Here is a 72,089-nt window from a genome sequence, read left to right as displayed (position 1 = left end):
TGGACCTTGATGGTGTGGGTTGAGTTCAAATCTATTACGGCTCCCATAGCAGCAATTGGGTCTGCTTCATTTGTATCTTCCCTGCATGTTTCATTCAGCTTTCGTTCCTCCTCAAGTGTTGTCTGTGCCTCTTCAAAATTTGCACTGGGGGCTAAGGCCTAGTTAGGGGTAGTTATGATTTCTGTATCCTGATATTTTGCATCCTTGAAAGTGACATGCTTTGTAGACAACTGTGTGGACTGGTTGTGTTGTGTTGCAACTAGCTTCTTAGGCTTTGTTTTCAATTCCAATAATTGTGTCTCAACATCCATTGGCATTTGACTTTGTTTTGCACTCTGTGCTGTAGCTCTGAGTGTTTCCAACTTGTGCCATGATTTCATAAGTGTAAGGAGGAGATGCAAAGGCCTCATAAGGTCTTTGTGCAATAACAAACAAGCATTTTTAAAGATTGGACCATAGGTCTTGAGATGTCTTTGCTGGTTGTGTCTTCATATCCGTGAGATCGGAGGAGCTAAAAAAAACACCATCAACTTCCTTTGCCATTTCTTTGAGTTGTTGATCAACTCCTTCCAAGGCATTTATCCATTCCTTCAGTATAAGATTCTCAATGTTCAAGTCGGTGTGGGCTGCACCCATTCGATCCAACTGCAGGAAAAATTTTGTCTTCATTTCTTCCAATCAAGTTGTCAGTGGGTAGGCATTCTTTTTGGGCTCTGACTTGGGCAGTGAGTTTGGAGACTTGCTTCTCCTGCATAGCTCTGTACTGGGCATATTCCCTCTAGCTTGAACTATGTGGCATGGAGATTTTTCCGCATGTTGGCCTGCTTAAGCATGTATTCGTGGTGGCTGGCCTTCTTATCCTCTATTAATTCCTGCACTTGTTGCTTCTGCTACAGATGTATTGTTCTTTGCTGATCAACATAGTCCTGCAAAACTCGGAGTGCATGTTTTGGCTCCATGTTGGCATGTATTCCTTCTGTAGTTGGACTCTTCAGATTTTGTTTTGGAGATGCTTGTAAGTCCGTCATGTTGTGGACAGGGGAGAATGCTTCAAAGGAGCTTCTGGAAGGCGTTGTAAGTAGAATGCTGGCAATGTTATCTTATGGTTTGCTCCAGGTCTCTGGCTTTTGAAGCACAGATTTTGACCGAGGATTTAACTTGACCTTCTTGGAAGATTTGGGCTCTGCAAGTGTGGGCATATAGCACAGACATTCCACCAAGGATTGGCCGCAGGCATAGTGGCTTCCTCCTTGGAGTATTAGGCATCTTCCAACACTTGTAGCATATCTCTCTTTGCCTTTTCCTCCTAATGTTGTTTGTTCTGCTTTGTTTTTGTGTGCTCTTCACTTTAGTCATGGACTACCTTCGAGGCCTTCGTACCCATCTGACTAGCAAATTTAAACAATGCAGCAATGAACGGCCCTATCTTTGAATGAGCATTGGAGGCACTCAAGTCTTTTCTGGCGATATCGCTCATTAGGCGTGAGTGTAGCAGATGTGCCCATGATATCTTGGTTCCCTTCTCAGTCACACTTAGTGTAGCATAAGATTCTCTCCTCCTAGTATTAGTTTTGATGAGCAACTGCATCCTTTTGAGATACCAAACAAATTGCTATCATCTTGTTAAATCCTGAACATTATTGATAAAAAAGTATTTCTTTTGTGTCTCCGGTGGGCGGAACTCCTTCTGCATGTTGAAATCGACATTTTTCGTAGACAACCTCCTCATTTATGATAGGAAAGTGAAAAACCTTGCGATAATATCAAGGGAAAGCATGATATTCTCAGCTAGCATACCTTCGCTATTCTAGAAACTCTCGTATTGTGTCAGAGCAATAAGCCAATCTTCTTGAGCCATTTCTGATGCTTGGATAGGTCCAATGATACTTTGAAATTCGCAAAGCCTGCGGTGAGCATCTGCTTCTTTTGCAGTGGAAGTGGTGGTTTGTCATCCGAGTCCATCTCATTCGGATCTGGGATGTGTATAGTCTTCTCCGCGGCCGGGTGGACTTTTCCAAGCAAGGGTGAGAGAATTCTTAGGAGCCATGGCTACGTCAAGAAGCGCTGCAGTGCTTAAGAGTTGGAGGTTTGTTGGCTCTAGCTCTTCTACTGGGTTGGAAAATGTGAGGTGATGGCCTCTTTTGGGTGCCATATGGCTCGTGGTAAAAGCTTTTGTTGATTTGTTGTTGTAATGGGCGGTCTGTCAATGCCGCATGTAATGAGTTGGAAGTGTTTTTTGGCATGTGTGAGGGACTACTTATCATCTTTTGTTTGGCACCGCGGGAGGTATTCTTGATGATGGAGTTCGTCGGGGAGGGGTCGACGAGAATGGCTATTGTGGGGGTGTGAGCCTCATCCGAGGGAAAAGGCTTGTCGACAAGGATCATATTCATACCGTGTATGTCCTTTGGCTATCCTGTCGGTACAAAGGATCGATCGTGTGTGGCACAGATTGCGTTGTTGTTGGAGTAGGGTTGGGGTGTTTGTCAGAGACTCGACTGTACATTGGAGTTGTGCCAGATGGCAAAATAGTAGTCTGATCCGAGGCGTGGCGTTTCCTTTTGCACGAAGCGAATGTCAGAGTCAGATCAGAATCGGACTATACTGGCAGAGCGAACTTGGAAATATTGATTAGATTTGAGTTGGATGGGATGATTAATGTTGCACGTGTCGGGCGGATTGGAGTTAGAGTCGTTCACCCACTCGCGCACGCTTGTCGGATTGGGGTCCGAGTCATACACGGTGGTCAGAGTCGGATTGTAATCGGAATGCTCAGTCGTTGGCTTTGTATCCATCGGATTTGAGTCAAAGTTGGAGGCGGAGTCAAAATCGGACCCTGCCTCATCAGACTGGTGTCGGATGGTCGTTGGGGACAGGCTCTCCACTGTGGGCATGCCAGTTAAGTTTGGTGTATCTTCACCACTTATGGGATTGGACCAGTAGGGTTTAGAGCATACCTAAATGTTGCCAAAGATGAAACAACACGTTTCATTGGTGGATGTCGGACTGGTGTCAGAGTCTATTGGACATAAACCCGTCAATTTGAATAGTTGAAACATATATATCATTTTGATTGAGGTGAGTGCAGAACTGCAGAGAGATTGTATTTATCTTTGCTTGAGTTGGGTCAGGTCTAATGTAAGGTTTTAGCCTAAAACCATTCACTGGTTTGTCAAATGCATGCCCATGAAGGTTAGCAAATTTAAAGGTACCTTGATCAAAAACTTCAAGCACCTTAAAGGGGCCATCATATCTTAGCTTAAACTTTCCAACCATTTTCCCCAAATTTGTGTTAAACATTAACACTAAATCACCTTTCTTGAACAATTTGAACTTGATGTTTCTATTAATCCATGTTGCCCTCCTTTTTTGATGAATAATATCAGCAGTATGTGAACTTGTGAGCCTTTCCTCATCCAATTGTAGAAGTTATACTAATCTTGCATTGATGGAATCTTCTGGGGATAAATTTTATCTATTGCCACTCTCAGGCTACTTGCCAGAAATGCCATAGGTACTACTACCTCATAGCCATACACCAACCTAAAAGGTGTTAATCCACTCGCAACCTTGTGTGCTATTCTAAGTGCCCATAGTATTGAATGCAAGTGCTGATACCAATCCTCTGGGTGAGATCAGCTACTGTTCTTGTGTATACTTTTTTCATCAGTTTGTTGGAGCTCTCAGCCTACCCATTGGCTTGTGGGTAATAGGTTGTAGACTTTTTATGCAACATCATGTGCATTTTAGCCATCTTCCTAAGTGTTTTGTTGAGGAAATGGGTCCCTTTGTCGGACACTATTTTAATAGGAACACCAAACCTGGTGACAATGTTGTGATAAAGGAAATGTGCCATAGTCCTAGCCTTGCATGTCTTGAGTGCTACAGCTTCAACCCATTTTGTACAATAGTCAGTGGCACCCAAAATATATTGATTACCTGAAAACTTTGCCGGAGATTTGATGGGTCCAATAAAATCTAGTCCCCATTTCTGAAAAGGTCCCAAGGGGAGAATTGGTTGATGGGGCCTCCTATCACCGTCAAGTGGTCTATCATCTCTTTGACATGGCAAACATGCTTTGGCCCAATTATGAGCATCTTTTAAAACTGTAGGCCACCATAAACCATCTTGCAAAATATTCTTACCTCTAATGTCTCCACAAAAGTGTCCTCCTGCTGGTCCTCCATGGGCTTTAGCTAGGACAACTTTTTGTTCATGATCTTGCACACATCTTCTAATGAAATGGTCAATTCCTCTTTTATACAAAACATCGGCAATGACTAGGAAAGGTCTGCTCTGTAAAACAAGTTTCTTTCTTTGATTTCTAGTTAATGTTTTAGGGATCAAACCATCAGTAAGGAAGAATAGCATTTTATCATACCAATTTGGTGGTTCTTCAATTCTTACCATGAAAATGCATGCATCATCAGGAAGTTCATCTAGTATACCTATTGGAGCTTCTCCTGATAGCAACCTGCTCAAGTAATTAGTAATGGCATGTTTCTTTCTAGGCCTTTGCACAATGCTATAGTCAAATTCCTGCAACAAGAGCATCCATCTGGCCAATCTTCCTATTAATTGCAGGTGTTTTTTGCTGCATAAGCACTGCACCTACTGCTGCATCAGTAGCATCAACAAAAACCTCAAATGGAAGAGTCCCAGTCAAGAGGTTGTAGTATAGGTGCTATCATCAACGTTTTCTTCAGGATATTAAAAGCATAATGTTGTGCGTGTTGGGATAAGTATGATCAAGGGCTTGCTCTATGGTGCATGTGTGCATCTAGGGGAGTCACATGTGTGTTGTAAAGGCACATCAAGTGCTATGATGTGTCTAGTGTGTGACCTAAGTGATAATGTAAGACAAAGGCAATCCCACTGATGTAGGGATTGATTCCCACTAATGTAGGGGCTGATTGCCACTTATGTAGGGAAGGTATTACCTTCTTGTAAGAAAATAATACAACGTCTATGCTCAACAGATAACAGGATCTCGTACATAAGAGAGAAAACTAGATAGTATGGAGAATCAAAAATTTGATTACTGTAGAACTGATGCAATAGATGGCGCTGCCTCCCAACCATGCGCTCTTGTGAGAGAAGCTTCGATGGCAAGCTGGAAACAATAGAGGCGGAGGCTGGATGCTAAGGAATCAGGGTTGCTATAGCTAGTGATGAAATGGGCTTCACGGGCTTGCTCTTATATAGCCACCAGTCATAGTCAGTTGGGCTCAATTAGGTGACCAACCCAATCTGCCCAAAACGGTCGACTGGGGGTTGGTCTTGAAATAGGCCACCGACCACATGAAAGAACCGGTGCGCAAAATAGAGCAACTGACCTACGGACACCGTTCGGCCCACAGCCATCCGGGATCATCTGGGACTCCAAATGGGCCTCGCAACCTGAGAGTGGGCTGCCTCGGGAAAAGCTCCGTCTACCCTCAATGGAGTCAGTCATGGGATGCCTTCACATACTTGCATGTAGCCTAGTTGGCAGTGTGCCAACTTTGTCCAGCCATCAGGCCACACATGGCCCCCATCTGGTGTCCAAACCAGGACCTATCGGATAACCGAGCTACTCAAATGCCTTCTCCTCATATGGGGGGCTTACAAGTAGAGTTAGTTGGTTTCCGCAGTTACATGAGAGTGGAGCATTGATATCTAACACTTCTCCCTCTTTCTATAAGAGAGAGACCTCTCTCTCACAATCATAATAGAGAACTACCATCTTTCTTTCATTGTGCTCTCACACCTCTTGCAAGATGCATCTATTCTATCCTATGGGATTCTACAAATGGTATTAGAGCTTTAGGTTCTAGATCTAGCCTAGCCTAGCATTAGATGCTATCTCTAGCATAAACTACTAGTTTCTCATCTTCTCCATTTTCCTTCTTCTTCCCCAAATCTTTGAGAGCTCTGTTCTCTGCCTACAAATGACCATTGCCCAAACCCTTTGAGTTGCAAACTCCTCACGTATGGGCAAACTTCCAGCTGCAAGCAATCAGAGAAATTTTGACTGTACGTGTAATGCCAACACTCACACTCTCTGACAAAATTTCATGCAATGCTGCCTCTGTACTTACCTATCTACAAATTCCTCTGAGCCCATGCTGGATGACACTGAGGCAAGCTGCTGCTGAAATATGAGCTCATTTGGACAAGAGATGGAGGAGAAAATGACGAAAAACCAGTCTGTCTTCTCAAGCCTGGCTATGGTGACCTGGCGCAACATTGTGCCCCTCCTTGCTAGTAGCTCTTCTCTGGTATAAGGCCTTTCTTCTTGCATTAAAATCCCCTTGAATAGAACTATGAGCTGTGAGAATTGCACCCTCCAAGTTCTAGTCTCTGTTTTGGACAGTTTTGACAATGTTGTGAGTTTGATGCTACATTAGATGCTACTTTAGCATTTCTGATGTTTTAAAGTGTTGAATAGCATCAGTACAACTGTGGCTACAGCTTTCCTTTAAGTTGCTATACCTGGAATTGCTTGGAATACTTTCATTTAGCCACCTCTATGAAGCATGCCAGTGAAAGCATCATTAATTTGTAGTATGGAATTTGGTTACAAGTCTTTGCTACACTAAATGCTTGTACTTTGAAGGATTATTTTTTATTGCTCATATTTTCACTTGTAAGGCACTAGACACTACCCTCGGGTAAGACCTTGCCATGGAAGCTAAGACCTTTTTTGAGAAGTTGGATGGAGCTAGTTTCCATACTTGACAAACAAAAGCCAAGTTTATGCTTATGAAAAAGAAGATATGTAATGTTGTGAATGGAAAGAAGTCTACAAAAGAATAAGCTAAAGACAAGAAGGACTACTTCAACAACAAAGCAATTATGCCTGAAGGAAGAACTCCATCAACAAATGAAGAAAATGAAGACTATGCTTTTTAGGCACTTTGTCTTTTTTGTTTATCATCACTTGGTCAAATTTTGAGGTTCTCTGCCTGGAGTAGTACTCCAAAAAGAATATGTTATGTAAATCACCTCTGGTCACCATATGATGTAGGCCATGTGATATGTGTTTTGACTATCCCATTTTTGTGAACCTCACATCCTTGGGAACCCTTGCTAGCATGAGATCCTAGCCATAGATTAATCTTTGACCACCATGAGATGGCTTGAGAAACTATGAGACTACATGTATCCTTGACACTGCAAGAGGCAACCCCTTGAGGGGGGTTTGTTGGGGTAAGTATGATCAAGGGCTTGCTCTATGGTGCATGTGTGCATCTAGGGGAGTCACATGTGTGTTTGTGTGTGTTGTAAAGGCACATCAAGTGATTCCCACTGATGTAGGGGCTGATTGCCACTTATGTAGGGAAGGGATTGCCTTCTCCCCCTTTCTATAAGAGAGAGACCTCTCTCTCATAATCATAATAGAGAACTACCATCTTTCTTTCATTGTGCTCTCACACCTCTTGCAAGATGCATCTATTCTATCCTATGGGATCCTATAGTGCATCACCCCAAATGTATGGCTCAGTTTCCTGTGTGAGTTTTGTGAGAGGATAGCATATGTCAGCAAGGTATCTAAGAAATCTGCAGTGCCATTTAATCTGGCCCATAAATCTTTGAAGCTGCTTAATGTTTTTGGGTGGTTTGGCATGTTGAATGGTTAACACTTTGTTTGGATCTATTTCCATTCCATCTTGTGAGATAATGTGCCCTAGGAGGATTCCTCTACTCATAGCAAATGCACATTTGGCTGGGTTTAAGCTTAGACTAGCCATTCTACACTTGGCAAAACATAAACTCAAGTGTTGTAGATGTTCCACTCTTTTCCCAAATATTGAAAAATCATCAAGGAAGACTCTCATAAAAGATGGATGTACCTTTGAAAGGTTGGAGGAGCATTCTTAAGACCAAATGTCATGACATTAGAAGCAAATACTCCCCATTTAGTGACAAATGTTGTTTTGTCTTTATCCTCAGGTGCCATTCTTATTTGGTTGTAGCCATTGACACCATCAAGAAAACTATAGATTTCATGACCTGCTATAGCATCTAGTAAGGAATCACAAAATGGTAGAGGAAAAGTCACTAATGGGGGCAGCATTGAGCTTTCTGTAGTCTACACATATTCCAAGTTTTCCCTTCTTTTTGGGCACAATGACAATACGTGAAAGCCATGTAACATGGGTGAGAGGATATATAAAACCAACTCTCAACAACTTATAAATTTCCTCTTTGACTTGTTTTGCATAGTTGAGATTCATTCTGTATCTTCCTTGTATCATTGGGATAGCATCTTGCTTTAAATTGATCTTGTGTTGATAGAACTTAGGGTCTACTCCCTTCATATCAGTGTAATGGCAAGCAAAGATGTCTTTATACTCTATCAATAAGTCTTTTAATGCCATTTTGAAAGGTGGAGGAAGACCTATACTTACCAAGATTGTCTTGGGGTTGTCGGGGTCTCCAAGGTTCATCTCTTCCAAGCCATCTTGTTGGACTCTCGCACTCTTTTGCATATGCTCCTCAAATTGAGTTTCAGCTTCTAGGATGGCTTGTGTAGCTGATTTTTGCTTGTCTTCTTGTAGGGTGTCATCTGTGTGGGCAAGATTGCCACTTGTCATATTGTAGTTGATAGAATCTACCTCCGACTATTTTTCGACCATGTTCTATTTTACCGTGGTGGGATGTAGGTCGGGTGGTTGTTGTTGTTGATTTGAGCATGTACACTGATCAATGATTTTGATTACATCAATTTCAAATATGGGGAAAACAGTAGGATTTCTCCTAAGTAAGATTTCCTCCTCATCTTCCTCAAATTCAGCTAATCATGTTAATGCCCTCTACTTGTAGTGCCTGAACTTGTTTTGGGAGGCTTCTCTTTGAAGAGAGATTGATTTTAAACTTCTTTTTGCCTTTTTTGATCGTTATTCATCTTGATCATCTGTTTGTGTTCCCGCTTCTTGTCTAGCACGGTTTCTTATGAAATAGGTGTAGCCAATTTGATGAGGTGACATTTTCTCCTGAAAGTTATCCGACATGGACTAAGGTACTTGCCATGTAAGAGAGAAATAGAGCACTGTAGTCACTGGCTATTGTTGAGTTGCATGTAGTGCAGTTTGATAACAAATCTACTTGCACTTTTCTAGATCTTGTCGCCTTGAGTATTTGATTGTGCTTGTTGCACAGTCAGACGACTGTCCGCTGGTAATCCGATGATTACATGCTGGCTTGTCTTACTATTGTTGCACACTTGTATGGTCGGAAAGGAGTTGATGTACAATTTGCTTCTTGCTGATTACTGACTTTGAGCCATAGCGTCGTAGACATCTCACTCGTCTCACAGTGTGTTCACTTCTCTGGAATGTTGTGGCGGCTATCCAGCTGATTTTCATCTCGTGAAGAAGTCATTTATAGAAGTTTTGAAGGAATTCCAATAGTGGTCCAGCTTCAAGTGATTTCTCAATGACTTCGCTCGTTGAATGTGGTTGTATGCCAATTCTGCTTTTCTAGAAGTCATCTTTGCGACAATACGTCGTTGTTGATTTGATTTTCTTGGGAGTTGTTGCATCTACTAGTCTATTTTTCATGTAGTCATTGTAAATCATATGGTTTTCACCTACCATAAAGCTTTTCTATGCTTTCATGTTTCTAGCAATGGTAAATCTGGGTCTGTAGCTATGGATGATTTAGTGCTTTCTTGTGATAGGCAAACATGCAATCTCTACAATGAATCAAGTTCTAATCAAGCTCTCTGTTGAGGATGACCTCTTCACCCACGTGGACCTCAACTAAGGAGGGTTAGTAGACCCCTAATAAAGGGGAGTTACATTAGTAAGTAATGGATAATTTTGTAACTGTAGGAATAGTTATAATTGTCCCTAACAGCCAGTAGTAGTGGCCTTATCCACCACATCATGTTTTGAACAATGTCTATTTCTGACTGTTACCCGACTGAAGTCGGAACACTATCAGATGTTGTTATAATCTGATCTTCATCTCCTACATTAGGGTTGTTGTTGCCATTTACTGAAATACAAACTATTTGGAATATTTCTACTATACAAATAGTTGTCTCAATTCTTTCTATGTTTTGTACTATCTTTTCCTTTTTCCAACATTAGTCAGATTTAAGTCCCGACCCTAGCACTTCCATTGCCAAGAGTGGATATGTGTAGGTGTTTCTCAGTCTTTTGGAGACACCAATAACACTATTGGTGATCCTATACTACGTTCAAACTTTGACTGCTGGTTGTTACTACATAGCAATTGCATTACTAAGTTCGGATATGCAGTATTGTTCATGTTTTGAGGCATGTCATGATTTATTTTGTAGCATCGATCATTGCTACTATGAAACCGTGGTTTTGGGCATACCTTATGTAGATCACTCTAGTTGCAGTTTGAGTCGTGTGCACTCATTCGTGGTTTGCATTGGGTCACAGTGGATGATTTACAGGCCATTTGGATAAATTGCAGTTCTTGTTGGATGTGTTGATAGGCCCAGATTGCCTTGTGGGATGCTATTTTGATGGATGCTTTGCACATGGATGTTATTTTACGCTGAGGGACAACCTTGACACATTGTAATTGATGCACTGATAGTGCTATGCTCTCTTGGATGAGATATTTTTTTATGCATATGCCCATGGATGATGTTTATGCTTGAGGCATTTGGCACTTATTAGCATTTAGATTGCCATTGTAGTTGGCATTTTCTTTTGGGCAAGATTTGCTCATATGGATGCATGGTATATGCACATGAGTCAATTGCATTTTGATTTGTGAGCAAAACAGATAAGGGATGTGCTTATTCATAAGAAGCAGCGTAAACCCTTGGAAGGAATTGCAACTAAGCCTGTAGCTATATTTGAGGATGATTGGAATGAGTTGGATGCATTAGCAAAGTCTATTGCTAGACTTTATCTTGCAGAGTCAATTTATTACACAATAGTAAATGAGAAGACTATGAAAGATTTGTGGAAGAAATTATGTGCCACTTATGAGAAGGAAACTGCCTCTAATAAAGTTTACCTCATGAAGAGGCACTAGAATAATAGGAAAAACTAGAATGTATGTGTACATAAATAGTAGTGATATGGGCATGCCGCATGTCCCAAATGCAGAGTATTCATGTGCGTAGACCATCAAAGTTAGTATTTTCTATGTATCTTTATTATCATCATCTTGTTCAATAGGAGCTATACATATTGAAAAAGGCGAGCACATCTGGTGGATTGGAGGGAGCTTGTGCATGCTTCTTAGGTCCCCCTACTTGCAATGTAGCTCCTGATGGGATATCTCAAGGTGTATGCCCCAGGCACACCTTGGTTTCTATGTGTGTGTGCTAGAGGCACAGTTAGGTGCCATAAGCACTGTTAGGTGGTGGTAGAAGCCACATAGGATGATTGAGAGAATCTAGGAGTAGATTGAGGAGATGATTGTAGAGCTCAGAGGTCATCAGTGATGTCAGTGATCATGTAAGAGGTGCCTACTTAAGGACCTCACCTTCATTCTATAAGCAAGAATTCTCAATTTATGTTCACTCCATGCTTTCCTTTCAGTTCAGCAACATGGTATCAGAGCCCTTTGATCCTCCTTGAGCCCATTTGTGCCACATCATCTTCTTCTTCTCCATCTTCTTCTTCATCTTCACCATTTCTTCCCTTTCTTCCCAAATCTTGCTAGAGCTTGTTCTCCCTCCTTTCTCTACCATTCTCCAAGCCCTTCCTGCTGGAGATACCCCTCATATGGGTGAACTTCCACCTGCAAGCAATTGAAGAAAGGTCGTCCCTGCTGGTCGCCATTCCACGAAAATTGTTGAAATTGTCTTCTGTGTTTTCTCTGTGTCTGCTCCACCTTTCTATAGTTCCTTTTAGGGGAAGCTTCTCCATACCTTGGGTATCTTGTGTTGAAATCTGAGTAGCAATGGTTGCATATTCAAGGAGAACAAAGCCAAAAACCAGTCGATTTTGATGATGCTCCAGCCAGCAATATCGCATGCCATTTCGCCCAACCTCTGTATTGGATCTTCTCTGGTATATGAGCTTTCTTTTGCTTCAAAAATCCTTATTTTCTTTGCTTTGAAGAAGGAGATACAAGCCCTCCAAGTTCAGGCCTCTATTTTGGATAGTTTTAACAAGGTTGTGAGTTTGATGCTACATTAGATGCTACTTTAACATTTCTGAGGTTTTAAAGTATTGAAAAGCATCAGTATAACTGTGGCTACAACTTTCTTTTAAGTTGCTATACCTAGATTTGCTTGGAATACTTTCATTTAACCACCTCTATGAAGCATGCAAGTGAAAACATAATTTCCATTATGTTTTGTAGTATGGAATTTGGTTGCAAGCCTTTGCTATTCTAAATGCTTGTATTTTGAAGCTCTTTCTAGCCCTGTAAGAGAGTAGACACTGCCCATTCTGGGTTAGACCCTCTCATGGCTACCATCTTGAATATGGATAAGTTCAATGGTAAAGGCTTTCACACATGGCAGATGAAGGTTAAGTTTGCATTGATGAGGGAAAACCTCTGGGGGCTTGTCAAACCGGCTTCAACTTCTTCTTCAATAGCCTCTAATGCTGGAGAATCCTCAGCTCTGACACACCTGACAAGAGATCTTGCTAGAGAGGAGAAGGCCTATGGCATCATTGCTCTTGCCTTAGGAGATGACTATATTCATCACATCTTTGACTTAGAGTCTCCTTCAGAAGCTTGGCAGAAGCTTGACATTATTTTTGGTGCTAGTTCTCACATCTCAAAATTGTCACTTAAGATTGCTTTCTTTGAATTGAAGATGGTTAGTGGCACTCCTCTGGCTGCCCATGTCAATCTTATGTGGAGTCTCATGACTCAACTTGCTTCTGTCAACTCTCCAATCACTACACATGATGCAATGGCAATGTTGCTCAAGAGTATGCCTGAAGGTTATGATCATGTTGTTACCACTTTGAAAATCTTCCTAATCCTAATCTTGAAGGTCTTATTTCTACTCTTCAAGAAGAAGAAAGGCACATGGAACTCTGGAGAGGCAATGACACAGCCTATGCCATAAAAATCCAGAAGGGCAAGTTTTCACCTTGCAAACATTGTGGGAAGACTAATCACCTCTCAAAAGACTACTTCAAGATCAATCCATGCAAACATTGTGGCAAAAACAATCACCATGAAAAGTTTTGTAGAGCCAAAAAGGAAGCAACTACAAAACCAGCGACTGCCAATCTACTTTCAGTTGATGTGCCTCCACAAGATGAGGCATCCTATGAAGATTATGCTTTTTGAATCATCTCCATATATGCTCCAGATCTCCCTTTTTTATGTTGAGTCAAGGTACTTAGCCTGGATAGTCCTCCAAAATGAATGAAATAAACTATTGTGTGTTTTGTAAACACCTCTGGTCACCATATGATATAGGCCATGTGTATGTGTTTTGCTCCATGGTACCTCCTGCAGACATTGTGTGCATGTACATGCATGGGAGATAACCATTGGAAGGTCTTTTGTATCCCTTTTGTTTACTTCACACACTTGGGAACCCCTTGCTAGCATGAGAACCTAGCCATAGATTTATCCTTGACCACCATGAGATGGCATGAGAAACTATGAGACTAGATGTATCCTTGACATAGCCTGAGGCATTCCCTTGAGGGGGGGTATGATGGGATATCTCAAGGTGTATGCCCCAGGCACACCTTGGTTTCTATGTGTGTGTGCTAGAGGCACAGTTAGGTGCCCATAAGCATTGTTAGGTGGTGGCAGAAGCCACATAGGATGATTGAGAGAATCTAGGAGCAGATTGAGGAGATGATTGTGGAGCTCAGAGGTCATCAGTGATGTCAGTGATCATGTAAGAGGTGCCTACTTAAGGACCTCACCTTTCTTCATTTTGTAAGCAAGAATTCTCAGTTTGTGTTCACTCCATGCTTTCCTTTCAGTTCACCAACAGCTCCCACTCCAATCCTTGCAATGAGATGCAAGCACCTTTGCAATGAGGTCTCAGATGGCCTGGTTGGTAAGAAATTTGGTCCAATGTTAGAAGAAGCTCGTGAATTATAATGGGGTTCTCAATAAGTAGGTGGAATCAAGTCTCCAGTCACTCTTGATGAGCAAGCTTCCCTAGAGGATAACCCTCCATCATACGCTGAGATAGTTAGCAAAGAGACTTTTGGGAGGTTTCTTTGTGATTTCACACAAGGAAGCCAAGCTGATATTGCATGTACATGTATCCAGGAGGGTACAAGAGTTTGAGCATAAGGAGTGGCATGACTTGAGGCCCAAACATTCATTTATATGATCATTTCAGTGTCTACCATTATCCACAATGTATATTCACACCCTTGTGATGATGTCTAAACCCTTAGTGCACCCAAACTAGTGCACTAGTGTCCCTCGCATATCATCACACTGAGATAGGCCTATCTTAGCAACCTAGGGTAAAACTCTAGAAGGCCAAGTCATAGGGTACCAACAACTCTTAGCCTCCACACCCTTTATACATACTAAGAAGTATCCTTGTCACTTCACATCAATCAATGGTATCACATAGGTTCCTCAACACAGCATCACCATTGAGATACGAGCTAACTTAGCATGGCTCAAGAAGCCTTATTTGCACTATTATAGTGCACTTGCCACTAGGAGTAAGTACATTACTTCATGTCATCAAAAGATTAAGGAAAGACCAAAAGAAAGCTCAAGCACTGGGATAGCATCTCAGGGTGTTGTTAGCATCTCAAGGTGCTGAGATAGCATGAAGCCCAAAATTACATCCGATGTCATCAAACCTCATTTACACTTAAGGATGCCCAAGGATCATACCCTAGCTCACATATCCTCTAGGAGGACATTCAACCGGATAGGGCATTAAGATAGCAAGTCAGCGGGGTTAGTTGAATTGGTTGCCTCATGATGGAATGATTTGTTGTACAATATTTAGAGAGGCTTAAATATTTCTAAAAAGGAAAAGAACAACCAAGGTTGTAACAAAGTACCTATATTAGAAAGGGTGCTAAGATAGCCAAGTCAATAAGCTAAGATAGCTAAGTCAATGGGGTCATTTGATTTGGCTACCTCATGATGCAATGAATTTGTGTAGAGTGTTTGTTGAAGAGGCATAAATATAGCTAAACAAGGGGATACAACCATAAATCAACCATGTATAGTGTCTGAAGAGGCATAAATATGTCTAAAAAGAAGGAAGACAACACTATGATGCCTATAAAGTGACCTAGGGGGCCTGGGTGCGAACTTATCAATTGCACAATTATGTTGCCAAAATTTCTACACTTGCTACCAACTCTCCCAATCACCCTTCTAGGCTCCAACATAATCCTAAAATACCCCCTTTATATAGCTAGAAAGTGAGAAAGCCTCAAGTGAGACTCCTTCCCTCTCTCCCACTATCTTCACATGGTATCAGAGCCTTGTTCGTGGTAAGGAGCTCAAGAAAGCAAACCAAGTTCGCAGTGTCCTGGTAAGAGGACCAGTGTTGCTTTCCTTTTTCGAGTTTGGGAGAAAATCTCTGCAGGTAGCACAGCCGGAAGTGCAAGAGTGCACTGTCTCAGATTGAGACGCCCTTCGCAGTGTGGCGAGAGGGCATTATATTTTGATTCGAGGTCATTTCGGGGCCCGTTTTGGAGGTGGAAGTTCTCCGTAGGCACTCAGAAAAAGGCCCTGTTTTTGCTGTGCGACCACTGCACGGCTAGTCGGTGAAAAGTTACCGCAGAAATTGCATCGTATGCCTGTGTGTAGAGATTTTGGGAGTTGCAAAATCATGCTTGTTGCCTGTTGATGCAAAATCGTCACTAGGAAGTGACTATGTGGTCAAAAACCACTTTCGTCAGGTTTGCAGGTCTGCCCGTGTGAGGCAAAAGCTGTGTTTTTTGCAGTGACAGAATATTTTGCGGTGTTCTGAAATAGCATCTGATTCTCTTTCTCAGATTGTCACTGAAAAGCTTGACAAGAACAACTTCTAGGCATGGAAGTTTAGAATGACGAATTTCTTTATAGAATTATTACATTGTATAGTATAGTATTTGATGCCATGAACAACATGGTCCACAAACTGGCCTCAATGCTTTTGAAACTCTCCATGTTGCATACATTGAATCACTTTCAAGGGAGGAGGAGAAGGAGGCACTAAAAATAGCCATTTTTAAACCTCAAGATCCTGATCCCACTAGTCATTTTCATAACCCTAACTTGTCACATGTATGCACTTATCTAGGAACCACCACACAATCAATGCATGCATAGCTATCCTATCCACCCCATCACACCACTTCACAATCAACCACTACACCCACCTCAACTGCCACCAAACACACACACACCTACACCTCCCACAAAACAAGAGCCTTGGCAATCAAAACTATGGGGATTAAAGGCCACTATGCCTTAACCCCAGTTATGTATGCAATACTCAACATATATATATATATATATATATGAATGACAGAAGATAAGGGTGGTTTAGCACCTATAAATCTGTGTGTTCCTCTTTAGCTCTCACTCTCTATTATTTTTTGCTTCCATTGTGAACTCATAGATGGAATCAGAGCACCATGGCATCGAGCATGTGGTGTGTGCGGGAGAGGAGCTTCGGATTGAGGCACTTCTTGAGGTGTTCGAGGCTTGCCATAGCCACATAGTGGAGATTGATTGGCCATCGGAGGAGCTTGCCTAGTGTGTGAATACCCTCTTATTTACAAGAGGGAGAGACATTCTTGGATTTGTGAGCTATCTTTGAGGTGAAGAAGCTTCTCTGCAGAAGTCACAGAGAAATGGCAGCTTGACAGCCCTTCACCATTTTCACCGTAACTTTTGCATTTGATATCAAAATTCAGACTGAAGAGCACATGAAGAGCCTACATTATGTAACGTTTACAAGTTTCTATTTTGTGCACAATAGAGTTGATCTATTTTGGGACAACAAGTCTAAATTTTATGGAACTTAAGTTTGAAGCAACCATTTGTAGATCTGTTCATTCTGGTGGACTCAAGAGGTCCTAAGACCTCTATGTTGCTCATCATTTGTATTTTGGCAGTGTTTACAAATAGATCTATTTGCTAAAACGTTTTTGATCCATGTCTTGGACTTGATAATTGGGACCACAATTTCCAAAACCTTCTGTTCCATTGCTTTTCAAAGGCCCAAAAACCCCTACTTGTCAGTTCTTATGTAGTCCTATGGAGATTTGGAGAAATTCTATCTCTTTGAGATCTCAAATCTTTTTCTTTTTTCTCTCTATCTAAAAAGCATTCAAAGGCTCAATTTCAAGTCAACTACAAGGGTTAACTGGCTTTTACTCCCTCACCATATAAGATTTTGGAGTTGCAGCAGAAAGTAGATGTTTAATGCAGGACACCAAGGTTAGCCTTAAGCCCATATCTAGTAGTGACTAAACAATGAAATCTTATTCAAGCCTATCATAGGCCTTATTAAAATCCACCTTTAAAAATAGATATCTTGACTTGTTTGGAATATTCATACCATCCCATAAATTGAAAATAGCATCCAAAAGTTGCCCGAAGAGTAGGGAGATATCTATTTCTTAATATTTGCTCCATATATAAGTCTTCAAAGGATGACCTTCATATGTAAGTCTTGCTATATGGTCCATATGTAAGTCTTCAAAGAACAACGTTCATTGATGCCATCCTTTTAAGCATCATCCCACAATATCTCAAGATCCTATTCCCATCTCCCTTCTATGACATTTGCATAGTGGGTCAGCTTCTAGTTTTTCAAGGACCAAATAGGAAATAGGCAACATCATTATATTGAGTGAAGATATATAGGGTCAAATGTGCAATTGATAAAGTTACATATATCTTTGTTAAGCCACTCTCCCTTAACAAATGTCATTTGGGTCTTTTGCTAGAACTAGATAGCACTTAAGAGGGAGAATTGAAGGTTAAATTGTACACTATGTACATAATTTATTTATTGCACTCTTTGCCCTTTTTTGTTACTCTCTTTGCACTCTATGTATTTCTTTTGCTTTCTTTCTTTTTCAAATCGGTTGCCATAATGCAAAGTTTTTATTCCAAAAGTTTAAAGAGATTTTTTGTAAAGCCTCCTTTGCATATCCATTGCAGTTTGAGAGGGTGTGCTTGATGTAAATTGTAGCATTGTCTAGAGGATTTAAAAGGATTCATGGGACAAACCCTAACCCCAAACTTAACCAAAATGGGTAAGATGTATATAGGTCAAATTTCTTTGTAATGCAATTTGTCTCACTATGCACTAGCATTAAAGTAGTGGTATTATGATCACATGGCCTATTTGATGTGAAGTAATTAAGGGGACTGTCACTTTCCTTTTGCCACATTTTAAATGGTTATGGGGTACTTCATTTTCTAACGTTATTTGAAGCCTTTTTTTCTATCTCCCTTGAATATTGGTATTATAGAGTTTTCCTAGCCTTTGTAAAAGACACACACAACATTAGTCCATGCCAACTAATATATGGATTAATTACCATAGTAGGTGATAGGATACAAAATGGAGAATTTTCCTCACCTCCACAAAAACACATAAACTATTAGTCCATGGTAGCTCGCATTTGGATTAATTACTATAGTATGTGGTGGTCACTAACAATTGGATTAACTACTATAGTAGGCAATCGTCTACAAAACCAAACTATCTAAATAGTTTTATTAATACCAAATCCATGCTTGCCTTCTTTTCATGATGTTGCAAGCTCAATACTAGGAAAAACATCCAAGGAATTTTCTTTGCAAACGTTTAGCTACCAACCTACTAATGAGTTTCAAGCCAAATTATGCCACCTAGTTTACGAATTCCACTTTGCAAACCCATACTTGAGTTCTCAGTCGTCCAAAGAAAATCTGTAAGGTGGAAAATATTTTGAAGGAGACTACATCAATTGCTCTTGAAGATTATGCCATTGCCAATTTATGGCATACCCTTCTAGTAAGGTAGCAGTAAATTTCAGTATTTCTTACCTCGTGATGACATTGATGTAGTAGCAACAAGTAAGTAGCCTACTCGAGTTCTCAAATAGAGAAGGATAAAAGATGAGAAGAATATCTTTGAGATAAAGGAGATGAGAATATAGGTGTTTTGAGAAGCTCTTTTATAGTTCATTGTGAGCATCCCCTATGACATAGTTTTGGTTGTAGAATATCTTAATGTACATTAATTTTGGAAGTAAGAGGAAAATTTCCTTAAAGATTTTTTTTAAATAGAATTGAAGAATAAAAACTCTAGACTTGGTTGGAAGCTTGCAAGATAGAGGAAAAGCAATGATGATAATAATGCAGAGCAGCCATAGGCTAATAATGTATGATTGGAATAAGGGGAGAGTAACTTCCAAGGGGAATAATGATGGACAACTATCCATGGTGCTACTATTAGGGCCAAGGATTTGAAGGATAATGTCTATGCAATGCACAATCAGTTGGGTGAACATAAGACGGAGCCACGGCTAGGATTGAGTGGAGTAGAGAAACAATAGGCTTCAAGATAAGGAAATATGGGGGAAACCAAGGCATGATAAATAGATGAGCTAGACAAGAGGCTCGGGCATGCTGCATACAGGGGAATACATGAATGAGAGAATAAGATATAGAGGAGAAAGAACAAGGTGGGCTCTCTTTTCCCTCCCTTTCCCCCCCTCTTTCTCTTATTGTCGCCATGTGTGAATCACTAGTCTTGATTCTTCTATAAGGTAGAATATTATGCTTTGATAACACATGCCACGAGTTAACCTCTCCTTTAATGATGCAATATGCACCTGTATGCAACGTGATGCACAAATTGTAGAAAAATACCTTCACAAAAGTGGTGGATGGATGCATGTGAGTGTACCTATTTGAGTGTGTGCAAGGAGCAAGTTTTTTGAGCGAGTTTTGGAGTGAGTTTTTTTTGGCAACCCACTAATTTTTGTGCCACCTATTCCAGTTATTCCTCTCTCTCTCTCTCTCTCTCTCTCTCTCTCTCTCTCTCTTTCTCTCGTCCTCCTAGTCCTCATGTCAACCTCTCTCTCCTCGTCCACCTTTTCCTCATGTCAAACCTTTATACCCTTCTATGCCTTGCTCTATCACTTCTCTCTCTATCCCTCTCTCATGCATGCATTGCACTCTCTCTCTCTCTCTCTCTCTCTCTTTCTCTCTCTCCACAACATGATTGCCTCTTTTCTCTCTTTATCCTTCTTGTTCTCATCTCTCTCTCTTGCTCTCTCTCTCATTGCTTGCATGAAGCAGAGAGCAATCCTTGCCACTTTGTTGTGCCATTTTTTTGTGAAATTGAGTTGTGCTTTTAAGTTTCTTTTTGTTTCTTCTTTGTAACATGTTTTTTATTTTCAGAGTGCAAAATGGGTTGTGCAATGATGGCCACCATGACCGTACTTTTAAACACACTACATTGGAGGCCTCTCATTTATGTTACCACACAATTGATTAGGGGACAACAAATCATTTACCTAAGAAGAGGAGTCACTGCACTCAAGTCTATGCTGCTCGTGTATTTTAGATAGTGCACAAATATATAGAAACCAAATTCATTCCACAAAATCAATCCTTGATAAATAATTGGGTCAGGAACTATGTTCCACAAAACGAATGAAAAAATAGATTGGCTACATAATTAGGGTTGTTGGAAATGTTCTCCTACTATCAAATATGAGTTGCGAATTGTACTCTATTTAGCATGGGTTGGTGTATGAACATGTTCACATTGACATCCATCCCAAACACATGGAGGTAGACATAATATAGGTGCTTGCATGCCAAGAATGCCTTTCCTTTTGTCACTTGATCCAAAAAATTGTGACAACTACATGCTGGGTTCTTGGCAATGTCCACATTGTAGATCTCCCCCATCATTGTAGAGTTCTCAGTCTCTATCTTGAAAACCTCATGTTTGAGGGATTTCAATACTGTGTGGCCCTTCACCATAGCTTCTAGAGCAAGGGCAAAGTTGATCCTTCTGGCTATAGCTTGGGAGACACCTGGTTGATATCTTGGTGCAACTTCATTTGCATCAACCTCAAGTGGCACCTTCTGGAGAATAAATCTGCTTGGGAGAACATTCTTCTCGCATGGGTATGTGTCAGGAATGAATTTCTTCTTTGTGTCCAGGGCTACATTGAAGATGCCAAAGTGAGATGTGGATGAGGATGTGGAAAAGGAGTGGAATTTGCACTAGCTTAGAAAGCATGAAGAATTTGCAACGACGAACATCAAGAACACAGAGTGGGTGTTCTTGTTGAATTCCATGTTCTACATTTGGGATGGAAACCATCGCCACACGGGGTGGATGAGTGAGAACCTGTAAGTATAATAGTCTACTGATTTGGGTGACTCTAAATTAGTAGCCACGTTACATTTCGAGCAACTCATGCATTTTGTCTTGATTGTTACCTGGTAGCTTTTTCTCATGATGAGAGACAACATATTTGTGTCTATTAACATTTAGTAGAAGTGCCCTCAGAAGATGGAGAGTTGTTGTCTACGGCATTATCAAGGACAATTTGATGATTAACGATTAACACACTATTTCTTTAAAAGCACTCATCGACTTGGCTCACCCTTGCTGAAGAAGCATTTCATATGTTGCTTTTGGCGTTAGGCTAGCATAGAAAGGAGTGGTCACCACCACTTATGTAGACCTTATTTGCGAGGCCAAAGTGCTAGGTGACACACCTGAGCTGTCAATCTATCGAAGATTGTCACCCGAGCAAAAAGAGTGCTTGGATGCCCATAAGAAGAAGGCATCTACAGTCCCGCATTGGTACAAGTCCCCTCATCTAGTCATCACACAGGTGATGTGGAAGGTAAGGAGCAAGAAGGGGACACTTTTCCATTGCCTTTTTGTCTTTTTGTATTATGTTTGATCACACGGCTTCGAATGCATGTGCATGACATGTATAATAGGGCCGTCTGCCCGATCATGCAGAAGCACAATGAGTTCTTGTGCTCTGACTTTTGGAGAAAGTGGAGCGAAGCATACTACAGTGTTAATGACAAGCTCATGAAGCGAACACATTGACTCCTAAAGCTGTGGACCCTGCCCTAGGGCCAAGATGGTACAAGTGAGTGAAGTGTCAATCGAACTCGACAAGAATAAGTTCTACATACACATGCAAGAAACCAAGCACAAACATAGGGAGTGCCTCTTCATGCACCTGCATAAAAATTCAAGGCTGATACTACCTTAATAGGCCAGAGGAATGCCAAAGTTGCATGCTGGAGACATGTGTATCAGTATGCTTTGATGGCGCACACTTTTAGAGAGATGAATTGTTTGTGTTTCATAGTGGAGAGTCTAACCTAGTGCACTTGGACTTTTGAATGCAATAGTTTCATGTCCGCACAAGTGGCAAAGGGGGCTTTGAGTGGTCGCGTGTGTGTGAGGAGTAGTCCATGATACATGATCCAGACACTTCAATGTATGAAGACTTCCAGTTGGAGCAAAAGTGGCCGGAGGAAGTCTACAAAAAATGACCATTATTCTTGGACTATCTTGAAGGGGAGCACCCACATGAGGAGAAACAAATATTCGTGACTTACAATACGCTATAGGGGCCCACGAAAACACAAAAGCCTGCAACAATGACGGTACATATACACTCCCCCCCAACATGTTGCATCTCCCAGGGAATTTCATGTATTGACAAAGTAGGCATCTATGCTATAGGAAAGTGAAGTGAGCATGGTGGGGGCACATGTATCTACCAGAGTGGGCAAGAAAGTGGCTGGCAGCATGAGGGGCAAAAATCATGGTTCAGAGGCGAGAACGATCTAATACACTTGGACAGTCCCATACCCAAAGGTACGAGAGAAGATTACACTCTCTACATTTGGACACTATTTTTTTTTCACAGAGTAGGAGCTCAAATAATTAGTAATATATTGGATTCTGTAGAAATGGTCCCATTGGTCGAAAGGCCTATGTATGCCACCTCCCACAGTTTTGCGATCACACAACTTCTTGTGCAAGGGGAGAAGTTGAACGTGGAGAGCAAGTTGAGGAGGAGTGTGACATCATTGCCATGGAACAAGGTATGATCTTTCAATGCAGCCTTTATTCCTGTGTTTTTGTTGTGAGTGATGTCCTTGCAAACAACCAAGGTTGGGCTTCGTGTGGCAGAGAAGCTGGACTCAACAATTCAGGCACTACATGAATTGGTGACCTCTGGTAGTGCAATGGGACCGATGTCAATCACCACGGGTACAACTGAATCCACCCATCCAATCCCAACAAGCAAGTACCATAATCCTCTGTTTGTTAATGCTTGTTGACATCTACATTCTAATAAGGAATTTTCATGAGATGTGGCAACCACAACTGAAGACATAGAAGCATCAAGTGGATGCAAAGAGAATGAGGAGGAGCTACAAAGAGAGAAAGCCATCCACTTGTATGGTTTGAAGGCAACCAAATATATGCATAAGTATGGTTTGCATGTGAAAAAATCCATGCAAATCAATAATCTATTGTGCTGAAGTACTACTAATAGTGTGTTTCCTAAACACAACTATAGGCGAGGAGGATTGAGTGAGGCAGCTTGACGTTGTAGGCCCGATGCCTATGCATGTGGAGACATCCATTGATCGCATTCTACCATAATGGCGGGTCCTCGTATGCAATCCATTTGAGGTAGGATAGGCGATAAAGACCGAGCAAGAATGCGTTGAATTCAACCGGCTATTAGAGTCCTTGGAGGAGCTGAATCATGGGAAGTGCTCTCAGGTAGATGGTCAGAGCACAGATATAGTACATGGTTCGCCTCCCCAATGCATTGCTGGTATTTGGGTGGGGTGATGTCATTCCATATTGGAATACTTTCAACACGTATGATGCTTTCGACGCATTCCATCTTGCAGATCGAGTGCTTATAGACAATGGTGTTCTTATAGTTATGAGGACAATGACATCATGGGTCATCCTTCTCACACACTCTGCATAAGATGAGCATTTATGTCAAGCAATGGGACGCCAACCGTGGAGATTAAATTGTTCCCAAGTCGTGCACTCGAAGACACCAATATGTGTGGATCACAACAGAGAGGTATGTGCTCTGATCATAAAAGGGTTTTACAAGAGGGATTTCCATTGCACCTATGTTACTTGTAGATGTTTTGATTTGTTCATGTATGTGCTATATGCAGGTCCATGTAATGCATGTATTGGTGTACATGCGTGCGGATGTGGAGCATAGGGTCACCTCCTTGGATGACATCGTGGAAGATGAGATCAACACCGTGGAATAGGTGCATGATGGGGACGACAGGCCTATGCTAGGTATTGCTTGGCAATTGTGTAGCGACTTTGCCATAGTTTAAAACTCACAAGTGGGCCTGGAATTATTTTGGGTGTTTTGGTAGGTGGCATGCAATGTGGACGTTTGTTTTGGATGAGGTTGTTACAGGTGGAGAGTCCTTGACCTCGTCAGATCGCATGTTGAGGCGCCATTTCTAAGAGGCAATGTATGGATTCAAAATTAACGTGTGCATGAATCTTTGTCCAAATTTGATTATGCATTATTCTCCTTTTGTACTCTCATCGAGCTTGCTATAGACACAACAAAATAGCATGCATGCATGCACATGTGCATGGACCAAAATCCAAGCAAGTGCACACAAAATGGGCCAGCGCATGTACATAGGCAAGCATGCAACAAGGTATAGACACAATAAAATTGTGTAACAAAACACAACACCAGCACATAGAAATACAACATATAGCATACACCCAACATAGAACACAACAACCATAGCGCCCTCTAAAAATAGAACACAACAAACATATGCAAACAACAATGACACGAACCAAAAGGCTAACAAATTGATTTGACCACACAAAGAACAAACACACGTGCCAGACACAAGGTAGTGCATACTCACACAACACATATCATGCAGCATGCATAACAAACAAGCAATACACACCCGCACATGGCAATGTAAAAGCAATGTTGGCATGGATTGCCATTAAGTCTTGTAATAGAGATTTGAGTTCATGTGCATGTACCATATCTAGTGTTTATGTATCCTCCAACCAAGCCCAATAGAGGCAATATCAAGTACATGTACCATATCTAGTGCTTATGTATCCTCCAACCAAGCCCAATAGAGGCAATGTAAAAACCTTCACAAAGCAAGGAAGCCCATCACCTTCACAATACGTGTTGTACAAAAAGAGCTTACTAAGCCATGTGCCTAAAGTGTGAAGATGCCTAGGGTGGCTTAATGAATTCGTTAGTCAATATAAGAAGGATTTCTAAGCCTTGATCTTAAGCCAATGCCAACTACGGAACTCACAAACCTAGAGGCTATGTAAGCTTGCCTAACTATTTTGTTTAATTTTTTAGAGTGATCAAGGAATCTACATAATATAATGGAGTGTGAATCAAGAAGGTTGCAAAGGTTAAGGCTTGAAGAAACTAACAAGACTTGGGAATCCATACATATAGGCCTATGAGAGGTAAAGTAAAACATTAGGAAGGCGTTTGGTAATGAGACAAATTTGTTTGGTGCACAAAACCACTGCCTTGTCATGATAGACACAAAAATCCTCCTCCTCATTTGGTTCAAGATAATCAAACCAAAATCCGTGGCAAAGGGGAAATAGAAATTAAGGAAGCTTTAAGGGGGAGGTGGCCTAGTAGACAATAATGCCCTTTATATGGCTATATTGCTAAGACTATTCCTCAAAACTCAAAGGGCCTCCCACAATCTAGACCTCCAAAAGTTTTGAGGCTTTTACTTTATATCATAAGTAATGTAATATTCATGTGATTTTTTTTATCTTACCACATTAGCTCAAATTTTGGTAGCTAATATAGTTCAATAGTTTTAAAATTATGTCCAATACAAGGGCATAATGTCAATATTAGATAGTAGAACATACTTTTTTGGAGCATTTGCTAGTTCATGATTGGATGAGTTAGACATATAGAGATAATGCAAAGACTAGAGACCATAATATTCCTCACAATTTGTAAGCCATAAGAACAATTAGAACTCAAGAGACATAGGGAGATCATGTGAAAACCTATGAGAACTATATATTATATTTGCTATGCTAGAGAGATCGTAATTACTTTAGTTTTTTTCACTAGAGAGCTCATAGATTCAATAGTTAGAACTCAAGTGCAAATGAGAGTTTTAGCTCTCACTTAAAAGTCCAAGCAAAAGAAATTATGAGCCATCTATAACATGCATATTCTCCTAGAAAACTTATAATGGTCTTAGTAGGGAGCTCATGACAATACTAAGTAGTGTTCATGTGTGTGTCAGATAATGTGGCACGTGTATGCATTAGAAGTTATAGGTGCTTGCTACGTATGAGGGGACTTGTAGCACTGCTAATGAGGTGTCACAACTAGTGACATGGTTGCCATATACTTAGGGCAAGCTTAGGTGTCTCTCCTTGTGAGGGGGAAGAGGTTGGATGGAAAGGCATATGTAACAAAAATAACATTGTTGTGAGGGTCTGTGCGAGTGCCAATTGCACCACCATTCACGTCATTGATTTAAGCCTTTGTCTACCATCACCTTTGCATGTTTCTCCTCTACGAAAGGCTACTTGCTCTATCCTTTTGTTGGAGCCTATTAAATCCATTATGTTTGGCACCCCAAAAGGCATTGGAAGGTCTTTCGCCAATCTTCCACACATCATTATGTGATAAATTATTACATGACTTGTTTTGCCTATGGTTCCCATGTGGCTTTTGTCCAAGCCAATAGCTATCCCATTGCTACGCCTTTCTAGAGTACCATAGTCGTGTCTTCTATGTGCATCCTCTGTGTGCGACCACCAAATCACTCCACACCATTGTAGTGCCGTTAGCATTGCCTTGCTATTTTACAACATTTGTCATCAAGCCCTGTTTGCTTACTTTTACATGCTCCTATTCTGGTTAGTTGGTGCATCCACTTGGCATCACTAGTGGGCTTCTTGAGGGATGTTTGTATAGCTTGAGTATTGCTCTTGAAAGAATCGAGGTTGTGGTTCCCTTAAGAATGACTTAAACACTTGGCTTGGGGCATAAAGGATTGCAATGGAAAACCCAGGGATAAGCCACCACTTTTGGCCTCTAGGGAAGCATCAATTCTTCTAAAAGAAAGAGGGGGCGAAAAAATCAAAATCTTCAAGGAGGAAATAGTCCTCATTATCAACCTAGATTGAGAACAAAAATCAACTAATAGAGACAAAAACTATTCACCCACATTCACAAAAGTTGAAAGCTTCACAGTGAGGATCTCAGGAGGAGCTCAATGGTATGATCCTAGCTTAGAAATGGGAAACTCATGACAACTATCAGGTTGACCTCCCAAGAACTAGGACGACTTGTTGTGAGAGTGTAAGTCAATATGATGTATGCTATATTGATCATCATCACAAACTAAATGCTTTAGGTCACCTTCTTTGTCTTCTATTCTTATAGTGGAACCGACTCTACCTCAATGCATTGTTCCTCTACTTCCATACCTTGAAAATATAACATTCTTGCATTGGATTTATTAGAATCATCAATATTCAACCATGAAAGGTTTTGGGTAGTAGGATAGAAACTAAATACAGTGTATATGAAGGTAGTTCTGTTGTGGATGTCCACACTCAAATTATAGATTGAAAGCTAGGAGAAAATAAGTATAGAATCAATTCTAGTGCTCACAAATAAAGAGAAAATCAATTCACAAAGACTTTATGCTCCTATACTTAGAGATTTTGGACATAAATTTGCAAGTCTTTTAACAACGTAAAAGAAAGATCATGCAACATTTGAACATTTTTATAACCTTCATATTTTTCCCTAAGTTAAAATAGAAAATTTGTAGTTCACTAGCATTAAACCCTATTAGTTTTTGGTTGATGCATTGTGATTTATTAAGTGGGTGAAATTAAATACTGGGCAATAGAAAAGAAATATAGAGCAACAAATATCATAAAATTTTTAATCTTATATAACTAAAGGAATACATTCAAACAAAACATGTAGTGCATCTTCCTTGTTTTGCAATCTTATAGCACCTGATTAAACTGATTCATATCACATTTTTTTCAAATGCATGTGTTGTGTAGGAGACTACATTCCAAGTAAGAGTTGGAAGAAGCTTCACAAATGTTTGCCTCATGCATTGCTTCATTGATTAATAACCTTGATGGTTTGACTAGAATAGATCACTACATCCCCACAAGGAAGTTTGGTGTAGTAATGCTAGATTGTACTACCCATAATGGTTAGTCTAAGATTATAAGAGTCACAAGTTGAGTAGAACAAACATGGCAAACAAGGCAATGTTTATTTTGAGTCTTGTGCCACCAATAAAAGCTAATGTACAATGGACTTTCCCATCATAATTGCAATATCACAATGCTCCAAATTGGCTTAAAGATCTACTACCAAAAGCTCCATTTCTAGATGTGATGACTTAATTTTGTCTATTGCAATGATGAATACATGTAGTCGAGATGCTTACCTCTTGTCATCATGGGCTAAGGTTTTTAAGCTCAAGAAATCATTGCAAAAGTTTATGGTGTTTACAAATACTAGATCACTTGCTCATTTGATAAGTGTTCAACTAATAAGACATCAACTATTTCATATCTCATTCTTCTCAAGTGAAGGAGGCATATACGGTGCGTTTAATAGAACTTCAACATAGGTATGCTTAATGATCATCATCATCTTGATTATCTCTCTCTCTCTCTCTCTCTCTCTCTCTCTCTCTCTCTCTCTCTCTCTCTCTATCTCTCACTCTCTCTCTCTCTCTCTCTCTCTCTCTCTCTCTCCCCCTCTCCCTCCTCCGCTCCCTCTCCCTCTCTGTCTCCCTCCCTCTTCCTCTCTCTCTCTCTCTCTCTCTCTCTCTCTCTCTCTCTCTCTCTCTCTCTCTCTCTCTCACTGATCCCCTTTCCCTTACCCTCGTACCTCAGGCTCGCTCCCTCAAGGATGTTGCCTATCTGCTATGATATAAAATGGGCTTGCAAGTTGGGATGAGTGCATAAACCACATCTCGACACCAACTTCAAGTTTCATTTAATTAAAATTTTGTTTTTGTCTTTAGAAACATAGTAAGCAATCATGCTCACTGTTGTTCAAATAAATAAAATTTTGTTTTGTCTTTAGAAACATAGTGCTTCAAAAAGAAAATGACAGAAGGCCCATCTCTAGCATGGCGTCTTTGGTTATGATGCTTAGTGGATATGGAGGAAGGATGTATCCAATAGTTTTCACCTAGTTTTTCTAGAACATTGCTAGTTAATGAGAGCAAGTGTAAGCTTGGATCGTAAAGCATTACTATTTCTTCCCTAATTATGCTACCTTTCACGACTTTGTTGCATTTTATTGTTGATGTATTTTGGCATGCACCTTGTCTATTCACAATCCTACACATGTAAGAGGCATGCAAGATGTGTTATGCATTTTGATGAGGGGGATCTAATTCATTTGTTACTTCATGTGACATCAAATATTTGCTAGCAATTTTGTCTCTTTTTGAACTATTTTAATTCTGCATGCGAAATACTTTTATAAGCCTTGTGCTAGATCTCTGCTTAGCCTCACATCACTTCTCCTTTTGATAATCGAATAAGGGTGCACATGTGTCAATGCGTGCCTGAGTCACATTTATTTGACATTGGCATAAGAAGAGATCACCTCCAAAAAATTAGTATTCGGGTTGAATGCTGGCAAAGGGCATTCTAAGGAGAGAAGTGAATGCAATAGCATTGCCTTGGCAACTTTTGGAAGCATAAAGACCCATCGGGTAAGCAAATCCACTAATGAAGGCCTTATGTCAAGGGGGGAAATAATAAGAAAAATTATTTCCCTTATGCTTGCAGTTCCTTCCCCTAAAAAGGTTGAAAACTCCCTCACACGATTTGGTCTAGCACCAAGGTTAGAAGGTTGAAAAGTCCCTCACATTATTCGGTCTAGCCATAGGGTGTTGGTTTTTCGTCTCTTTGCTCTTTCTCCTCCCTCTTACCCATTCAAAGGGAGCACATAATGGTTCACTTTTATTCCTCATATTTGTTTTGGTCCATAGAGTCTAGTGAGCTTATATTCGTGCATAGGTCAATCTATTCTAAGCATAGGTTAATCTTTTACCCCTATATCTAAGATGCTTTTATTTTGGTTTTGAAATTCACATTACATGGGGAGGGGACATATTTCATTTTGAAATTCACGTTACCTGGGGGGGACATATTGACAAGGGGAAGGGAGAAGACCCTTAATCTTCAATTCCACACACTTAAGCTCTACTACTAAGCTATATAGCACTCTAATAGGTTTCCAATTCCACACAATTTATAAATGACCACTCCCCCCCTCCCTAATCACATGCCCCTTTGTTAATGCCCCCTCCATTATTCCCTCTTCCCCTTAATTGGCATGCCTCCCCTCCCCCCTTTCCACCTTCCCCTTAGTTTAATCATGCACGTGCCCTCGGATTGTTGATTTTTGATTGGAAGGGGATATATTGCCTTGTCATATGCCATGGAGAGTGAATGAGGGAGTACACACATTGCCTTAGATAGTAATGGACCATGAATTTCGATCAAAAGGGGGGATATATATCACATGTCATGGACATGCAACTCGGGAGTACAAATAGTATGAGCACTTCCTTAGATAGTAATGGAACATGGATAACCACATGGCAAAGAAGGGCCAGGCAGCTTGAATTAGAAGGATGGGCAATTAAGAGTTGTGCTAGGAAGGCAATGCTAAAAAGTGTAGGAGTAAAGAAAAAAACATGGTCCTTTGCCTAATATGAAATTCCTATGAGGTTGAGGAGGACCAAACACAACACCCTAGGCAAGCAGTTTCTTGCCCCAAGCCACAACTAGCTATGTGCATATCTGACATACTATGTGCATGTACAAAAAGTCACGATATTATTTCAACTTCAACAGGGGAACCACAGTGCACATAGGGTATAAAGTGGTCATAGCCATAGCCAGATCGATGATACGCATGTGTGTAAACCACGCTCCAAGGGACAACAAGCGTGCCAAGGAGATTCTTGCCAAGAGCCAATCACACCTGGCTATATGTGGATGGTGTCTCCATCTAGAGGCTTAACTATGTTAGTAAGGTGAAATACAAAAAGTCACTATAGTATTTCGACTTGTGAAGGGGCAGATAGGATATATAAGATAGTCATGGGTTACAGCCATAGACAATGGATGATACACCTATGCTTGTAAAGCACGCTACGAGTCTCTGTCTTTGAGCATTTCCTATGAAGAAGAGACGGACGGAGAGCTCTGGCCTTGAGGATGTGGAACGTACTCTCCACAGTTCCTTCTGTGCTGCTGCCAATTCCATCTCTCACTTGTACACTCAGGCGCAACATCAGAACAGGATCGCTTTCCACGCCGGGCAGAGATTCGGTTTGGTGAGACCCCGATCTCCTTCTCATTATTGCCATTGTTTACATTATATGCTTGCTTTCTTTATACCTGATGGTTTATGGCTTTTTTCAGGAGACGCTTTGTGAGTGGATGCAGAGACATCAGCATCAGTTTGGCGTCGCCCCGTCCACGGCAGATATTTTAAACTACTTGAAGGTTAGGCCTGGAAAACTTTATTGTAAGGTTCATCAAATGTTTTAACTTTTAAATTAGGGAATCAATGTTGACCATTAATATCTGATCCACAGAACGAATTGGACGATTTGAGCCGGACTGAAGCAACGTTATGTCAGGTACAAAACCCTCCTGTGCTTTCACAGCATCAGCTGGCTCCTCCAAATCCGTTTGGCAGAACGGGATTACCTCTAGATCAGCAGAGGTTTCCGCCTGCATCTGTACACGGGTTTCACACAGGTAATCAAGGTGCCATTTTGAGCGAGACCTGAATGTGCACAATTTAGTCGATCTATATCTGCATGTCACAAACTGTGCTAGGTCTCATCTTCTTGTTTTCTTAGTATTGCTTTATGATTGTCCCGTCTTTTAGTTGTTTTGATTAAGGCATGGTGATAGTGTGTTGGTTAGATTCCGTCCACCTTGCGGTTAGCTCCTATGTAATCTCGTTCTGTCCTCGTGAAAATCCAGTACTATTGCCTAGCCCAAAGCCCAGCATGAAGGTACTAGGAATTCAGGGGGTGAAAATCTATAGATGGGTGCGGAAACTCAGTGGATGTGCGGAGCAGTCTCGTGAGGCATGGTGACAGGTTGGAGAGTGAATAATATCGAGTCCTATGGATATAGATAACCCTAGGGGCTATGTAAGAACTCCATATATAGTGGAGTCCATCTCATGCACTACCTCCCGACATCCTGTCTCCTCTTTGTGACTTACCCTGCGAAAGGAGCCACCGCCATAGTAGGATGGTGTAAGCTCATCGTGTATAAACCACGAAAAGTGATCAATGAAATTGTGAGTAACAAATGCATTGGATTTGACGTAGATGTCCACTGGATTGTGAAGTCTTGTAACAGGGAATCTCACAGAAAATACTGATGAATAATATGTACACAATAAAATAAATAAATCAGCTGAAAAGGAAGAAACGTGGTACTGGTGTCCATGGAAAAGTGAAGAGTGCCAGTCACATGCTTGGAGAAGCAGCTCCAGTGATTACAGCAAGCATGCTTCCGCATGAAGAGGGTTACGATGAAGGGGGAGATGACATGGGTTTTGGTGAGGATAACCTTGTCACCAGAGAGCAACACGCTGTGCTATAGACGTACCGAAACGGAGCTGAAGGAGGTGAAGGACATGCTCATGACTTAAACTACATGCCTCAAGGCACAAATGCAAACAATTGTGGTTTTGCAAGCCTCATTTATGGGCTTTGTAGCGGGAGCTGGAGGGGTTTGGACCCATAGCACCATCTTTCACACCTGAGGCTTTCATAGTTGAGATAAAAGACTGTGTTGAAGGTATATGTAAGCCCCCAAATGAGGCGAGCTTACACCTACATAAGAATGTGGGTAGATGGATCAGTAGGGGGAAGGGAGAAGACTGCCATGTGGGCACAAGGTGGATGCGCCATCCATGTAGCCCAGCCATGAGCCCAGAATTGGGCAAAAGGAAGGCCCAGGTGCAAAGGCTGCCTACAGTCTGCAACAGGTCAGGACAGCAACAACAGACAGACAGCAAGTCCAGAGGTGATGAGGAGACAAGCCCAGTTGCATAATGCTGGAAAGGCAGATGATCATCCTGTCAAAACCTTTATGTGGAGGCGAGAGATCTTGAAGATAAAAGAAAATTTTAGTACCTGTAGAAGATCAGTGGGTGACAGACTCACTTCAGAGTTGTTTGGAGGGATTCTTACGATCCACAAGAAGGAAACCGATGCGGATGGTGTCGGTATGTTGGGTTGAAACAGACCCAAGATCTTTGGTATCTTTTAGGATTTGGTCAGTTCCTATCTTCTTGGGGGGACGATTGGATGGTTTTGTTGGTGCCTAGAGATTGTAAAGACTTAGGGGCATTCGTGACTTGGACTAGAACGTGTACGAGTGTTTTAGACTGGATCCGTTGGTTCGTGAGCAATGCGGAGGAGTTCTTGGACATATTGTGTTAGAAAGGTCACTGACCCACTTGTGAGCCCCCATTTGAGGAGGATGAGGGAACAATAGACCAGGGTATGAAAATCTATTTTCTTAGTGCTGCAATCATAAGAGTGACCTGCATTCACATCAAACATGGGCTGATCTACTTAATTTTTTTCTTTTTGTGATACTTGCATACCACTATTTGCATTGCTTTGAGGATATCCTCCTGATCTCAATCTGCTTGTCCATGGCGAAGTATGTGAACCACTGCTAGAGGATACTACAGGTCCACTAATATTTTGTGATTGCTGTTGCAAATTCTGTGCAGCATTATCATTTTGTGCATCTACATCATCAATCACATTTACTGGTTTATACTAGTTGCTCATCTCATAAAAAATATCTCTGCTTACTGTAAACTTACAAGTAGAAGGGTTATAGCATCTCTACCCTTTATGCTGCAGAGAGTAATCAATAAAGATGCACTTCTCAGCTTTTGGATCCAACTTGGATCTCAACTCATCTGGCACATGAACATAGGCGAAATCATATGAGAGCAACTATCCCATAAGCTACGAAGTCACTTAGTTTTGAGGTTGATTTAGGAGATCACCAAGGAAGGGAGTTGAAGCTCTAAGGACTCAATGGATGATAAGAGGCGTAACACCAACAGATCCAGTGGTAGTGCGAGATTGGACACAGAGAGCTGGGAGGCACTCTCCATTATAATCGGTACCTCTGCAGAGTCGATCATACCCCACATCCAGCTTGCAGATACGGTGGTGGAGGCTTGGAAGTTCTTGAATGATCTGTATGAGGCTAGCAACACATCTGACTTCCTTTCCCTCTATATTATAGTGGAAGATTCATCAAATACAACATCCCGACTGACAAAATATTTGCCCTTGCGGGGCTGATATAACTTATAGCCCTTGCTTTTTGAACTATACCTAATAAAAATGCACTTGACAGCTTTATCATCCAACTTAGTGCGTTTCTGTGAAGGCACATGAGCATAAGCTAAGCATCCAAAAGTCCTACGACCGTCCAAGCCTCATAAATCGTGATAGTCTGCAATGCCTTTGTAGGACATCTATTCAAGATGTAATTTGCACACATGACCGCATCTAATCACAACTTATTAGGCAAATGTTTGCCTTTCAACATGCACCTGGCCATCTCCATCACTGATCTATTTTTCTGCTCAGCCATGGGATTTTGTTGATGAGTTTAAGGCACCGTGCATCGATGATTGATGTCACGGGAAGCCAAAAAACAACAAACTCCTTTGACATATTCACCCCCCTTGTCAGTATTAAGGTGAGCAATGTGCAGCCCACTCTTATTCTTAGCCAAGGCAATAAAGTGCTTGAAGCATGAAGAAACTTCAGATTTGGATTTCAATGCGAAAATCCAAGTGTACTTGGTGAAATCATCAATAAAAGTGACAAAATATTAGAACCCCCCAAGAGCTGCAACCCTCATGGGTCCACAAACATCACTATGAACCAAATAAACCTTACGTGAAGTACTAACTCTCTCGTCCTTGGGAAACGCAGCACGGTGCATTATACCAAGCAAGCATGGTTCACAAACATATTTTTTAGGCATATGCATTTTGGGAAGATCAATAACCATATCCTCCTTATATAACTTCACCAGGGCTCTAAAATTGAGGTGTCCAAACCCCTCATGCCACAAATGAGTATCTGCCATGGTAGAATCAAGAGTAAGGGCATGTGCATCTGCAAGTGCAGCATCATCATCCAAACATTTGTCATAAGCATCAAGTCTATAAAAACCTCTAGTCAATGTGCCAGTCAAGACCATAGTAAAGGCATGCGTAGCATCATACAATGCACACTTAACACCATAAAAAAGAACTCGAAAGCCAGATGTAGCAATGGTTGAAATAGAAATGAGGCTCTTACGAATGCCTGGAACATAAAGCACATGGTCTAGAGCAACAATACCACCAGAGACAGAAGTAAGAGCAACTTGCCCAATACCTTTCATTGTATATGATGCATTATTGGCACATGTGACACTGCTCCCCTGAGATGTATGCTCTAATGAGCTGAATAACTTCCGGCAGGAAGTGATGTGCTTGCTAGCACCACTATCAAAGAACCAGGCATCATGAACATCTGAAATTGCCATACAAGCATCATGAACATTAGGATTATACTGACATGTAACCAAGAAAGCCCAATGCTGGTGTTGTGCAAAATTAGCGGACTCATGTTGATCTTCTGCACTAGAAGAACCAGATACTGCAAGACCAGACTCTTTCTTCTTCTTTTCAGATGCTATGCGCTTCTTGCATTCATAAATATCACGCCCAGGTTTCCTAGAATAATTACATCTCTTCTTCTTTTTGTTATCCCTTGAAAAAGAGACACGATGTGAATGATCAGCATGGGAATGAGAGGGTTTTCTAGCTGAAACCTTGCCTTTATCTTTGTGTTTGTGATGGTCAAAAAATGCTTGATCACTAGCCATAGAAGCATTGCGATTCACACGACTTTGCTCCTCTTGAAGAAGAAGAGCAACCAGCTGGTCAAGTGAGAAATGATTGGCATCACCCCTTGCAACCAACCTCAATGTAGTAGCAAAGCCTTGATATGAATCAGGCAACCCATCAAGGGTATTAGAAACAAGCTGAGAATCATGCATAATCTCCTAAATGGTGGCCAACTGCTCTTTCAAATCCTTCACATTAGTGAGATAGGCATCCATGTTACCACCCTCTCAAGCTTCAAGTCTTTCAATTGCTTGCGGAGATAGGCAATCCTCGTCTTATTCCGCACCTGATACAAAGATGCAAGTTGATCCCATGCTTGCTTAGCTGTCTTGCAAAACCGGATATGAGGGGTAATAACCCGTTTTACTGAAAGAGCAATCAAGGCATGTGCTTTGGCATCACAACCATCCCACTGAATCTGCTCGTATAGGAGGCAAAGCACTTGTAGCAGGAGCTGCAGGTGTCTTGGAAGTAGCATTAGAATCATCACCTGAAGAAGAACCAGAGGCAGTAGGTGCAGCACTAGAAGTCACAGTGCGTGTAGGCCTGGCCTCAGAACCTGAAACAATATGCCATAGATTCTTGGCAACCAAAACATGTCCCATTATATATGACCACATGGGATAATTGGTGCCATCAAGCTTGTCATCAGCCCCAAGCATCCCAAACAAATCATCTTTGCCACTAGACATGGTGCTGAAATACAAGACAAATGCACCAACTGGCAAACCAAATGAGAGAAAGGCAACCTTTTAGAATCAAGTAACCAAATTCTGCCCAAGCTTCAAAGCTTATGCCTGCAAGAGACTCTGCTGTCCCAAGGTGTACCTGTTGCAAGAAAAATCCCCAAAGGCAACAGGAAGCCCCAAATTCAAATGAAGTAGAAATTGGAAAGAACCAATGCAACAACGGCTTACTTAATGATGTAGCCCGAAAGGACAGCAGTGAAAGGCTCTGAATGTGAGCAAATGAGGGCTGGAAATGAGAATTACAGCAAAAGAAAGTGCTCCCATGAGGAGGAGAGCACTTAGGAATGGAAAGAAAGAGATCCAATGGAGGGGAACTCGCAGTCCGAGGCAAAGGGATGCCAAATGACTTTAAATGTGTCCGTACTGGTGTACGGATTTCGTACAGCAGGTTGTACAGTTGTACGGATTCCATACAACAACAAAAACCTCAGTGGTCGAATGTACTGCAGCAGGCTGGAAGATGCTCTGAAATGCAGCTCCCTTCGCGGTGGTTGCTCCAAAGTGCGGTCTTATCGTGTTAGAATGATGGTTTTCGCGATAGAAGTGCTTGGAGAGGCCTCAAACACTCTCAGGTGTGTAGAAACCAGCAAGACTAGCAGCTCGCCTCCACCTAAAGTTTTTGACAGGATGATTGTCTGGCTTTCCAGCATTATGCAACTGGACTTGTCTCCTCATCACCATTGGACCTGATGTTTGTCTGGTACTGATGTCCTGACCTGTTGCTACTGTCTGTAGCCTATTCCAGACTGTAAGCAGCCTTTGCACCTGGGCCTTCCCAGTTGTGGCCCTCCATCTGGGCTTATGGCTGGGCTACATGGATGACCCTTGGGTCTTTTTTCTCAACTGTGAAAGCCTCAGGTGTGAAAGATGGTGCTATGGGTACAAACCCCTCCAGCTCCCGCCACAAAGCCCGTAAATGTGGTACCACAATTGTTTGCATTTGTGCCTTCAGGCAAACTCCTTCAGCTCCGTTTCGGAATGTCTTTAGCACAGCGTGTTGCTCTTTGGTGACAAGGTTATCCTCACCAAAACCCATGTCCTCTCCCTCTTCATCATGACCCTCTTAATGCGGAGGCATGCTTGCTGTAATCACTGGAGCTGCTTCTCCAAGCATGTGATTGGCACTCCTCACTTTTCCATGGACACCAGTACCACGTTTCTTCCTTTTCAGCTGATTTATTTATTTTGTTGTGTACATATTATTCATCAGTATTTTCTGTGAGATTCCCTGTTACAAGACTTCACAATCCAGTGGACATCTATGTCAAATCCAATTGCCATGCCAAACTCTTTCTTTTTGTCCCTTGCAATCCTCTTTGGCTACTTTGAGATGTGGTGACCTAGCTTTTTGCAGTAATGGCATTGCCCTTCTTCTTGGGCTTGTTAGCATCCTTGTTGTCCGATCCAAATGGCTATCCCGCATCATGCTTTGGCTGAAAACTAGATAACTTTGACTTCCCTTTGTACATAGCATCAAGTGCCTGCCCTCCACCACGCCATAGTAGGCCCAAAACGCATTCTTGAGACAGCCCGAAACATATGAAACGTTTCAGCAACGTTTCGGTTCTGAAACACACGTTTTGGGACCCCCAAAAAAACCCCAATGTTCAAAAAACCCCAATTTGCCTTGATTTTGGGAAATCTAGTGTCGCATTGCATTTTCACCGCTTGCACGTCGCCCATATGCTGAGATCGACCTTCAGCCTGTGCATTTGTCTTTAGCCTGTCCAGATGCAGCACGGAGATGAATCATGATTCATGATTCCATGTATCTTTTTCAATTTTGAAATAAGACCATTGATGCTTGAATCTACAATGATGTGTTGTTAATTTTCTGATTTAAAAATTAGTAATATGTTTTAAGCATCCAATTTCAAGTTCTAAGTGACATATCAAATGTCTATGCACTATGTTTCATGAGTTTTTTTCAAGTATTGGAACTTTTGGTGGTAAAAATCTAAAATGTTCTAATTTTTTGGGAAAATTTTATATATAAATAATCTATCTATTGACGTTCTCAGGTTGCCCCGAAACGCATTTTGAATCTTGGTGTTTCGAAACTCCTCCCCTGTGTAGGCCATCCTATGGGCTATCCATAGATGCCACTTATTCCTTGGTATGTGCCTTGTAGGCCTAGTTATAGTCAGCTAGGACTATTGGTACAGTTAGTACAAGTATTGCCTAGGTCAATTAGGACACTTAGTCCAATTAGGGTAGTTAGCCCTAGGTTATGTTGTTTCTGATTTAAAAATTAGTAATATGTTTCAAGCATCCAATTTCAAGTTCTAAGTGACATATCAAATGTCTATGCACTATGTTTCATGAGTTTTTTTCAAGTATTGGACTTTTGGTGGTAAAAATCTAAAATGATCTAATTTTTTGGGAAATTTTTATATATTTAAATAACCTATCTATAGACGTTTCAAGTTGCCCCAAAACGCGTTTTGAATCTTGGTGTTTCGAAACCTCGCCTGAGTAGGCCATCCTATGGGCTATCCATAGATGCCACTTATTCCTTGGTATGTGTCTTGTAGGCCTAGTTATAGTCAGTTATAGGACTATTGGTACAGTTAGTACAAGTACCGCCTAAGTTAGTCAGGACGCTTAGTTCAGTTAGGGCAGTTAGCCCTAGGTTATGTTGGCTCCCCCTTGAGCCTCTACTCTCAGTTTTGCAGTAATCTATTACAGCATCTCGTTTTTCTGCTTCTTGCTTCCATTTTTGAGCTTCCATTGCTTGTCATAGCCAACAGTGGTATCAGAGCAAGTCAGGAATCCATTCCCTAGAACGTGTATGAGTGTTCTAGACTGGATCCGTTTGTTCGTGAGCAATCCAGAGAAGTTCCTGGAGATACTGTGCTAGAAAGGTCACTGACCCACTTGTGAGCCCCCATATGAGGAGGACGAGGGAACAATAGACCAGGGTATTAAAATGTATTTTCTGTTTCAGTATTGTAATCAGTTTAAGCCTTTTTAGGCGCTTGCATATAGCTTCCTACATGCCTATTCCCAACTTCGGAGAGAGTGGGAAATAATATGAGAGCAACTATCCCATATAAGAAGTCACTTGGTTCCTAGGCTGATTTAGGAGATCACCCAGGAAGGGAGTTGAAGCTCCAAGGACTCGATGGATGACAAGAGGCGAAACACCTGCAGATCCAGTGGCAGTGCGAGATTGGACACAAAGAGATGTGAGGCACTCTCCATTATAACTGGCACCTCTACAGATTCGATCATACCCCACATCCAGCTTGTGGATGCAGTGGTGCCTGCTTGGAAGCTCGTGAATGATCTCTATGAGGCCAACAACATATCTGACATCCTTTCCCTCTGTAATCAATTGTTCACCATGGGGATGGAGGAAGGGTGCCAAATCCATGACGATCTCACAAAGGTGAAGGTTGTGAGGGGCTAATTGGCTACAATTGGTCACAAGGTTGGCACAAGCCAGGATGGCCGTGCTTGTACTTGGCTCTCTTCCCAGAAGTTTCAAAGGATTTGTCACGATAGTGACAGCAGGTCAATGGACTACTCTGATGACGTTTGAGGAGCTTGGTCCCCTACTGCTCCAAGAAGAAGCCCGAGAGAACCAGTACGACAAAGATGGTGGTGACAAGGCCTTCCTTGCAAAAGGTAAAGGTGGAATGGGTAGGCTTGGAAAATGCAAGCCCGAGGATGACAATGACTCTAAAGGGAAGAAGTCAGAAGACAATGGAGACAGGAAAAAGGGACATCAGGACTGATAGCGTTCCTAGTTCCTACTATGACAAGCTAGGCCACATAGCTAAAGATTGCAGAAAGAAGAGGGCATACTAAAATTAGAGGGAAGGACTCTAATAATTAGACTCTAAGGCTATATGGACTATATCACGGGTTCAATTCCATGTAGGTGGATTTAAAGGCAAACGCCTTTCCAATCAATGACCGACTTGGTCAACGTCAGCTTTGACCAGCTGACGAGGGTTTTCTACCCTAAAAACCTATAAAAGGAGGGTGTCCCTAGTCATTTAGGGATAATCTTTCTGCGTATCTGGTTAGAACTCTCTCAACAATAGGTGCATTCAGTGCAGCAATGTCTGGGTTCTAATTCAGAAGCATCAGGGAAGAGGGCACAGTGACCAAATCATCACCATTGGAGGAGGATATTAATCAGCTAGTTGGAAATTTAGATCGCGGTTCCGTGCTTGGCATGTCATTTGATGTCAACCTTTTTTGGATGCTCTACAAGCTGCAACTTTCCTGCTTAGCTTGCCATCATTTCAGCTTGCATTTGGAGTGCCTTTTGCCCTAAGAAATCTGGGGCTTTTAGTCTCCATTGCTTGCATTTATTGGCCCTCGTGTCAAGGGGAATTTATTTTGCAGGTAAAAGTCAGATTTCAGCTAGATTGTGTAGACTTTTGCCAAGCATTGGCTTTTTGAGTAGTGAATTTTGTCGGTGTAGTTTCACTCATAGTAAGTGAATTTTTCAGATGTCGTGTCTTTATGCATTTATCTGGGATGGCTCAAAATCTTGGTGATGTGTTCGGAGTCCCCGCTCAAGAGGATAAGTTGGAGCGCACAACTATTCTCTTTGGAGTGTTATGATTGAGAATCTTTTGGTTTTAGAAGGGGTGAATGGCACGAATACCATTCTTTATTATAACCATCTTAACTTTGATAATGTGATTTAAATATATAAAATTTCTGGCTTGTGAGGAGCTGCACAAGCAACAAGCTAGGATGTAGATTCCTAGTCTAGGAGTAGATATCCTAGTTCAGTTCAGCCTAGAAGTAGGCTGAGCGGGAAATGAATATTCATTAGATTGTATTCCAAGAATGAGATATTCAAGTATGAGATGAGTACAAGGTACAACATGCGGCTTGGGAAAAATGTACCACAATGCTTATGGGATGGCCACCCTAGGATGCCACTTGCAACATTAGGCCACCCTACTAAAAGTACTACTTATTTACAAAGCCATTTAAAGTCTAAAACTAGTAAGTAAACCGGCCTTTGTTACAATCCACCTTGCCTAAACTAAATTTCTCCTCAAATTTACAATGGTGGTGTAACAAGGAATTACAACAATAAAATGAAGAAATGAAATGCTTATCTAGTTATATCATGTATGTAACAGTGGTTGTAGTGAGTATTCTCTGCAGCAGCTACTTGAACAAGTCCATCTAAATACTTTGTAGAAACGAGTGATGAGCTCTTTGAAATCTCCTAAATTTTTATATCCTATCCGCTTGATCATTTTGAATCTTGGACGTGTCAAGGCTCCGCCTCCATTTTGTTTCCGTACGAGCAGATGTGCTAGATAGAAGTCTTGAGAATAAAGGTACATTGTTAGAGTCGTGCTTCAGCAGAAGCGCACTTTCCAATTGAATAACTTAACAAACTTAGAATTTTAGAATTTCCACTATTTTCAAATAAAAATACTGTTCACACTCACATTCATAAGACAGAGATGAAGGAAGGAAAGAACACCGATACCCGACTGGGTGTGAATAAAACTTGGTTGATTACTTTCAAATAAAAATATTGTTCACACTCACATTCATAAGACAGAGATAAAGGAAGGAAAGAACACCGATGCTCGACTGGGTGTGAATAAAACTTGGTTGATTACTTCTATCTTGCCATTAGAGTGTGCATGTTCAGAGGAACTCAAACTAAGAGTAGTATCTAACTTGTCAAAGAGAAGTGTCTAGAATTCACTCGTAAACTTAGAATCCCTATCATTAACTATGTCAGTAGGCAACCCAATACAGACGAAATAATTGGTGAACAAAGTGATTGAGTACGTAAGAATCTAGCCATCTTTGTCGAACGGTCCACTATAACCCATATGGCGTCACGACCCTTGCGCATTCTTGGCAAACCCGTGATAAAATCCATTGGAAATACTTTTTCAGTTATTACTAGGAACTTGCAATGGCTGTCATAAGCCTACGGTCCGAAGGCGTTCAGCCTTGGTGGCTTGACAAATTTTGCAACCTACGACATAGTTTTGAACGTCGTCCTGCATCTTAGGCCAATAAAAAGTATGCTTCACCAGAGATAGTGTCCTGTGTACCCCTGGATGTCTTGCACTAGGTGCATCATGACACTCTTGGAGAATCTCGAATCTAAGATCCGACACATCAGGTACACAAATCTTTTCATTTTGGAACAATAACCCATTTCGAATCATCCACTGACCTCCTACCCCTGGATCGTAGGTGGCACAATCGCTGAGTCTTGGTCAATCACGGAGCTCTCATCTTGAACCTTCTGCCACTAAAGATTGAAATGACTATCAGTTGCGGAAAGCCCTCTCAAGAATTGATAGTCTGAGGATATCTCTGTAAATGACATAGCATTTACCATCTTAATTCGACTAAGGGCATCTACTACACTATTTAAGGAACCTTTCGATACCGGATTTCAAAATCAAAATCTTACATTTACTTTGCTCATCTAGCCTTCCTCCCTCACAAAACCCGTCCCATCACACACATACTTGATTGACCAATGATCAATCAATACAACAAATGAGAAAAGTATAGATAGTGTCTTTAAACCTTAAGAGCGTGCACCACTGCGTAAAGTTCCTTTTCTAGTGTCGGCTAGTGTCATCGAGCTTTTTAGTCTCAAAAGCAACTAGTCGACCCTCTTGGAATAATGCAGCCCCAATCGCATAATCACTTGCATCGGCCTCCAAAACATAAGACTGGGTAGGATCCAGCAACGCTACAATGGGTGCTTCCTTGACATAAACTTTCAATGTGTCAAAATCCTTGGTGACTCTTCATTTCAAGTGATAGGTTGATTGGATCAACGACTACGATCTTTCAATATGTTGGTCAAAGGGATTGTGATTTTAGATAGGAAAGAACGAAGTTGTCTCACAGTCTGAGATATCGGCCAATCCAAAACCTTTTGAATACGATCTAGATTACGATAAATCTTGTGTCATGATATCATCCAAGAACACCACGATAGACTTGCCCAAATAATCTCGGAACAAGTCGTTCATCATTTTTTGAAAGGTTGTGGGAGCATTGGTCAACCCAAAGGTAATACGAGAAGCTCGTAACAATCATACCTAGTCCGAAAGGCCATCCTTTCTATATGTTTTACATAAATACGGATCTGGTGATAACCGGTATGCGAATCAATATTAGTGAAATACTTCGCTCCTGCCAATCTGTCGGTCAAGTAGGGAGAGGACTTAGGCTTAGGCTTCGTTCCTGGAGTTTGTTTATGAGCAGTCTCTGTCGGTCAAGTCATCTGTCGGTTTGATAAGCCTTAAGCTTCGTTCCTAGAGTTTGTTTGGGGGGAACCTTTCTTTCTTGGACATTTGGACTTGGTATGACACCCTTCCTCATATATGAAACATTGTCCCTCTTTCTTGATACGCAAAGTGCGTAAAAATTGATCTCGACTACCCTTTGTCGATCTTCAACTACTTCTTGGAAGAGCTGTCCTAAGTGGCTGGCCACTTTGCTGAGGTCATCGTGTCATCATATATGTGTGCAGAATTAATGGCCTCTTGCCAAGTGGTCTTGTTGTTTTTGATATGAAGTTATATGAGTTAGGTAGTCCATCAACAAAAAACTCCAACAAAGTGATGGGATCCATTTTGGCTGCTTGTGTTTGCAAGTCTCAAAATAATCTTCCTCCTTTTTCACAAACTCTTTTCAAAAAGTCACTTCACTGACATGTATCTAATTGCAAGCTGAATTCGTTTGTCGTCAGCATAGGGATGGAATTGGAAATGGACTTTCCACTTGTGTAACTAAGTGTCCACAACCTCAATTTGTACGTGACTTTTGCTCTCCAGAATAGGGATCCGGAGTGATAATAGGATCCAACACCGAAGCTAAAGCATCAATGTGAATGAGAGCCCGAATGGAGTTGGTCATGAGAGTAACTGAACTTTGTAGTGCCTTAATCTGTGCGACCAACTGTGAATGATTCAAAAAGACAGAATCAAACGTGGTATTGAAGTTGGTCGAAAATTGTTTGAACCTTCGTGACCAAATCATTGTACAATCACTGTCATCTCCGCCATGAAGGTCCGTGTCATGGTCCATACCCTGGACTTCAGCTTGCAAAGAGCGATCTACATCAGCCATGATGATCTCGTAGGAATTGTGTGTCTCAAGTAGCTGGCAGGAGAAGGACTAGGGTTCGCTGCCTAAGACAACAAACTAGGAACTGCTGAGCCGAGGAGAGTGAGCAGCTCTTTGCGTTGAGAATAAGCAGGTAGACTGAGAGTAATAGCAAATCGCAGGACAGCTGCAGCAAAAGAAGTTGGAAATAAGGGGGAAATCTGAGAGAAAGAAGCCTAGCAAGCGTGAAGGAGTTGGCAATAGGGCTACGATGGAAGAATCGATTCGTGGAATAGACCCATTTGATGCACCTTACGCTAGTTCACAATGAACATAGGCTTTGTGGGGATGTAGACAAGGGAGGGGGGGGGGTGTTTTAAAGCTTGTTGGCCTAAGCTTTTGGCTCCAGGAAAGCTTCAAAAAGCTAAGTTTGCTTGTGCTTTTGTCGCCCAAAAGCTTCAGGGTTCTCCAAAAAAGCTCTCTTCTGTAGCTATCCTAGGCCAAAGCAGAGGCTCTTGCTTTTGGCAATGAAAGCATCTCCCAAAAAACAAGGTTTCAAGTAGCAGGTCATCAGATTGTGCAACATCCTACCTCCTCTCCTTGGCTCGCCACCGATGGAATATCCAGGTATTTGTCAACACTTCGTGGCACCCTATTATTTCAAAATTCATCAACCGCCATCGCTCTTGTTCCCAGGGTGGTTCCAAAGCTAGAATTCACCTTTCCAGGACAACTCATCTTCTCTCTTGCTAACCCCAAATCAGAATTCTCAACGATGCAAGCTACTGCTCCCCTTTCCCCCAAATTCCTGGCGAATTCCCCATTTGGTTCAAACTTCCTCACCAACTAGGGGTTCTTGCACTACATTCATGAACCTCTGTCATGAACTTGACGAATTCACATCCCTATTGACGAATTTGCAAACGCTGGTAGGAATCCTCAGGAAATTGCGAATTGGATCCATACGTGGAGGAAGATTGGTCCATACCTCTCTATACAGAAATTCGCACCAGTAGCTGGCTTTGATACCAACTGACACGACCTCCGAGACTCTTGGAATCTCAAGCCTGCAAACTACCACAGAGAAGCGACCATAGAAACAACATAGATGGTCACAGGCTAGCTCACCCCCAACCATGATGTCCATGTGGAAAAGACTCGAGAACTAGGACGTCCCCTCCGAGCCACAAGCTGAGATGTTGGCACATCTCCCAACCAGATCCCAACCAGTGTGGCATCCCATATCACCAGGTGGTACCCAAGGGCCTTGAATCATGCTTTGGGTCCTAAGCTATGCTAGGAAGCAAGTGCGGGTTTGCAATATGATAGGCTTGCTCTGACTTGCGCACTGAAAATTGAACCCTTGGGCCCCTTATATCGGCTCGAGCCCAGTACAGCTTAAAATATGAAAAACCCTAATTCGAACCCTAATCTTGCAAGATCCCTGTGAGGATGTCTCTTTCAAAATTTTCGATGGGGTGCGGGGGCGACACATGAGATGGTGCCCTTCTCCTCTTCTGGCAATCAGAATGCTCTCTACGCTCCTCCATCGTAGCAATTGAATGAGGATGAAGATGATGAAGAAGAAGGTTGAGAGCACAATAAATGATCGAAGATTCTCTTCCCAATCCGAGAGACACAAGTTGTCAGTGTTGGATTAGGGTTGGTCACCTCCCCACCTGTGAGCCCCCAAATAAGGAGTGCATTAGGGGGCTGGACCATAGGACAATAGAATTAGGTTTGGGGCTGCCACATGAAAGCAGACAGGGTGCCGACCCTATCTTGCCATGTGGCAGGCTGCCATAGACTGCCCAAAACCAACTTGATGCTAGCCCTATATGGCCCCAAACAGATCCAAATTGTGGTGCTTACATCCTGCTAAACTACTTCGTAGACCCTGCTGCAGATGTCCGTACCTGACATCAGTGCTGATGTCATCGCCTCTTTCTCTGTTGTAAACCTTCCGCCGATCTGTGAACATGGGTTTAATAGGGAGCATGAAAGTTGGGTAGGGGGGGCTTGATTGGGTCAGCCAATTCCCCCCTACCCGTCGGGGATTTGCCCGTGGATAAGGGGGTCTTTGGGTTCCCATTTCTCATCACTTGGAGCAGCCTTCAGAGAAGCATATAGGAGCAACAGAAGAACCTCTCTTGGGCCTATATTCACGAGGTGAAGAAGGGACAAAGCTGTTGCAAACTAAGCTAGAATTGTTGCCAACCTAGGTTGACTACCCGGGCATCAAGGGTGGAAGGATCACTGGACAGAGTCTACACAAGCTCAGAGGAGCACGTGGGTTCAGAGATCTAGAGGTGCTAGGAGATAGTAGGAGAGAGCTTTGGTAAGATCAAAGGACCATAGTTTGGTGGGACTCCGCATCTCCTTTGTATTGTGTTCGATTTTGGATGGGAATATATCATTTTGGATTCTAAATTTGTCTTGGATGCACTATCTATTTATTGGCTTGCACACAGATCTATGTTTGTGAAGTACACACAAGTAAAGAAGCTTGATTCTGTAGCGAAACACTCTGCATGTAAATCTTGGGGATGCTCTATCGGTCTTTCACGACGGGGATACCCTCTTTGGGATTTCATGTCTAACATGGTATCAGAGCCTTAATGGAAGTTCACAGGAAGTGGAGCTTGAAGGCAAGACCTTGCTCAAGGAACGACCTTGATTCATTGCTTAGGGGAATCCAATTCGACATCTGAAGGATTGTACCCAGGCAAGAGGCTCAAGTTCAGGCAGGTGTTTGAAGGATTGTACTCAGGCGGGAGGCTTAGGTTCAGGCAGGTGTCTGAAGGATTGCACCCGAGCGGGTGGCTCAAGCTCAGGCAGGTGTAGGACACTCTTAATTCACCCTCATTAGCTCATGGTCATGGCCAACAGATATCAGATCACTAACTTTGGAGACATGAGCAAGCTCGAATTACCCATCTGTAGCTCGATGATAAAGCCATTTTAGCTCATAAGATGAGCAAAGGCAAGGGCAAGGGTAAGCCTGGCAAAGGCAAGCCCAAGAAATTCGACGACGGAGTGGACTCTTCAAATGAAGAGAATAAGAACAAGGGAAAGCAAGAAACAAAATGCATCTATTGTGATGGGCCATGACATTTTGCGAAGGATTGCAGAAAGAAAAAGACTGATAAGAAGAAGAAGGGGGTCAGCTCAAAGCTAAAGGAGTCAAACTCAGCTCAGTTGGTGGTCAAAGAGGAACTTTTCTTGGTGGCATCTCCCAGTGCTGCTGAGATTATGTATGCATATCCCGGTGTTACTGTCAGGATGTTTGACATTGAGGAAAGGTCGGGAGAGGAGTCAGAGACCTTTGTCAAGGTGATGGACAATAATGAGTGCTTGGAGCCATCTAGGTGCCTAGCTATTGTTGTTGACACAAAGGGGGATTCTTCGACAGTACCTAAGACTCAGGGTCAGACGGAGGCTATGACTTAGGGGGACAACACGGAACCAACATGGAGTGTTACGGTCTAGGTAATTTGGATTTATGCTTGGGATATAATCTCTGGGGTATGCTATTTGGTTGTAGGCCTCGCCAGATAGAGGACGGGTGGAAACATAGCTTGAGAGAATGGTGCCTGGAGGTCCATAGGCTGTTCACCCATCATGAGGGAGGTATTTGGAGTGCTTGAGTCCGAAGGCAGGTTCTTGATTGAAAGAGGTGGTGCCATCAGGTGCTACTGAAGATGGAACTGTGTACTAGACTGGTGTGCTTACCAGAACGGGACTTGGCGGAGCAAGAGCCACTAGATGGGAAGCCAGGAAGCCCAGGAAGCTACAATGACACCGCGAGATCTGGACGATTCCGACGCTACTTGGCAGTCTGATGAAGACTTACAGCAGTACCCTGATCTGTTACAGCAATATTTTCAGCATCTACCATGATATTTTCTACATCAGTTCATTATCTCCACCAGGGTCTTCTTTTGAGTGGGAGGGGATGTCACGATCTGTGACGTATTCCTTTCTCTTTCTAGACTTATGGATGGTTTAATATATGGACACTTGTGGAAGGGTATGACCTTTCGACGGGACACTTGCCCTTTCGACGGGACACTTCCTAATGAGGCACAACCCTTCACAAGAGACATTCTAATGAAGAGACATTCCTATTGTAATGTACCCTCTCATCAAGGGTCACACCCTTCACAAGGGGTACACACCTCTTCATGCACATACCCTTTGGAGTTTACACCTTTTCATGTGTGACTCTTCACTCTCTATATAAGAGAGGCCAAATTGTATGGATGACAATCACATCCACCCTACAGATATTCAAGCAATACAATTATTCCTTGTTCTATGCTATCTCAGTCTCTTTTCTGTTCCTTAGCACATTTCTAAATATAGTAAATCTAGGATTTCTTACACACAAGGGAGGTGACCAACCCGAATCCAACACCCCCTCTCACCAACCCATCTTGGCCAGATCCCAATCCGTCAATGGGAATTCTGTGATAAGTCGATGTCGAGTCTCTCGCTGTCGATGGTCCAGAATACGCTCAGGAATAAGGAGAACATAATCGTCTTCGATTTCTGGGACATAATCACCTGCAGGAGGAACTGCTTCATCGTCTGGAATGTACGTCTTTAGCCAAGAAATATGAAATGTTGGATGGATTTTACCCCATGATGGTGGTAATTCCAATTTATAACTTAAAGGTGAATTCTTCTTGACGATCCGGAAAGGTCCATAGTATCTTGGTCGCAACTTAGGAAACACAGACTTAAGCGTCTTATAGCGATGTGGGGCTACAAATAATAGCACCATGTCACCAGTGTTAAATTCCAGGTGACGTCTATGTTTGTTGGTAGACCGTTGATACCGCTCTTGCGCTTTTCGCATATGATCCCTGACTTGCAGTAGAATGTCTTGCATTTCTTGAACCAGTTGATCAGCTAGGGCCACTCGATGTTGAAGTACAAAATTTGTTGGTACAATCGGAGTGTGTCCATAAGCTGCTTGGAATGGAGTCATGCTGATGGCACTATGGAAAGAGTTATTATAAGCAAACTCAAGGAGTGGTAGATACTCTTCCCAGGCTGCAAGGCGTGACTGAACATAATGTCGAAGCATTTCTTCCAGAACTTGGTTGACTCTTTCAGTCTGGCCATCTGATTCTGGGTGGTAAGCTGAACTGAACAGTAGAGTTGTACCCAAAGATTCGAACAGTGAAATCCAGAAGTGACTGGTAAACTTAGGATCTCTGTCGGATATGATATTCTTGGGTAATCCATGGTGTCGGAAGATGTGTTGTATAAAGAGTTTGGCTATGTCCGGGGCCTGTGCACTGCTTTTGCAAGCAACAAAGTGTGCCATTTTGGACAAGCGATCAACAATTACCATAATCTGAGTGTTACCTCTGGAGGATCGTGGTAGTGTTGTAATGAAATCCATGGAAATACTTTCCCACCTTTCAGTTGGAACTGGAAGAGGCTGAAGAAGTCCTGTTGGAAGTCGTCGACTTGCTTTCATTTGTTGACATGATAGACAAGATGTAACCATGTTGATGACATCTCTTTTCATCTGAGGCCAGTAGTATGTTGCACTGAGTAACCGATAAGTCTTATTGATGCCTGGATGGGCAGCATAAGGAACTACATGATGCTCTTTTAACAGAAGACGTCGAACATCCTTGTCATGTGGTACACAGACGCGATCTTGATAATACAGAAGGTCGTCCGTATAAGAATAGGATGAGAAAATCTTCTGTTCAGAAGTCGAAGGTTGATCTTTTGAAAGAACCTGTATTGCTGTGCCGAAGTCTTTATCATTGAAATACTTTCCTTTGAATGAATTCGGAACATCCACAGATAATGTAGAGATTACCATGGCTGATGCTAGAGGTAACCGGCTGAGAGCATCTGCAACTACATTGCGTAGTCCTGGTATGTACTCAATGGTCATGTGAAAGTTGGCCAGAAACTCAACCCAGCGTGCTTGTCGAGCGTTCATGACTGGCTGAGTAAAGATATACTTGAGAGAGTGATGGTCTGTTTTGACCACAGAGTCGGCACCCATGAGATAATGTTTCCAAGAGCGATAAGCATGTACAACAGCAAGAAACTCCTTATCATAGACCGGATATCGGGTTTGGATATCAGAATGTTTATGGCTGTCAAAAGCAATAACTCTGCCTTCTTGCATCAAGACTGCCCCTGTAGCGATGTCGGAAGCGTCGGTCATGACCTCAAATGGGAGATTTGGGTCAGCAATAGCCATAACTGGTGTGGTAGTGAGTGCTTGCTTGAGTTGTTGGAAACTATACTCTGTTTCGGGAAGCCACTGAAAAATTGCTGTGCTTTTCAATAATTCGGACATAGGAGCTGCGATTTCGGAAAACTGATAGACCTTTGTATGGTAGAAGTTTGCCAATCCGAGAAAAGAGCGGACATCATGAACATTCTTAGGAGTAGGCCAATTTCGGATTACCTCGACCTTCTTGGGATCCACAGAGATGCCTTGAGCGGAAATAACATGTCCCAAATATTCGAGTTGGGTCTTGAAGAACTCACTCTTCTCGATGTTGATGTAGAGAGAATTTGCACGGAGAACTTCAAAAACTTGGTGAAGATGTTGTTTGTGCTCATGTAGGGATCTGCTGAAAACAAGGATGTCATCGAGGTAAACGATGACGAACTTATCGAGGAAAGGCCTGAAGATGTCGTTCATTAATGTCATGAATGTGGCCGGGGCATTGTTTAACCCAAAAGGCATGACCAAACATTCATAGTGTCCATACTTTGTTCGAAAAGCTGTCTTGTACTCATCGCCTTCTCGTATACGAATTTGATGATAACCTGAACAAAGATCAATCTTGGAGAAGTGTGTTGCATGTAGAAGTTGATCGAAGAGGTCATCAATGCGAGGCAATGGATACTTGTTTTTTATAGTGAGCTTGTTGAGGGCTCGGTAGTCGATGCAGAGGCGCATAGACTTGTTCTTTTTTTCCACAAGTAGTACAGGAGATCCGAAAGGACTGCGACTGGGCCGAATGTGACCTTTGTCGAGTAGTTCGGTGACCTGTCTTTGGATTTCTTCATTTTGAGTGTAAGAAACCCGATAAGGAGGCTTCGACGGTGGATTACTGCCTGGAATAAGTTCGATTGGGTGATCCACTGGTCGTCGAGGTGGTAACTGCTTTGGCAATTCCTGTGGAAAAATATCCAGGTAAGGCTGGAAAAAAGGTTGGTTGAGGTATTCAGGAGGATCCTTTGTTGGTGTCTCCTCGACTGTCGTAACCAGCAGAAGTGAAGTCTTTGCTTGGCGTTTACGAACCCACTTCTTTACTTGTAGGGCAGAGGCAACTGGGGTTGAAGGAGAGTCCCTAGAACCAGTTAGCTCAATAAGTTTTCCCTGGTGGACAAACTGGATAGTATGGCTGCGAAAACTGATTGATGGATCATAGTCGTAGAGCCATTGTTGTCCGAGTATGACATCGTACCGAGAAAGAGGCATAATGTCGAAGTTCAACTTGTCCGTATAATGTTGGATGCGAAAAGACAAGTTTTTAATTCTGGTGTTGCACAAGAAAGTTGTTCCATTTGCGAGTTCAATCTGATAGTCCATGAGGCTAGGACTGGTGGTCAACCGAAGTTTATCGACCACAGAACTGGCTAGGAAATTATGAGAACAGCCACTGTCGATGAGGATGGTGACCGTTGTTCCACGAATTGATCCTTGAACACAAAGTACTTGAGTGGCCAGGGAAGGTTCGGGGTTGCTGGCAAGGCTCAGGTGGATGGTATTCGCCATTCGAACAGCTTTGCCTTTCTTGTCTTGTGCTGAGGTAGCATCTTCTTTTGGGGAAGTGCTAGGTTCCATATTAGAATTTTGCTTTGGTCGCTTGGGACAATCGAACCATCTATGGTCGCCTGTACAGATGGTACAAAGTCCTTTTGAGCTGGAGTTATTCTTCTTGTCAGTGGCCGCACCTTTATGTTGGGGCTGTCGATAATGACTTTGTGAAGAAGAAGAAACACGATCCTTGGGGGAGTGCTTCTGTTGGAATCCAGCAAATGATTTCTGAGGCTTCTGGGGATCTTGAGACTGTCGCTGACCTTGATTACCGAAGTTTTTGCGAAACTTGGTATTATCTTGAGGGCGAGCACCTTTGGCCATAGGAGAGTTCTGTGTGCGATTACTGCTTCCCTGTGTTTAGGAAATTTGTAATGCGCTCTGCGTAAGCAATAGCGCCATCTGTGGTGGTGATATTGGCTTTAAGAACATCAATGCGTAACGAGGGTTGTAGGCCTGAGATGAAAGCATGAAGGCGATCATCCTCAGTTAAACCATCAATCTCTAGCACCAATGTGGTGAACTGAGAGATATAAGAAGACAGGGAACCCGTTTGCTCCAACTGTCGAAGTTTTGATCGTGCTTGGAAGTCCGCATTGGCAGGTACAAACTGCTTACGGAGCACATGTTCAAAACGTTCCCAAGTTAACACACTTTTTCCGTCCTTTAAGCGTCTTTGCCACCATAGAAATGCTGTATCCTTCAGGAGGGAGGCTGCCAAGGCGATCTTTTTGCGTTCCTTGAGGTCAACAGTGTCAAAATACATGCGCATTTTGGCGAGCCATTGGTCAACAGTTCGGCGATTACGTTGACCAATGTAGGCTTCCGGAAGTTTGACGTCAAGTCGTTTTGTTTTGGAAGCTTGAAGTAATCGGTAGAGAGTACGCAGTTCAGTATTTTCTACCTCGGGGGGGAAAGAGTCCGCATCGTCGTCGGGTTGCGTTACGTCGTCCTCTGTATGTGCTGGACTTCGAGAATCTTGGAGTTGTTGAACTTTTTGAACCAGGTCGGAGATGCTGTCCTGAGGCTGAGATATTTGAAGTTGCAATAGAGATTCACTTTGGGTGTTGCCTTCAGGGGTCTTTTTGGGACTTGATTCTTTAATCTCGAGAGAGGCTTCACGCGAGCGGTGCGACATGTCGGAAATCCCTGTGAGAGAGGCGCGAACTTGCGCTCTAGTTTGTACCATCCCTGAAAGAGGATTCGGGCTGCTCCCTGAGGTTGCTCATATTGGAGGGGGCAGGCGAGGCAGGATGGAACCACCCGTGGAAATCTGGTAAGGGAGGTCCTGTCGGAGGTAACACTGGAGATTCTGAAAAAGGTGTTACTGCTCGTGATAAGACAGGGGTAGGTAGCAGAGTCCACGGATCTGAAAAAGGATAAGGAGCTGCTGTCGGAAGAGGAGGATATCTAGGAGAGGGAGTGCCTTCAGGATGTAAATACTGACTTGGAGAAGGTACACCCTGTAGAGGAGGATATCGGGGAGCTGAAGGAGGTGGAGAGTACCCTGGGGATGCCGAAGGTGAAGGGTAAAACTCTCTCCAAAAATGAACAGCAAACTCCTGAGGAATATCGTGTTCCGGATATCTTCGTGTCTCGTGGAACACAACCTGTACTGTGCTGAGGAAATAATGTAACTGAGTGCCTCACGCAGAAGGTAGAGGATGTGATCCAAGTCACTCGGAGGGCACGTGACACAGAAGACCCAAGATGCAAAGGCTCCAAAATGGGCTGGCTGTGCAATTTGAACACGATATTGTGTAGTAGCAGGTGCCTGAGGTGTCCTTGAATGGCCGGGTGAATTACCAGGGGTTTCCATGCTTTAATGTGGATTCTTTCATTTGCTGTACTTTGTTAAAAAGAATCCTGAAAAAAGCAGATTGGAAAGACTCCACCTGGCAATACTTTAATCTGCCAAGTGATTGCGTAGAAGAAGGCTGCAAATCGTTGTCCGGAGGTCCATGTTGCAGTGTTTTGCGAGGAGTGCTCGAGGTTGGGCTGTCAACGGGCTGTCTTCATTGCGAGAAAAGGGCAACTGGTGCTGAATTGGCAGGGTATAAATGGCGAAACAAGGAGAGGCAGCAGACTGTCAGGAAATCTGGTATGCAGGACTGCAAATAAGGAGTGGTCTGTCAGCGAAAAGGGCGAGGCAAGGCTGGCAGGAAACAGGGACTGGTAGCGCAAATGTCGAAACAGGGCTGGGCAGCGTAGGCTGAAGGAATGTACTGTACTGTCCGTACGGTGTGTACGGGCCAGGCTTGTACGGCCTGTACGGCAGGCTGTACGGCTTGTACGGACTGCCTGCACCAAAATCGTACGGACTGTCTGCGCGAAAAGTACGGCTGAATGGCGCTGTGTACGGCTGGCTGCGAAAGGGGCGCAGGACGAGATGACGCAGGAGGGTACGGCCGTACGGCTGACGTAGTCTTTGCGCAGGCTGGCTGTCCAGGATTCGTACGTTGCAGTTTTCTTGTTTTGGCTGAATGTTGCGACGATTCGTTGGGCTGCCTAAAGGGTTATTTGCCCCAAATTAATTTGGGGGTTGAGTTAATCCTAGGGTAGTTAGGGTAAACCTAGGGGTAGGGGATGGGTTTAATTTTTGTCCCTTTTTTACCCCTCTAGGTACCCTTTTGTAGGTACTTGGGCCCAGGAGGTGTACCTATTCGAAGGGGTGTGACCCTTGGAATAGGTGCACCTGTTCATGAGGGGATATGTCCCTATTGTTAAAAGGGGTGCGACCCTGCATGAATAGGTATGTCCCTTTGCCCACGATGGGATATGTCCCATGAGTGAGGAGTCGAGACTCGTCACCAAAAGGTGTGTCCCATGGTGGAAAAGGCGCGTCCCTTGGTTTTGGGACAGCCCAAGCACCTTAAAGGACACGATTTTGGTCGTGTCCATTCACATCAACTTGTGATGTGAGGGAGATGGAGAGGCCAGGATGACTTTAGGCGTTTAAAAATTTTACGCTCATCCTCTCCATCTCTTCCATGCACTATGTGCACGGATGTCCTTCTAGTGGCAAAAAATGTATCAGATCAGCGCTAGAAGGTGGGGGGCATTTCCTACAGGCAGGAGCGAATTTTGCTCTGATACCACTGTAAGAAATCCTAGATTTACTATATTTGGAAATGTGCTAAGGAACAGAAAAGAGACTGAGATAGCAGAGAACAAGGAATAACTGTATTGCTTGAATATCAGGGTGGATGTGATTGTCATCCATACAATTTGGCCTCTCTTATATAGAGAGTGAAGAGTCACACATGAAAAGGTGTAAACTCCAAAGGGTATGTGCATGAAGAGGTGTGTACCCCTTGTGAAGGGTGTGAGCCTTGATGAGAGGGTACATTACAATAGGAATGTCTCTTCATTAGAATGTCTCTTGTGAAGGGTTGTGCCTCATTAGGAAGTGTCCCGTCGAAAGGTCATAACCTTCCACAAGTGTCCATTCATTAAACCATCCATAAGTCTAGAAAGAGAAAGGAATACGTCACAGATCGTGACATTGTGAGCCCCCAAATGAGGAGTGCATCAGGGACAATGGAATCAGGTTTGGGGCTGCCACATGGACAGCAAACAGGCTGCCATGTGGGTAGCACAAGGAGAGAGATTCCTGGCACAGGAAAGCCGCCATGGAGGGCAGATCTGGCAGAGTCGTTTCCAGAGGCTGTTCACAGATGGAAGGGCACAGCAGGAAAGAGGCGGTGACATCAGTGCTGACGTCAGCCAGGGTACAGACATCTGCACCAGGTTGCAAGGGGCTGGGAGGAGGTCCGGTCAGGTACAAAACAATAGCAGGATGGAGGCACCATGATTTGGGTCTGTTTTTGGGGCTCGGTTTTGGGCAGATGTGCGTAGGGCCAGTGGCAGCCTGCCACATGGCCAGGCAGGGCCTGCCAATCCTCAAGGAATGTGCCCCACCAGGGGGTTTTATAGGGAAAGTTGGGTATGGATGAACTGCTGCGAATTTCTGATGTACAGCTCCATTTCGGATCAGCTGTAGTGAATATGGTCGCCTAGCTCCATGGATGCAACAAGCATCCCTTAACCAAGAGTAGATCATAAAGAGTTGTATGGACCCAATGCTACAGATATTCAAGGAGTTAACTAATGAGATTAAGACCAATAATCAGAGGATTGACCAAAGGATGTAGAACATGTCTGCCACTTTTAATAAAAGGTTGGACCACTTCAAGAGAAGCCAAATTTATGATGGGAAGGAACCTGTGGATCCCCAAATTGATGGAGACTCAGGTTCAGATGATGATGATGAAGTACCAAATTTAGGGGAGTTTAGAATATGCAGGAAAGTTAGAGTAGTGAAGTACCTTATGTTTTAGGAACAAGGTAGGAGAGGAAGATCATGGGCTGGATCTTCAACAGGGACTTGTGAGGGGCTGCACAAGGACAGGAGGAAGTCAATCCTTTTTAGAATTCAGCTGAGTATTGAACTCTTGCTGTATATTCTATTTCAGTAATGAAGTACAAGTCATGAATGTCTTGCCAAGTACAACTAGAGCCCTTATATAGGTATGGCCCAGGGTAGTACAAAGCAGTATTGCTTATGGGATTACCTCCTAGGATGCCACGTGGCAACTTATGGTATCCCCTAAAAAAAGAAGAAAACACTTACAAGCCAATAAAGGCCTCTCTACTAACTTTTAGCCTAAGTAAAAAGTAACCCTCTGTTGCAATCCTCCCTCCTCAAATAGAAATTTGTCCTCAAATTTGAAAAGGTTGTAACCTGGACATACGTTGTAAACCTGAACAGCTCAATTCTGGTCATATCAACTGAACAATGAAGTTTCTCAGTCAAATACCTCCCTATAGGCATGCTGATCTGTAAATGGATCATATAATATTCCCAAGAAATCAAGCAATTGGGTGGAAGAGCTATGCTGTCCAATATAACAGATCTGATCATATAATCCAGTGTGAGACATGATGATCTGAGAAAGGATAGTGGATGCTGGCTGCATCATGTCCATATATGCTATATAGCAAGAGAGAATCAAATCTGCTCATAAAGACTCAATTTTGGCCATAGAATTCAGCTAAGCAATTGAGGGTACTGCTCCACAATTGTAGATGTCTGCCAAGAAGACTCCTCATCAGGTAGACCTCTCCATTTGATAAGATATTCCATGTAGGACTTTTTCCTCAACACATGATCTCTAAATCCAAGGGTCTTCTCAGGTATATACTCAATTTGGCCCTCTTCATCCATAGGAGGTAGCTCTTCCATAACTTGCTCCTTAGGCCCCAAATACTTCTTGAGCAGTGATACATGGAATACTTTGTGTATTCTAGAGAATGGTGGGAGCTCCAACTCATAAGCCACTTCCCCAACTTTCCTCAAAACCTTGTAAGGTCCATAATACCTATGAGCAAGTTTAACATTGGTATTACCTTTCAAAGAAGCATGCTTAGACTTATGTAATCTGAGAAATACATAATTCCCTTCTTCAAAATGAAGATCTCTCCTATGCTCGTCAGCATAATCCTTCATCCTTGCTTGGGCCCTTACCATATTATCTTTACATTGCTGTAATAGAGTAGTCATGTGAGCCAAATCATCCTTGGCTTGCTGGCTTGTCAATGCTTGATCAATAATGGTTGATGGAACATGAACTTTACAGCCAAACATGGCTTCAAAAGGGCTCATACCAATTGAAGTATGCTTGGTGGTATTATAACAAAATTCAGCTAGATGCAACGATTGATCCCATGATGCTTGGGTCTCAAAGCAAAAATGCCTTAGATACTCTTCCAACCAGCGGTTAACCCTCTCTGTTTGCCCATCAGTTTGAGGGTGATCTGCTGTACTTGGGGTAAGAAGTGTTCCCATGGAACTGAAAAGCTCTTGCCAAAAATGCCCCATCAACTTAGCATCACGAGCACTCACAATCTCCTGAGGAAGTCCATGTAATTTAAACACATTCTCCATGAATTGCTTAGCCACCTTGGAAGCTGTAAATTGGGTCTCAGTAGGAATGAAGTGGGCAGCTTTAGTAAGTCTATCAACAACCACAAAGAGACTGTTCCAACCCTTAGAGGTCATTGGTAGACCTGTAATAAAGTCCATGCTGATATGTGTCCATTTACCTTGAGGTATAGGTAGAGGTTGTAGTAGACCAGCTGGCCTCAAATTCAACTCCCTGTTTTGTTGACAGGGCTTACAGCTTTGAACATAAGCAAGAACATCCTTCCAAAGCCCCTTCCAGTAAAAACTCTGTTTTACCTTATCATACGTCTTGTTGAGGCCTATATGCCAAGCCATAGGAGATGAGTGAAATTACTGCAAGATTAGCAGCTTATAGGAGGAATTTTCAGTAAGAAATATTCTATCATTATACCACCAGAGCTCATTGTGCAACTTGAAATTGGGATATTGCTGACAGTCAGGATTTTGCAAGTCTTGGAACATAGCAGCTGCTTGAGGATCATTGAGATACTCTTCTTGAATGCCATGGATTCAATCTTTGTAAACCTCAGTAATAGATGATAAAGTAAAAGCCCATATCCTGGAAAGAGAATCTGCCACAATATTTTCTTTGCCCATCTTGTAATCTATGTCAAAAGTCATAGTTTTGCACAATGGATAGCCATCTCCTTTGCTTGGGTGATAGAGAAGACTGAGATAGAAAATATCTGAGAGTCTTATGATCAGTCTTGACCTTGAAATGGCTGCCATAAATGTAGTGGTGCCACTTTCTGATTGCATGAAGTATTGCCAACATCTCTTGGTCATAAATGTGGAAACTTGACTCTTTGTCATCCGATTTCCGACTTTCAAAGGCAATAACTCCATGACTCTGCTTTAGGACAGGTCCAATGCCCCTTCCACTAGCATCAGCCTCAATTATAAAAGGTTGAGAGAAATCAGGACATACCAAGATAGGCGCTGAAGTTAATGCCTCCTTTAATGCTTCAAAGCTCTTATTGGCACTGTCAAACCATTGGAAAGCATTCTTTTTTAGAAGATCAGTGAGAGGAGCTGCCAATTTGGCAAAATGCCTTATAAACCTTCTATAAAATGATGCTAGACCAAGGAACCCTCTCAGCTGGGTGATATTCTGAGGTATAGGCCAATCCTTTACATACTTTACCTTGCTGGGATTCACCTTAATGCCACTACTGCTGACAATATGGCCCAAATATTCCACTTCTTCAGCCATGAAAGTGCATTTACTTGATTTGGCATACAACTGGTGTGTCCTCAATACTTCCAATACTTGCTGGACATGCAATAAATGCTCTTCTTTCGTTTTGCTGTAGATCGGTATATCATCAAAGAATACCAACACAAATTTATAGAGGAAAGGCTGCAATACCTTGTTCATTAGGGCTTGGAAAGTTGTAGGTGCATTGGTTAGGCCAAATTGATAAAGCCCACGTTCTGTCCTGAAGGCAGTTTTATGTTCATCTCCCTCCGTCATCCTTATTTGATGATAGCATGACCTTAAGTCAATCTTTGTGAAGTACTTTGCCCCTCTAAGCTCATCCAATAGATCATCAATTCTAGGGATAGGAAACCTATTCTTAACTGTCATTTTGTTGAAATCCTTGTAATCAATACACATTCTAAATGAGCCATCCTTTTTCTTAACCAATAACACAGGAGAGGCAAAGGGTGACTGACTGTGTGTAATAAATTCCTTGTCAAGGAGTTCCTTTATTTGCCTTGCCACCTCTTCCCTTTCAGCTCTAGAAAGTCTGTATGGAGCTTTGTTGATTGGCTTAGATCCTGGCTCCAACACAATTGCATGATCCACATCTCTCATGGGAGGGAGATGGTTGGGAAGATCAGCAAATACATTAGAGTATTGCTGTAATAGGGACTGCATGTCTTTATCCTCCACCAACAACCCATGACCCTCTTGAGACTTGGTCAACTGAATAGCATAGACACCACAAACACTTTTGAGGTCTCTGGCCATTCTTCTTGCAGAAATTAAGGACAATTTAGGAGATTGGTGACCCATCAGAGTGATGTGCTTACCTTCATGCTTAAACTTCATATATAGTCTGTCAAGGTCCATAGAGAATTCTCCCAAGGTTCTCAACCAACCACAACCAAGGACAATGTCAATAGGTCCCATTTCCAAGACAAATAGATCTCCCTGAAAAGTATAGTATTGAGAAAGTTGCACTTGAGCAGCCTGACAATATTGCTTACTGTGGGAATGCTGACCATTAGCCACCTCAACTTTGATCCCATGATCCAAAGTGGATGGGCATAACTTCACTGTTTGAAGTGTCTTTGCATTAATGAAGTTATGAGTGCTCCCACTGTCAGCCAAAATGTGGACTGGTCTGTTATTGATTGTTCCTTTTAACCTAAGGGTTTGAGAGTCCTTGCAGCCCATAAAAACATCAGGAGATATGCTGTATACAACTGATTGTGTATCCCAATACACTTATCATCATTCACAGCATCATTTCCATCAGAATTTCGGATCTCATCCTCATATCCTTCAACAACTTCAATGTTCCATTGTCTAGATCTATTTGAGCACCTTGGCAAACTATCACCCATAAGTGGTATCAAACATGGATAACCCACTTGGATCAAAGGGAAAGGTGGTCCCCTTTTTGGAACTATGATCCTCATCATCATCAAGGCCTTCATTCACACAGTCTTGATATTCATGAAATTCAGATTCTGCTGCAGAAGTATTAGGAGATAAATCCTCATCAATCTCTAGAATCAAGCTAAACTTTGCTCCTGTTTTTGCTTTGCACACATTCCTATGTTCAGGGGTCCACTTCTCACCACAAAGGTAGCACAAATTCTTCTTCTTCCTGTCATCAATAATTGCTTGAGATAACTGCTTAACCAACTTGTTTCTTTTATCACTCAGATCATCCTTTGGAGTGGGATTAAAGGATGCCTTTACATCTGTAGCCTTGTAAGCCTTAGGTTGTTCCATGCCACTGCCATACACTGTGGGGAACCTAGAAATATAAGAAGTTGTAGCAGGTGCAAGAAGTTTGCTTTCATCATTGGAAACCCCTTTGACCATAAGTTTAATTCCAAAGTGACCAATATCCAAAGTCTTCTCCTTACCATTGTATTTGGGTTCATAAAGCTCTGCCAACTGCATGGCCTCTTTAAGAGAATTGGGCTTTTGAGCTGCAAAATCTGAAGCAATACTAGGGTGCAGACCATGGATGAACTTGAGCATTCTAACTCTTTCATCAATACCATGAACAAATAAAGCCAATTTCCAAAACTGTTTGATATAAATTTTCACTGATCCTTGCTGAGTAAGATCATACCACTTACAAATATATTGATCCCTAGTAAAAGGAGATATAAAAGTTTTAAGCATTTCAGCCTTGAATTCATCCCAAGCATTAAAAGTTAACCCTTCTTGCTGTAGATGCCTCCACCAAGAGTGGGCATAATCTTCCAGATGAAGAACAGTAAATCTGATTTTACCTTGATCACCCTTTGGATATAGAAGGAAGTAGTCATCCATCTTGTTGAGCCATTCCTCCAATTCCTCAGGAGAGGTAGAATCACCTTTGAATTTAGGAAGTATAATCTTGTCTTTCATATCAGGTACGAAACAATAGCAGGATGGAGGCACCATGATTTGGGTCTATTTTTGGGGCTCAGTTTTGGGCAGACGTGTGCAGGGCTAGTGGCAGCCTGCCACATGGCCAGGCAGGGCCAGCCAATCCTCAAGAAATGTGCCCCACCAGGGGGTTTAATAGGAAAAGTTGGCTAGGGGCTTGCACACACATCTATGGCTGTGAAGCACACAAAAACTAAGAAGTGATTCTGTAGTGAAACACTTCGCGTGTAATTCCTGGGCTCAATATTTCAGTTTTTCGTTGCGGGATACCCTCTAGTGGGACTTCATTTCTAACAGTCAGCATATCTTCAAGAGTCTGATCGAACCTCTCACTCTGTTACTAAATATTTGTCTGTAAGCCGTACAGGCTTAACAACTTTTCCACAGACAAGTGGGCAAGCTGAGTTTCTGAAATATTCTCTTGTAGTCTTGAACCATGAAAATTTCTTGAGTCGACCCACGACCAGTTTGCATGATGCTCTCAGAGGTTTGTGGTAGTACCACAAAATTTATGGAAATACTCTGCCATTTCTTTTCAAGTATCTCCAAAGGATGCAACAAATCTCCACATCTGCTTCAAACCATAAAGGGCTTTTCTAAGCCGGCATACCTTATTTTCAGAATTAACAACCTCAAAGCCAGGAGGTTGTGTGACATAGACTTCGTCCTGCAGATCCCCATGAAGAAAAGCGGTCTTGATGTCAAGTTGGTGCACTTGCCAATGATGATGGGCTGCAATGGCAATGACACATCGAATGGTAGTAATCCTGGATGTGGGAGCAAATGTCTCCTCAAAGTCAATGCCTTGTTGTTGGGCATACCCTTTTGCAACAAGACGGGCTTTGTATCGATCTATGCTGCCATCAGATTTCCTTTTTAATTTGTAGACCCACCGCGTTCCAATGGCATGCTTGCCAGGTGGGAGATCTACTATTTCCCATGTGTCATTTTTGGCAATAGATTGTAACTCAGCTTTCATTGCATCCATCCACTCTTTGCTGTCAAAAGCATCTTTATGGCACAAAGGCTCTTCATTGCAAGCTGTAGCAAGGAGTGCAAACTCAAGAAAGTGACCATGCTGTCTATTCCCTGATCTTGTCCGAGCAGCAAAAGGCTGATCTTGTTTGCTGTCCCTCAATGTATCAAGAAGCCATCTGGGAACTTGCCTTTGCTGTCTATTGACAGCTCTTTCTTCAATGACTGCATCATGAGTAATGGGATCATTTTGTGCCGGAAAAGAAACCTCCAAATCAGCATGAGGTTGTGGCTGGTTATTGCTTAGTGGAGGGCCTGCAGGAGGCTCATGTTGCTGCTCAAAATCCTCCTCTGATGATGGCAGAGGTAACTAAGATTCAAAGGCATCAAACATGTCAACATCTGGCTTTGCTTTGCAGTCCACAAGAGGAGAAGCTGAATGTTCAGCAAAGATCACATCTCTACCGACAATAATCTTCCCAGTATTTGGTTGATATAACCGATACCCTCTGCTGTCCTGGCTGTAACCAATGAATATGCATTTGATTGCCTTATCATCAAGCTTATGTCTCAGCTGAGATGGTACATGAACATATGCAAGAGACCCAAAAACTTTCATGTGTGAAAGTGAAGGCTTCGTGCCTTTCCATGCTTCATAAGGTGTAATAGTCTTTAATGCCCGTGTAGGTGATCTATTCAGCACATAGTTGGCACACATTACTGCATCAAGCCAAAATTTATTGGGCAAAGACTTGGCCTTAAGCATGCATCTGGCCATCTCCATTGTGGACCTGTTTTTCCTTTCAGAAACAGGATTCTGCTTAGGAGTGTAAGGAGTAGTGCATGAGTGAATGCCCCGTGAGGATAGAAATGCATCAAACTCCTTTGACATATACTCACCCCCCCTATCTGTGTTGAGGGTGACAAGCTTGTTTCCTGATTCATTCTCAACCATATGCAGCCATCTCTGAAAGCATAAGAAAACTTCAGATTTGGCCTTTAAAGGATATACCCAGCAATACCTTGTGAAATCATCAATGAGAGTCATGAAATACTTGTATCCTCCAATGGCATTTGTCCTCATTGGGCCACAGACATCACTGTGTACTCGCTGCAATTCCCTTTGTGAGAGTTTTGGACAATTCCTTTGAAAAGGAAATCGATGCATCTTACCCAAAAGACAACCCTCACACACATGTTTGGAAACCGTGTGAGTCTGAGGTACATCATTTGCCATCTGTTGTGAATGTAGCTTTGCAAGAGCTCTATAATTGAGATGGCCCATTCTCTCATGCCAAAGATGAGTTTCAGCAAGTTGTGAATCTGAAATAGCCAATGCTTCAATAGAAAGTGCAGCTGGATGATGATCAAGGTGATAAAGCCCTTTTTGCAAAGTGCCAGTGAGAACTATGGCATTGTCATCACGAAGATCATATACTAGGCATCTGTAGCCATCAAAAATTACTCTGAAACCTGAAGTAGCAATTGCTGAAATTGAAATCAAGTTGACTTCAATGCCAGGCACAAAAAGAACATTTGTCAGAGTGACAGGATGGCTGGAAATGGATGTGAGCTGCACATCTCCAACTCCTTTTACAGCATATGAAGCATTATTAGCACATGTAACAGTCCCCCCTCGAGGTGCATCAGCTAGAGAATGAAACAACTGTCTGCAAGATGTGACATGCTTGGAAGCACTACTATCAAAGTACCAGGACTGAGCATCATTAGCAGTAAAGAGTGCATCAGCTTTGGAGGGATCAAATGAGCAATGGACAGTCCATGCCCAATCATCCTGAAGAGCATGTGCATGTGAAGCATCTGCTGGCTCATGGGATTCAATGGCATGTGAGGCATTAACTGTCAATCCTGCTTTCTTCTTCTCCGAAGCAATGCGCTTTCTGCATTCTGAAATGTCATGTCCAGGCTTGCGACAATAGTTGCATCTTTTCTTCTTTCCCTTATCTGCTGTATTTTTAGATGTATGGGAGGAATTGCAGCTGCTATGCGTAGAGGAATTGCAGCTGCTGTGCGCAGATTTTGGCTTGCCCATAGGCTTGGAAGCCTTGCCTCTTCCTGTCTGCTGTGAAGCAAATGCATGATCAGGAATAATAGCTTGTCTGTTAGCTCTACTTTGCTCTTCCTGCAAAAGCAAAGTAACTAGCTGGTCAAAAGAATAGTGGTCTGGATTACCCATGGCCACTAATCGAAGGGTTGTAGCAAACTCTCGATATGTATCTGGCAGTCCATTCAATGTGGTACTGACAAGCTGTGAATTTGGCACCACCTCATCGATGTTGGCAAGCTGTTCCATGAGGTCCTTGACCTTTGTCAAATATGCATCCATTGACTCACCTTCATTCATATTCACTTCTTGTAATTGCCTTCTCAAATATGCAACTCAAGCTTCATTGCGTATTTGATAGAGAGAAGCCAATTTATCCCAAGCATCCTTTGCTGTCCTGCAAGACCGGATGTGTGGAATAATGATTCTCTTGCATGATAAAGCAATGCATGAATGTGCATTTGCATCTCTTGCATCCCATCTTGACTGTTCTTGAGTTGGAAGAGCAGCAGTAGGGGTGCTAGAAGATGAGGCATCAGGAGGAGTACCCCCTGCAGAAGAACCAGCAGTAGAAACCACCACTGTAGCATTGGCTGGCCTAAGATCAGCCCCAGAAACAATATTCCACAAATGCTTTGCAACAAGAATATGTTTCATGAGATAAGACCACATCGGATAGTTGGTGCCATCCAACTTATCATCTTCATGAAGAACTCCAAATAAATCTTGATTGTTCCCAGCCATAGCAACTGTGATACCGTGAAAAAGACCTGAAAACCCAAAAGCCTCAAGGCTATCACTGCAAAAAACAAGCTGGCTGTCCCAAAAATGACAGCAAATATCTGCAAATTTGAGACCCAAATCAAAGGGCAAATGCAGATCTGACCCAAATGTGACTGTGACAGGCAATGTTCACTGCAAAAACAGCAAATTTGGCAAAAGCCCCAAATTTATTGAGGGCAAATAGGCCAAAAAGAGGGCAAATGTAGAAAAGCCCCAAATTTTGAAATTTTGCAAATGTGACCCAAGGTATGATAATCTGACCCAATGTCCTGCAAATCTGACTCAATATCTTGCAAAAAAGACTCAATGTCCATGCAAATGTGACTCAATGCACTGCAATCAAGCTGTACAGACAGCTCAAGTACAACGTACGGCTGTACTGTAAGCTTAAGTACTGTTGTATGGACGTTCGGTGTACCATTGAAGGTACGGAGATCTGCGTAGGACTTGTACTGCAGGTAAGGTACGGGGATCTGCGTAGAACTTGTACTGCAGGTACAGGTTTGTACCGGCAGCACAAGTACGGATCACATGTACGGATCAGGTACCACTGAAGGTACGGCGATGTAGGTACGGACGTGCAGTACGGCGATGCGACGCGCAAGTACGACGACGTGCAACACGGACGTACAGTACGGCGATGTGACGCGCAGGTATGGCGACGTGCAGTACGGCTACAGGCACCAGACCTTCCGTACGATTGTACGGAAGGGAATGCAGTTACACCTTTGGTTTGGGAAGTTGGATGCCTGGATCTTGGACAGGAGCTGAAGAGCCTCGAATAGACTGGAAATGTAACGACCAGCAGTGCAGCAGACTCCCAATGAGCAATGGGAGACTCAGGGGTTGACTTGAGGTGGAAGACAAGAGCAATACCTGCTCTGATACCACTGAAGGTCCGAAACGAAGAGAGAGAGAGAGAGAGTGCAGGTACGAGACGGATAGGTAGTCATGTCAAAAAACTTTGATAACTTGAAAACACACAAGTACAAAGTACTTGTACCTAGACCTAGGACTAAGTGTCCTAGGTGTCACATAGGACTAAGTGTCCTATGTGGCCTAGAAGGCACTAACACTATAAGTGCCTACACTTATGCCTACAAGGCACATACCATGGCCTATAGGGCATCACTAGAACCACCAGAAGATGGCCTACACTTCTTAACTTATGTGCATAAAATAGATGTGCAGACTGACATCAATAGACAATGAACCAGCCAGATAGAGAAACCACCAAAATAAAATAGTTCCGTCCAAAACTATGGACACAATACAAAAGAGATAGATCCAGAGTCCCACCAATGGTGTGGTCCTATGATCTTACCACAAGGTACTTCTCCTATCTGTTGGCTATCTCTAGACTCGAGCCCGCGTGCTCCTTGTGAAGCGTCTGTAGACTTCCTGTCCAGACTTGATCTCTACACCTTGCTGCCCTGGAGGTCAGCCTAGGTGTGCAGCCCTAACTCACCTTGTCTGCAGCTCTTCAGCCTCCTATACACCTCCTGGATGTAGGTCCTATAGGTACTGATCTGCTGCTCCAGTCTGCTGAGGCTCTTCTGCTCCAGATGATATGATGATCTCAGCACCTTGCTGCCCTAGAAGACAGCCAAGGTCCAGCCTCTCCCTAGAGCTAAGTCTGCAGCACCTGTTGCACTCTCTCACCTCCTGTAGATAGGCCCAGAGAGTAGGCTTCCTGCTGATCCTTTCTGCCCTGGAACTGCTGGCTGCTGGATGATGAAATGAGGCAAGTGCCTCTCCTTTTATAGGCCCTAAGGCCTGCTGTAAAAAACCGACCAGCCAGCTTCATACTGGCCGACCAGTCTGCTGCTGGTCCAGCCCTTTAAGGGCTCACAAAACTAGGGCCCTTTGGCCCACACTTCTAGGGCCTTTAGCCCTCCAATCAAGGCAAGGGCCTGGCCCTATATAAAGCATGCCACTGCCCCCTAGCAGCCCTATTTGCTGCTCCACATCTGCGCCTGCACATCCTGCCATAACTTCTCCTCTGCCCGGCCCTTTTCCAGTTCCGTACAGAGCCGTACATCCTGTAGATGTCAGCGCCTTTTATTCCGGGTTCCTTGTGCTGGCTACTGCTTCGCCTTTTGCTGCCGCAGATCCATGCTAGCTCCGGGTACCCTCCATCTCTTTGATTCTTCTTTTGGGGCACATCCTGCCCAAGGTCTCCCTCCCCCACGCTCTCCTCATATGGGGGCTTACAGATGGGGAGGTGACCATTCCAACACTCGGGTATACCATGATGTACAAATATGTGCTTAATGAAAATTGTCATGACGGGGTAGTTTTTGCAACCTCTGTTTCAGCTACAGGGTCTAATTGATTGTACATTGTGGTATGTAAGGAGTTTGTCTGTCCTATCTCTTAGTGAGATTTTCATAGTGTACAAGGTGTTGAATTGCTTTGCTGACCTGAGGCTCGTTTATAGCTCAGGATGTCGTTTCACATTTCCTTTGACTGTTTGATTTTGTACCTTCTATGATCCTTTGGATATATGACTTGCCCACAGTTGCATCTGGACATCTCATTGAGCAGTAATAGGCCATGCTCATTGATCATATAATGCTGAGCATTTGAGTGTTCCTTGTAGCAACAGTCCTCAATTTTCAATTTGGAGTGAGTGGAAACCAATGGTGAAGGCGTTGCCTTTTAGGCTTTATAGTCTATGCTCCAACTTCTGTTCTCTCTTTTACTCTTTTATTCATAGTGGGAAAGTCATGGTATGTCAAGTGTTAGTATTCTGAATGATGATGATGGGCAGCGGGCATGGATTTGCAGAACATTAGTGCGTTGTTCTTGCTGTGTGCCTAAAAAGATTACCCATTGGTTTTGCAGGCTGAGGGCTTCCTCTGAACAGCAGGCACCAGAAGAGGCTGTTAGTATTATGAATGCTTTTATTGGTCCATAGCATAAATGGAAAATTGGTTGGCAGAGTGAGTTTTGTGCGACGGGAAGCATGGCAACTCAAAGCTGCCTGCAGCCATGTCCATGGGTGTGAATCTAAGTACCGCTCTCAAATCTAGGAGGTTTGGAAACTAGCTAGTAGCGACTTTTGCTAAGAGCACTTTCTGTGTGTTCTAAGGTTTCCTGTGGTATATCAATAGGTTATGTTGTGCAAAGGTCAACAAGTTGCCATTGTCTAGCACAACTGCAAAGCAATCTCAATCTGTTGTACAGTACCACCGTGCCATCTAGCTTTAGGTTTGATAACTAAAACTGGAAATGTGGATTTCTTTGCAGTTTTGACGCTCTCTTTTGATAGACCGATTGGTTCCAATTTAATTTATTACAGGAAGTAGAGATCTTTGGATTTGGCATGAGAGAAATCAATCGCTTTTGACAATCAAAATATGCCCAAAATGCGCACTTAGGTGAAATGCTATGTTTTGAGAAGCACGATACCAGAAGACTCACAAAGTTTGCATATAGTCATGCAAGCTCAGTGTTAAATAGTTACCCATCTATGCAATGACAAAGTTTCATAAGGCATGCAAGTTAAGCTCTGTTCGGATGAATATGGCTACATGGTCTTGCGATATCATTTTAGTTACATGTCTAGGCTTCCTGCCAAGGTTTTTTGTGACCCTTTATGGAGACAATGTTGATGTATGCTTTGTGCCTTTAGCTCTATAGCTGCATATGATGGCATAAAATTGGCCACTTCGGGGTTGTGTTACCTTATGGTCAACTATTTCTTTGAAATCCATGATTAACGATTTAAGTCCACATCCATCGAGGGGTCAACGTGGGGGCCCCCTATGGGAATTTTATTCCAATACAATCCACCTTCAAGTTTTACCTAAACAAGACCTAGGGATGAAGACAATCACACAAGGATTGAACGTGTAGGTACCAGTCTCAACATGGGTGAGCCACGCCCATTCAAATTTGATTAGTGTGGTCAACTAGGGCCTAGATTGATGGAACATAGCACTGGTCTATAGGAGAGGGAGTAGTTTAGTTGAACGTTGCATTGGGCAGCTCCATCCAATAGAGTGGGTTGCTCCGAGCAATGGTTGATTTTGCAAGAGGTTGTTGGACAAGGTGTAGCACAGCAAGCATTCATTGTAGATTTTGTAAGATGAGAGCTTTGACAAGAATTTATGCTCGAAAAAATAGCACAAGGAGCTCTACAGAGAAGTTTTTGTCAAGCGATTATCAGTAGGTGGGAATGAGGTTGAGAAATAACTTTGACGGTAGTGTGAGAAAGGCATGGTGAGCTATACACTGAAACATGAGGTAGCAAGCTGAATAGAGGAGACAAGTGGCTTGGAATTAGTTGATGAGGGTAGAGAGTGCCACGCATTGGCAGTTTGTAGTAGCTTAGAGAGCTTGTCTTCCAAGGTAGATCATGATGTGATGGATTGAAGAGTGTTGGGAAGTGTGTAGTAGCAAAGATAGAGTTCGACCTTCACAAATATTGGTGATTTGTAGGAGTAGGTTGTGGAGAGACTTTAGCAAGGCATGGAGACAAAGAAGAGCAAGCAGCAAGGCTATTAGCAGAAAAGGGGCCAGATTCCAACGTATGAGGTGGAGGTAGGGTCTCAAACAATGGTCCCACGTGGTTGAATGTGGGGCATGTGTTTCAGTTGTCCCAATGTCCTCTCTTGTAAGGTCCTTTCAATGCCTTTCAATGTCCTCTCTTGTAAGGTCCTTTCAATGCCCCATGAACTATGAGAATAGTTAGGTTTAGGTAGTTTGTGCGCCTTGACGTTAACACACCATAGGCCTTTGTTAAATGTGCTATTAGTGCACAGTCTTGGCAAGGGTGTCCCCAAGAGGACCTATAACACTAGCCTTGCCACCTTAATAGATTGTGTTGGTGTAAGTGCCTACATAGCAAAGTTGGCTCTCAAAATAAAACAAATTGTGTTGGTATTTATTCTAGGATATTGGCACACCCCCCTAACCTATGCCCAAGTTGGGTGCACCTAGCTAGGTTACCTAGCAACCTCTACCTTTTGATGCTCAGAGAGACACATAGGTAGAGGTGTGTACTATTGGTACTTAGTGATCGTTCGGATTGCACCTCTATCTTATATTCCTTGTTTTAGGGAGTGAGGTGTCGATCAAAGGTTGTGCCACATGTCTTTCATATAGCTCCTCTCCTTCCTTCCTATTCCCTTTCACGTAGCAATAACCGCCTTCTCATGCAAAAATGTGCACTCTGTGCGTGTGCTCCACCTTCCTCAGTTCCTCCTTTGCCACCGTGATGTCTATTGATCATGAGCACGCACACACTTAGTTCCTCCTCTACCATCATGATGGTTGTTCATCATGTAAAACCGTGTGTTTGCTTGTTGCTCACACCTCCAGGATCGTCGCCATCCAGGTCCATATGGAATATATACATTTTAGATTTCTACAGTGTTACAATTTCTACGCGATCCTCTGCAATCCAACGATGCAAGCATCGAATCTTATCATCCATGGGGCTCCCAAAGTATAGCTGCCATGGCAACATAGTTGCCACGTGAGACCTCCTGCAATAGTCAAGCAAAGGAATCCATGGCCAAGAAGGGGGAGGTATGAATCCATGGCCAGGAAGGGAGAGTTATGAATGCTTGGTGCAGTCATGCAAATTGATCGAGCAATTGATGTTTCATTAGAGAGCAGTTGCGCTCCAGGAAAGCTTATAGAGTGAATGGAAACCATAAGATGAGGAAGCCGCAAGAGCCATAGAGCTCAAAATTTAGTAGAGCAATAGGTAGGGCGATGGCAAACAACTTGATGCTCCAAATGCTGACCCATATATTAAGGGTGACAGATTTTCCCCTTATGCTCTATCTCTTAACATGTGAGCAAGGAGATGAACAAAACGTTGTGAGCAAAGGAGACGGATGGAACGCTCCAAATCTCTCCAAACATTGTATCCGGGGCGCATGGAACTCCAATGCTGAATACACGCTTGGTATAAAGAAGTCCCGAGTTTGGTTTGACGTGGATCTCCAACGCAGGCAAGCGGTCGTGCACCAGACCGTGGTAGATTCAAATATTTTGGGCACCTTTTTGGCACTATAGATAGGCAGATCAGGATGCATACCCAACCAGTCGCAGCCCAA

At 42.6% G+C, this 72,089-nt stretch overlaps 1 protein-coding gene across 1 annotated transcript; it reads left to right on the top strand.

Annotated features, from left to right (window-relative positions):
• The first annotated feature begins 31,082 nt into the window (after positions 1-31,082).
• Positions 31,083-69,343, top strand: LOC147897091 (uncharacterized). The gene is made up of 4 exons (XM_087381787.1): positions 31,083-31,336; positions 31,425-31,508; positions 31,601-31,766; positions 68,863-69,343. The coding sequence occupies exons 1-4, from the start codon at positions 31,181-31,183 to the stop codon at positions 68,865-68,867; spliced, it is 411 nt and encodes a 136-aa protein (XP_087237913.1). The 5' UTR covers positions 31,083-31,180; the 3' UTR covers positions 68,868-69,343.
• The last annotated feature ends 2,746 nt before the right edge of the window (positions 69,344-72,089 follow it).

Source organism: Dipteris shenzhenensis, chromosome 11 (assembly GCF_047967505.1).
Source record: "Dipteris shenzhenensis isolate YYH24624 ecotype China chromosome 11, Dip_SZ_1.0, whole genome shotgun sequence".
In the NCBI taxonomy this organism is placed as follows: domain Eukaryota; kingdom Viridiplantae; phylum Streptophyta; class Polypodiopsida; order Gleicheniales; family Dipteridaceae; genus Dipteris; species Dipteris shenzhenensis.
This window is presented reverse-complemented; position numbering and strand designations above follow the sequence as displayed.

Coding starts and splice junctions, on each gene's coding strand:
- LOC147897091 (XM_087381787.1), top strand. CDS start 31,181: ATGAAGAAGAGACGGACGGAGAGCTCTGGCCTTGAGGATGTGGAACGT. Junction 31,337..31,424: donor CCGGGCAGAGATTCGGTTTG/GTGAGACCCCGA, acceptor GGCTTTTTTCAG/GAGACGCTTTGTGAGTGGAT. Junction 31,509..31,600: donor ATATTTTAAACTACTTGAAG/GTTAGGCCTGGA, acceptor TCTGATCCACAG/AACGAATTGGACGATTTGAG.